We start from the raw sequence: 66,397 nt of genomic DNA on the forward strand, positions 1-66,397 counted from the left end.
GCGAATCAGAGTTGGGGATCTCGAGATATCGTCCGTTTAGTGGATGAACATCATGATGCTCTGTTTTAGATCCGTGGATGGAGGCACGAGATCCTAGGTAATGATGGTTGGTAGAGGACCGGCGTTAATGGGGTGGCACCGGTGGAAAAGTGGTGGTGGAAGGGTTATGGATGATGGAAAGGTTAAGGCAAGTGTTGGATAGATTGGAAGAAGGAGGAGGAGATGGCCACTCCTAAGGGACTAGGGTGATTGGCCGGTCGAGGAAGGTTAGAAGCGGCGTCGTCGGGGATTGAGAGAACGGGAGCGAAGAAGACGAAGGAGGCAAGGCAAAACTCAATCTCAATATTCAATCATCAATTTGGTTGCCCTACACATCCTTTTATAGGCTAACCAACAACTCAATTAACCCTAAAACATAATTTTCACCGACTGCGTTTGAACTCACCTGATCGAGTTCGAATGCACCACTCCACCCGCGTTCGAACTCGACTTACAGAAAACTTATTTTAATGGAAATTAAACACTAAAACATGAAAGAAAAACACTCCTAAAGTGAATCCATGCTCGAGACGACGTCGGTGAAGTCCGAATCGTATCAATTTGTCTCTCCATCTTGCTTATGGCGCCCCATTTCGCAAGGATGTTGCTCTTGTCGACCTGCTCTGATACCACTTGTCACAAACTAAGTCTTTGAGATGGACAAAGATTGCGCGGCACTCAACTTTCAAGTTGCAAAGTCAAGTCAGCCGTTCATTTCACAAGCGATACACCTATTTTGGATTGCGATAAAGCAAAGACAAGTAGAATATATAGTTTGGCATAAAGATTGCGATTCTCTATTGATTGAAAAAGAAGTTATAAGACATGCCAACAGTAAAAAATTTAAAGGGGCAAGATAGCTGTAATAACCCCAAAAAAAAAAAAAAAAAGAAAAGAATAATAATAATAATATATAAATTGAAAAAAATAATAATAATAAAAATAAATAAAAGAGACAAAAAGAAAGAAATAAACTAAAATAAAAAAATATTGGCGTTGCATGGCACAAGCTCGTGCCATGCAACGTGGGCGCGTGTTGGGGGCGCCACGTGCGCCCACAACCGCCGGCCCGGCCAACCGGGCTGGACCAGCTAGCTGCGGCGGGCCCTGCCGCCGTCGCAGCCGCCGCCTTTCCCCCTCCTCCACCGCCTTCCCTCTCTCTTTATATATCTCTCTCTCCCTTTCTCTCTCTCTCCCTCTCTCTCTCTCTCTCTCTTTTCTCACATATTTTCTTGCCGACGCCGGTCTACCACCACCGTCGCCGCCGTAGCACCACCCTCACCGCCTCTCTCTCTCTCTTTTGATCTCTCTCTCTCTCGAACCCTCTCTTTCTCTCCTTCCCTTGCCGACGCCAGCCTACCGCCGCCGTCACCGTCGTCGCTGCCGCACCACCTTCTCCCTCTCTAACTCTCTCGTTCTCTCTCTACCCTTCTCTCTTTCTCTCTCTCTAGCACCGCTCTCTTTCTCTCCTCGCCGACGGCTTCTCGTTGTCGCCGTCGTCGCCGCCGCACCACCTTCTCTCTCTCTTACCCCTCTCTCTCTCTCTCTCTCTCTCTCTCTTGAGCTCTCTCCCTTCTCTTATCAACGCCAGCCGCCGCTGTCGCTGTCGCCGTCGCTGTCGCCACCGCCGCAGCCTAGGTGAGCCTCCCTTCCTTCTCCTTCTCTTCTTCTTCTTCTTCTTCTTCTTCTTTCTTCTTTCTTCTTTCTTTCTTTCTCTTCTCCTTCCTCTCTTCTTCTTCTCCATTCTTGGCCTCCTCCTCCTCTTGTTGTGTAGCAGACAGTGTTGGAAGAGGACTATTATTATTATTTTTTTATATAATTACTTCCTAATGATAAGTAACATAGTCTATTTAGATAATTAATTATTTTGATAATTTATAACTAATATAATTTTACTAAGCATTTTAGTATAATAATTTATTAATTACAATTATAAATATTGCCTATAAATTTATTTAGAGTTTTAGTTATTATTTATTAGTGAATATATGTAGTCTTATATTTATATTTAACTTATATTATATATGTCTATTTTTAGTATATTAGTATTGTCTAATAGTTTGTATAAAATGGAATACTAGAATTGCAGATTATTTTTGTATAATAGGATAATGATTATTTTATGTATAATCTAGGATTAGTTAAATAAGAGTAAGTATTACAAAATAACTAGTAATAATATTATTCTATAATTATTTTTTTATTAAATCATATATATAGACGTCTTGGTTATTTATAAAAAGGAGATAAATTACTATATACTTATTTTCTATAATTACCAAATTAGGATTTTATTAAATAAATATAAATAGCATATTAATATTGCCATAATTAAATTTATCCTATAAATCTAATCAATATTAAACCTAATAAAATATCATATTTTACTCGAACGAATTATAATCAGATAAACAACTAACTTTATGTTACTTAAACATTTTCAGACTCTGAACCCCCGTTATTTGAGACCTTGAGGATCTCACCAGCGTCGAGTGGCAGTTGATTGATGGACCCGAGGGATACGTGTGTTGAGTCTTCTGATAATATGTGAGTAGTCTTATCCCCTAGATCCATTTATCAAATTAGGATATATTACATATTATGTACATGCATAATTTTGGCTTCCAGCATAATTATATGACTTTATATAGAGATAATTTCAGTCAAGCATATTTTATCATGCATTTGATTAGACTGATCTGTGATATGAGTACATTGGTGATATATAGAGATGATTGGAGATGATTATGCTATTATGGTTTTATGTCGGGATGATCTCTATCATGAGTATGCATGTGATAGATTAGCATGAGTATGCATGTGTTAGATACATGGTTGGAGTTTGCATTACATCATTTTTCTCTCGGCTTCTTTACCACCTAAATTCCTGAGTTGTATGATCTGTTGTCGTACTGGATATATGCATATGATTTATCATGTATAGGAAATCATAAAAGTACATGTGTATGTGATGTGATGTGATGTGATGTGATGGCTGGAACGGTATCTGGTCCGGACTGGTACTGGACATACTCTTAGCGTATGGCAAAGTATGGTGATGGTTGATAGTTGTACTCTTAGCGTATGACAGGGTACAACTATCATTGATATACCCTTAGCGTATGGCAGGGTATGATTACTTTCTTCAGAGATACCCTTAGCGTATGGCAGGGTATGATTTATCTACAGAGATACTCTTAGCGTATGACAGGGTATGCTCTGAGCTTGTGACATGATGTGTATCGAGTTTGGGGCCGGGTACCGTAGTCCAGCATGGTGGATGATATTCAGAGTTGAGACGGATGATTGTGATAGTGAGAGATATGTGAATTATATCTGGCTCTGACATATATGATTATCTAGTAGTTGGCATGCATCATGCATCATCATTGTTATGACTAGTATCATTGGATCATAATTGTTATACATGATATGGTGTTATAGTCGGTGATGTTATATGGTAATTTCATCATGTTATATAATTTCGGTTGAGGATATAATATGGTCATTCATGAGAACTGATTTTATTCATATATATGTCATTGGGGATACATATATATATATGTTCATACATGACATCATACTGCCTTCTGATTCATATTATCCAGTACATGATTTACTCTCTGTTTGGCATCACTGATTCGGGGTAAGGTCTATTCACTGAGCCTTTTGCTCATGACTCTCTTTATTTCTTTTCTAACCCCCTCAGATATGTGGTACGTGATAGCGACTTGAGAAGATATTTTAGAGCGATGATGAGGTGAGCTATAGATACGAGATGGTATAGATGATAGTTTATATAGAAATCGAGTTGTACCAATATTTGATATTTGTACTCTTTTGTATTAGACAATGATTTGTATAATACAGGTCGAATCATAGTGTACCCTTGTATTAGTTATTTTAGTTGTATCTTGATGGTTTGTTGTGGCCTGTGTGAGTCCTGCCAGATTATGTAGCGGTCTAGTGTATATTATTGTGGACTTTGATATTCATATGTTAACAGGTTTATTTGGTTAAGAGTATGATTTATTTGGTGATGGATTATGTGATCATGGATATGTTAGCAGGTGTTATTTGATGATGTCATGAACGTATGTGCACAGGAGTGTATCTGTGCGTGACGGGCCCCGCCCGACCTGTCGCGTGCGCCGCGCGTGCCGTGTGGGCGCGTGTGCGTGCACGTGCCCGTGCCGGGCGGGGGCGTTACAATAGCCATTGAGGGCAAAATGAACACCATTGAACTAGTGCCACTTCGGTTGCAAAGTTGGCTCACTTAATGCTTCTCGATAATTCTCCTATACTACTAAGTATGAGCATCTCCAATTCTACAACCCGGGGGGATCAAAGGTCTTGTGGGGCATTACGTTTTGAAAGTAAGTCCCATTTGAGTTTTGGCCCATGAGTTTTGTAGGCATGTGTGGGAAAAATCCCAAACTAGTGTTGCGACAACACTAATATTGTGATCCCAAGGTTGCTTCGCAAGGAGCTCTTAAAAAAAATCAAAAGACACTCAAAAACATGCAAAAGATATGGGGTTGGCATCCCATTTATAGACTCAAAAATAGTAAATACAATAGGACCGGCATTACGAACAAAACGGTCCTAATAAGCGGCCCTCTGCTCGAGGCCGCCCCTCTCCGTGCACGTTGATGGTGGCGTGTGCTTGGGGAAGGGCTATCCTGCCCTCCTCTCACCTTGGCGTGACAAAGCACCCCTTTGTCAGGCTAAGGCTTGACAAGGTGAGGAGGAGGAGGAGGGGGTAGTTGCGTCACATGTGCCCCACCTCTTTCTTTTCTCGGTGTTACACTACAACTTTGTTGTAAGGGTGCTGGCTACAAAGAAGAGTTAATTATATTTTGACCCCCTCAACTAGCACCCTATATCATAATGTGATTCAGACTCGATCGGATTACCTCGAAAGACATCGATATATCGAGTTTAGTTGTCTTATTCATTATGCTTATGTGGTTTAGTTAAAATCTTAGTAGGTTTGGATTTTATTTAATTAGCTAAATCCAACTCTATACAATTTTAGAAAAATATTTAGAAAATATTTATCCAGTATTAGAATATTATAAAACTATATTGATAAGATTGGCAACATCTTGATCTACAACTTTTATATTCAAGGTTTTCCTAGATTTAGACTCTATTTATAGAGAAATGAAGACCTAATCTGAGAAGGATATGGTTTAATTAAGTTTGTTCAAGCTCTTTTGATTTAATCTCTATAAATAAGGTCTTATGACTTATATCTTAAGCATGCTCGAAATGAAGAATTAATTAGCTTTTGCCCTTGCATCTCTCTCAACTTGGCCACCGACCTCATCATCTCCTTTCACCTACTTCACTAACCAATGCCACCTCTTTCGTTGCCAAGAATTCGTCTATCTTCTAATCTCTTTCTTCTGTCGATTCCCCTAGTCCCATAGGATAGGCTTATTTCTTATCCATTTTTTCTTTCTATCTTAATCGTCTCTATCTCTCGTATGATTTTATCTTTATCTGCTACCACAATTATAAACCAATCATAGTCTTCAACTATGTGTCGCATTTGTAAGCCATCACCACCAAATATTGCTAACGACTTCCATCAACTACTCTGCCTCTACTCCATCATCATTTCCATCCTATACCTAGGAATTTGTGCCACCACCCACAGAATCCCTACAACCAACTTAAGACCTATATCCCATAGATATGTCTTTCTTTGACCTTTTGTAACCATTTGGATGCTATACCTAGCCAAACTTTATGATCTTAGATTTGTTAAAAAGCTTTATTCTAGAACAATAACATATCAAAATTTTAAAAGAATCCAACAATTAGATCAGCGTTGTAATATCACACTCAAGTTACATCCTTAAATTTGTCCAAAACGGTTACAAATTCAATCAAGTTAGTATGTAACACATCACTTTTGCTCTCTCAAGGAAAAAAGTGGACACATACATACATCTCTTAAATTATCTAATTGTATCACTAAACTCCCTCTATCAATATTTTATTAGAAATTTTAATAGAAACAATCTTAAAAATTTAACTAACTCAATAAATGGACAAATATACCCTTATTTTCCTTTTATATCCTTCCATCTTCTCCTTTAATGGTCTCTTTAGCAACTTCCACAAATATTAAAAATACTCTTATTTTCCTTTTATATCCTTCCATCTTTTCTTTTAGTGGTCTCTATAGCAACTTCCACAAATATTAAACTCTAATATGATATTCTCTAATTACTTCAAAGTAAACTTATCACACGGGAGAAAAATAAAACTAGTTATAACAGGAGAACAAATATTACACTCTAAAAGTATATTTCCATCTAATTAGTTAGCTAATTTGTAAATATTTTTTTCTAACAAAATTTTGAAGAGAGGGGCTTAGTGATATAATTACGTAATTGAAGGAGTGTATGTGTCCATTAACTTTTTTGAGATTGTGAAAGACTGAAAGTGATAGTGATAGTTGAGAGGGTTTCAAAATATAATTAACCCAACAAAGAAACGCCCAACCCGCGGGCTAAAACCCTGTCTGTTCCATCCCTCGCCTAGCTCTCCTCCTCTTCTCTTTCTCATTCTGCTCGGCCTAGGCAAGCCAAAATCGGGTCCGGGTTTCCAATTACAAGGTCCAGGCCGAAGGGCCTTCAGACTCGGCGAGCAGCATCCCCTCGTTCACTTCTCCGGAACCGCAACATTTCTTCGCCGTCATGGCGTGGTGCGATGAGGTTAAAGAGCCCCGTCTATTAATCAGTCCTGGTGAGTTAAGAATAGCTCTTCATATTTCCGATTCACCTGAAGCATCATTGTAGCATCTCTGATACTATACTCTCCCTTCTGCTGCGTGGAAAACTTTTTTTTTTTCTTTTTGCCTCTTTAGTTCCATGGCTTTTCTCTGCTATATTCATGTGGGATCTGCTCTTCACTAATTCTGGTTACTTTTCTGGCTAGTGATTGGTTGATTGCGAGGACAGAAAAATCACTATTTGGATGAAATGTTTGTATGTGTATATTTTTGTTAAAGACCATGGATTCCAATGAAAATGGAAGATATACTTAGTAAAAAATTAATGTGGGCTGAAAATGAATGACGACGGAAGTTGGTCAAGATTGGGCTACCTAAAACAATTAACACACGGCCTTTGCGCTGAACCAGAATCCCTAGCCTATCATTACTTAATATAGTCTCAAGCTCAGAGAAAGTTTCACCTGGCTCAGACCACAAAAAATCGGACTGATTAGTCCGAGAGCAAGATTAGCCTACTGGCAGCTTGATTGGCTTCGTGCAAAATATGAAGAAAAGATGTATGTCAAAAGTTTTTAATCAGCTTTTTACGGTCTTCAATCAAGTTGGTCGTTTGCCATGGGGTAAGATCGATCATGTTTGCATAAGTAAACTAGCAGCTTCGAGTCCGTTTCAATTTCCAGGTGGGTGATTTCCAAATTCCGAGCAATCTTAAAAGTCTCTTTCAGTGCCATGGCTTCTGATAGGAAGGCATTCAGAACACTGGTTGGTTTGGCCCTTGCATGTAAATCCATTCCATTAGAATTACAAAATATTCAACCAATACCACTGCTTTGATGTCTCAAAGGAGCCATCAATATTCATGTGGATCCAGCCTTGGCTTGGCAGTCTCCAACATACTAAGTTGATGGCACCAAGGGCTGTATTTCAATCCTTTACGCCATAGTGCATGTATTCATAAATCATGAGAATAATGTTCCTCCATATGAGATAAGCTGGGGACCTCCTTGAGTTGAACATGGTATTATTTCTATTTCTTCCATATCTGCCAAAATGAATTAGCAATAATGGCTAGGAGGAATATCCTTTGGTCCTTGTCATACATGTCATCCTCATTCAGCCAGTCACCCCTAATCCAATTACTATTGAAATTAGAAGTGCTACCAAAAGTAGACACGATAGTCTCACTATCAGAATTGCAAATTATGCACATTGAATCCGTGGAATTATCAAATTTTCAAAATTTATCTTTCGTTGGCAGTCTCCCCCAAATCATCTTCCACAGAAAGGTGCGGATACGTGGAGCAATGGAAAGTTTCTAGAGGAATTTCTGTCGGGTTTGATCATCACCTTCATAAGACTTCTAATTTTGCAAGAAATGATAAGCAAACTTAGCGGAGATCAGACCTTTTGGATCCAAAGTCCAGACCCACTTATCCAGCTTTGGCTTGCTTGGGAGCGGTAAGGCAGCTATGCCATTAGCCAAGAAAGGCTCAAACTAGAGATTAAGTCTGCTAATATTCTGCATCCCTGTTAAATTAATCTAGCCACTTTCTTAGCATGAAATCTAATATCCATAGTTATGTAGATTCGTTTCCTAGAAAGTGACATTAAAAATCTAAGCATCACTAATAATCATGGTACTTTTACCATTCCCAATATTTTTAGAGAAACCTTCTTTAAAGTCAACACCCACCTTATTAATGAGGTTGAAAATGGCAGAACAGTTTTCTGTTCTCCTTTTCCTATCCCAAGGATCTAACTTATCATATCATCGGCATTCAAAATTTTGCAGATATTAGGGGCTACAAAGCCTTTTTAGGGATTTTCAAGTGTTTGATATTTAAACCTCCACAATTTCTTAGCAATTTAACAATATCCCAATTTATAAGATGACAACCTTTATCTTTGTTATGTTCCCATAGAAAATTTCTAGTGCACTTAGTTACAAAATCAATAACTAACAAAGGAATAATAGAATTACTTAACTTGTAAATAAGAATGACATTAAGAGTAGAATTAATAAGCATGATCCTACTAGCTTTAGATAATATATCTCTTCTTCACCCATTAAGATTAGGTTGGATACAATCAATGGTATCTTTGAAAGCATTAGCTCTCAAGTGCTTAGGAGAAATATCAATCCCCAAGTAATGAAAAAGGAAATGAGTCATGATTGATTTGCAAATCATTCTTAATGTCACGAATAACAAAAGGATTAGTCTAAGACAACAAATAGAAAGCATATATGCTTTTGTTAATTTTTTTGATAAGTTAATTTTCCATAATCATGAAAAACGTCTAGAATACTAGTGCAACTCTTACTGCCTTATTTATGATAATAGTGTCATCATCATACATCATATGGCATATTTTGCAATTTGCATCAACAAAGAAACCATCAATCTGACCCGCACTCATTTTAGCATTTAGCATGGTTGAAAGGATCTAAGCAGTAAGGACATTGGGTCTCCTTGCCTAATAACACATTTGCCTTTAACCTATCGAGAGGTGGATCCATTAATCAAAAAGGAGTAATATATAGAAGTAATGCAGGATTTTATCCATGAAATCCAAGTGTTCGGAAAACAGAAGTAAGGCTCTCTTATGTGTTTAAATTCAATGGAATGCATAATTTCATAAGCTAAAGCAATATTGTCCCTAATATACCTCCTAGCTATAAAAGCTATTATTCAAGACTAACTATTTTAGGCAGCAAAGGTTTCATTCTGTTCACCATGAGTTGGTTAACAGTCTATAAATGATTTTTCACAAGGATATTGGTCTAATATCAATAACTCTAGTAGGGTTCTCCTTATTGGGGATCAAAGCCACATAGGTTTGGTTCTATGAGGTCAGGATGCTTCCACGGTACTTGAATTGTCTTAGGGCATTGCACACATCCGACTCCATAGAATGCCAATAATTTTTGTAAAATTCCATATGGAGCCCGTCAGGCCTAGGGCCTTCCTCAAGGGTATACTCCACATAGTGCTATTGATTTCATCATTCGAGAAGGGTAGATTCAGTTCATCACAACACTTTTGAGGTATTCGGGGCAACATATTCCAATTCCAATCAAAAACATCAACATCATCATAATTGGCCCAAAGATTTTATAAAAGTCAATGAAAGCATTTTGTATATCATCAACAATATTTTGAAAGGCGGCCGCGGATGGCGGGCGATCACCCCATCGCCTAGCGTCTAGGTAGAAGACGGGCGACAAGGCGGGTGACAAGGCGGTCTAACATTTTTAATATAAAAAAATTATAAATAAATAAACATATATAATATACATATTATCAGATAATTACTAAATTAATTTCTGAATTAAGTAATTAACCATCATTAATGGATTAAGTGATTAACTAATTAACGAACATATTATCAGATAATCACTAAGTCACTAACAGATTAAGATTTAAGTACTTTAGACAGAATTGAAAATAAAAAAAAAATTTAACTATTTCGGTGTGAGACAGAGCGAAACTGTGAGAGAGAGAGAGAAGGAAAGAGTGAGAGAGAGTGAGATTGTGAGAGAGTGAGAGAGAGAGGCCCATACTTCTCCAGCGATTGCGAAAGAGAGAGGGTGCAACGAGAGAGAGAAAGGGCACACCGAGAAGAGGGCGTAGCGAGAGAGAGGGCGCAGCGAGAGAGAGGGGGCGCAGTGAGAGAGGGATTGGGGATTTAGGGATTTTAGCAAGAGAGAGAGGGCGCAGCGAGCAGTGAGAGAGAAGAACGATTTATATTAATGGTTAATGGTTAGTTTTTTTAGTGGATATTGGATAATTCAATCCGCTATAGAAAAACCAGATAAGGTGGGTTTGGCGGGCCGAACCACCAACCCGCCTTATCGGGCCGCGTAGCCCGCTAGCGCCTTTTGGTGCCCAGGTGGCCCGCCAATGCGGCAGATCACCTTCTACCAGCGCCCGGCGGAGTGGCGGGGCGGCCGGTGCGTCGTCCCACCATGGCGGCCGCCTTTTTCGCTTTTCAATACATTGATCATCAAATCTGAAACATGGAAACCAGAATCAAGTAGTAAAATATTGATTCTATTATGTCTATGTCGATTAATAACAGCAGTGTGAAAGTACTTGTAGTTCTTATTCCCAACCTTGACCCAATTATCCCAGCCTTAGCCATCCACTTAACTTCTAGTTGCCTCATCAACGCAGCATGCTGGTTGTAGAGGCTTTGGAGATAAGGATTACTAAGGGGAATCAAAGGCCCCAGGTGCTCCATCAATTCAAGATTTTTGATCTACTTGGCCACCTTGTCAATCCTATTTTCTATTTTCTCTAATTCACTACAGTTCTATTTACTTAACTCAAACAATTTATGATTTAAACCACTTGGTCTGTTAATACTATCAAATCGTAACAGAATACTCAAACCAAAAATGTTCAAATCTAAAAGGCTGTTTACGAAATTTATCCTTAGGAAAAATCTCATGGAAGAGAGGAGCATGATCGGAAGCCGAATGATGAAGATTAGCAACTTTAGCCATCGGGAATCTTTGAAGCCAACTGGTTTTAGCAAAAATTCTAGACATACGACACCAGACCTTGGCACCCTCATCCCTATTGTTAGACCAGGTGAAAGGCGGGCCACAAAAATCAAGGTCAACCAAATGAGAGCTAGCCAGATTATTAGAAAACTCCCTATCAGCCATATCTTTAACGAATCTTTCTTGTCTTCTGGGTTAAGCATAGTATTAAAATCACCCCCACATATCCAAGGTAAATCAGAATCTGCAATGTAAAAGTTAATCCACAGAGATTTTCTGACAAGATAAGATGTGCTAGCATAAATACGAGACAACACATGAAAAGTTGGAAATTTAGATGTCACCAGAGCATTAATGGCTTGGCATGAGCCCCTAAGAGCAATCGTTATTACCACGTCATTCTTCTAAAGCATGATTATGCCATCAGAGAGACTATAGCTAGATACCGCATACATATCCCAGCCTTTACTGAGTCTTTTGGTCACCTTCATTGCTTTATCTTCTTTAATTCTTGTCTCTAACGAAAACATGACAGAAACAGTGTGAGTTCTAATAAATTCCTTTCACCTATTCCAAGTCGTTCTTTTACTTGTCCCTTTACGGTTCCAGAAAACTAAATTCATGAAATAAGAGTTAAAGGATGCTTCCCTTCTACATTCTCATCTCAGTAGTCACCACCTTTTTAACTTTTCTTCTGGCCAGTTTGGCCTTGATACTAGCTCCTTTCCTAGCTTTGAAAGCCTCTTTAGATGCTTTCAATGCTTTCTAGAACTCTATTATGCTTGCGGTATTTCCAAGCTTCATCGGGAATCTTCGTAGCTTTTGCTTTGTCTCTCAAGCCCTTTGTTTCCTCAGGACTATGGGATAAGGATGGTATGGGTGCCAAAGCCTCAGTGGCTCTAGCAACCATGTTCTTGTAAATCTCTATCACTGAGGTGTGCTGCACCTCCTTATTGCTAATCTTCTCTTGGGTGATAGGGTCAAGGTCCATACATAATGTGTCAGGAGAGGAATTAGAAATACCATTATTTGGAGTGAAAACCATACCTGGCCTTTCCTCCGTTCCTAAAGCTTCAGTAAGTTCAAAGATAGCCAACTCATAACCTCCCATAGTAATGAAACTGATATTCCGTCTTTTTCGGTAGACAGCGCCTTGTGGCTCTAAGGGGTGCACTGAGCTCGACAATTAGGAGCCCATTGTACTTGAAATATGACCAGTTTTACTTGTTGCAGCCTTGGAATTGGTAGCATCATAATGGAGTGGTGTAGAGGACCTTGAGGAGAGACGTTTGGCATTAGTAGCATGCAAAAGTGGGCCAGTGCTTCAGCCCGCCGTTTCTTCATGAATTTCCAAGAATCATGCTCAACAAGTTTAACCTAATCTTTGATTTTTAAGTTTTATATTGTTAATTTTTATAGATCACTTTTGTGATATAAATACATAATATCATCTTTGTAGCTTATGATGTTCTTCAATGCCAGAAAATGAATGACAATTCTAGGGAGTCTGAATCATTATCTTCTCGTCACTAGTTATTTGCCTAAGTAAATTAAAAATCCAATCATGGTCATATATAAAGTTTGACGACTTCTGATCTTTATGTAAGACCATCTTAATTTTAGGATTTTCGATAATATCTTCAAACACGAGATTAATATAATATGTTACACATGACGTCCAATATGAATGTTATCGTTTCATTATAAGTAATTGTTTAGCAGGCTTATAATTTGCCACATTATTAGTAATTTCTTGGACTATTCTTTTTTCAATCGAAAAATAAAATTTGCACTTTTAAAATAAGCAATAACATTCACAAACTTCAAAAATATTATTTTCATGCGTAAGTACTCTAAGATATTAATTATATTTTTCTTATTAGTATAGTCCACCCATCACATATTAAGGTGAGGTGAGTTAAAATTAACCGAAAGTGTTAAATCAGTATTTTTTTTTAAAATGGTATGGGCTTTTTCTAGGAAAAGTTGTAAGGTACGGTTCCAACAGTTAATAACCCATAAGGTAGAGTTTTGTTTTTCTTGTGTGTATGTGTGTGTGTGTGTATGCAGGACAGGTTTCCCTTTTTTTATATAATATGCATTAAGGGTTGACTATTCAAAAGCGTTACTTGATTTTTGTGATTCTTTTGCAATATGTGCAATGTTTGCACTTGTTAGTTAAGCTAAATGTGAGAATCACATTTTCCATATGCTAGTGGTTTTTGTGTTTAGACTTGTTGACTGATGGTTCTTATATTATTTTTTAGTATCTATCTTCTTGACCGGTAATTTTGAACTGTAAATTACCTGTAACCATCAACTTATTATATCTCTAATGTCCTTTTTTAGTGCCTGTTGCTTCAAAGGAAGAAGGATGTATCGTATCTTTATGTCATCCAAAATCAGGTACATTGGACTTAACTAAGATTCTTGTGATATTTTGTGATTAAAGAACAATTCCAGTACTTTTTCTATACATATTAATTTCATGTGTAAACAAAGGCATGTTTAGATTTTATAATGTTATTGTTTAATATTTAACTGCAAAACTTTATAGTATCTTAGTCTTTTTTTTTCAATTTCTCTTTTTGCAATGTAACCTCTATGTCACTTATGAAACATAAAGGATTTTTGCAAGATAAATCCGTATAGTGCTTGCTTTACCAGTTAGGGCAGTATCTACCTTCATACTGTCAGTACCATCTCCATTATTACCCTACCTAGATCGAGCACCACCACTACCTTGTTGACCTTCATTCCACCATCTACTTTGGTACATTTGTTCCTCCATTCCGAATCTATCAAAACCCAAAGCTATACTTCCATCATACCGTTGGATCTCAAGAACATCTTAACCTTGACAATTTGCGATATTTATATAAGTTTTAATGAATGTATTCAATTATATTATGTGTTAAATAATATTTATATTTGACTATTGCTATACCTTTAATAAAATATGTCATTTACAAAAATAATCGAAAGGTAAAAGACTATAATGTAGTTTTTAATATTTTAATACATATATTCAAACCAAAATTTAAATATTGACATGTCGAAGACTCAGAAATATTTTAAATATTCTAATTTTTTTATAAAAAGATATGTTAAATGTGTGCCAGTGACATATAGGGTTGTGCCATTGGCACGCAGGGGCATGCCGTGCCGATGGTGGCACGGCACGACTATTGTTGGGTATGACTCCTCTTCTCAACATTCCAACCAATTGACAGCTTTTGCTGCAAGGACTATATGATTGCAAATGCTAATATTTAGCAAAGGCAATGGAAATCTTCTCGCTCAATACATAAGAAAATGGTAATGATGAAGAAGTCCCAGAAGAGACATTATCCATCATTGCGTCATTTTTTTTGCTCTTTTGACCACTCAACAGGCTCTTGAATCAGAATTTTGGAGGGAGCTAGTATATCCAAACCTGGGTGTGATATAATGGTCAAACTTTTATGAATATGGTTGTAGGAATGCAGTCAATAAACCCAATCTGAAGATAGAACCACATCCCAGATTCCGAGTCCATACAAATTTGCTTTGGATCAACAATACTAATTTGAAGGTTCAGAATCATTGCCTTGTTACATATTTTATTGGGGACCTAATTGCCACTGTTCAATGCAATGTATTCCCGGTCAAAGTATGTACATATTCTCTTTTTTTTGTGTGGCTATTTGACCGTATGGTGCAGCGTGATGGCTTTGACAATATATACTCTTTTCAACATGGTATTCCAAGTTTCCAACGATGTATCTACCAAGTAAAGAACCTTGATCAACCAAATTGAAGCAAGCTGCTGGAACCTATCTACTACAGCATGTTGAACTCAAAGGTGATGGCATTTTGGCCCTTTTCCAGTTTGACGGGGTTGCTTTTTTCTCAAATAGGGAGAATTGATGGCGCATCAATCAAAGATCGGCTTTTACATGGCAAAGGAAGTTGTAATGGGCATAAGAATGAAGCTAGAAAGCAAGTTCGTTGCTGCATATCACTATGACTAGCATCGATTTTACAATTGAATAATTGGAAAGGAATATTGGAGCCACATCTGACCATTTGGTCCATGTGTCTAGTTTTTGGAGCATCAATAAGATCCATGGTATTGTTGTGTCAACAGTAACTATGATTTTTCAATTATTATTTTAATTTTGTAGTCCTATTAGGGTTGTTTAGTTTAGGATTTCTGTTCTATATATAGAGGTCTTAATTAGGCCCTAGTTATGTGCCAATGTCTATTTGAGAAAAAGATAGTCTTGAAGCCAAGATTGCGTCGACCTCGTCTTTGCCTCTCTCTTTCTTTCTGTTCTATATCTTCTTATCCTGTATGTTCTATATTTTTTCTCTTCTCTAATTAGTGGGGACATCACTTTTCATCACGTTTATTCTTGTAAGCACAAAAGGGCTACATCTGTGGCCATTTGGCTTAACGAGGGTTGTGACTAGTCACCTTCTAGGGCTATATTCGTCTTTTGTCTTTTATTTTATTTTGCTTATATAAAGGTTTGTAATCATTTTTTATGGGTTAATGAATATTTTGAAAGCTTTTGTATATTGAGTGTTTGTTGGTAGATTCCAACGTCGATGGATTCCGACACTCCGATTGGTGGATTTCATGGGTTTGATTATTTTTTCCTACTACTTCTCAACTCTACAATCGAGACGTCCTGCATCACTAATTGCATAGAGATATTTTCCTCGTAGTTTACTTTCCTATTAATTATCACATATCTATTTTAGACACTAAGATCCCTTCCCAATTCCTAGGGTAAGACGACAAAGAATACTCTTGATCTAAACCCTAGATTTCTTTACTCTTAGTCCCATCACTGCATTGTAGGACACCCCTGCTTTGTCCTACATGAATACAAATGGAAAGTTCAGTGTCATATGACCAAGTTTGTTCGGCCTCTCGGAATAGGCCTTTGAATATCTAAATCATCGTGAACTTAGTTTGTATCAGCAAATTGTGCTCCACTTGATTATGTGCAATACATTGATGGTAACATCTCAAAAGCATTTCTCTATATGCATGGCAGAGGATAATGCTACTATGTTTGCCTTGCAAAAACTTTACTATGATGGTAAACTATGTGCAATAACTGGCTTAAATAAGGTCTTTAGTAAAACTGATTAGGGTTTTCATTTGCTGTTTCTCACATCTTCTGCTCTGAAATTTCTAGGTTCTCTCTCAACTTTGGAATGTTTTCCTACAGTCTCGCATTTAACAAGAATATATAATCAATAAGTTAAAGTATGACCATTTCATACTCATTGAATGACAATACACTGATTATCTTAACATCCTTCATATTAACAGGAGAAGCAACATCTTATGTGTTAACTGATGGTCAACTTCATGAACTTAATTGGTTCAAGCAGCCGTATGGCTCTTGGTTTTTAGGAGATTATGTCTGTGAAGGTATGGTTAAGCAACCTTCCTTTTTACTTTGGTACCCTGCATCAGATGATTGTTTTTCTATGTTACAGATGGAAGCTTGTATATTTGTACTCCTATTGACCCTATTTTCATTCTCCTACCGATTTTTGACGCTGCTCGTATGCAGGTATGTTCTTTTAAACCTTGATCTTTGAACAAGAAGTCATATGGTCATTTTGTGTGATTGCTTCTTTCTTCCATTTTCTTTATGTACTTGAAGCTGTCTGTAGGTTTCTATGTTCTTATGAAGTTGCCTTTGTGATACTAAATGTGTCTATTGTTATGCGTAAGGTGTTAAGTTACCTGCTTTATCCTAATTTTAAACACAATCGTCAAATATATTCCTTTTATTTTAATTGGGGCTGAGTTTGGTTGTGAATGTGGCAATGGGAGTGACAATTTTTTTTTCACCTTGTTGTTGGAAAATCAGAAGTGTGAATTTCTATTTGGTTACTACTTTCTTACTTTAGTGTAGCTATTGAAAGGACGAGGCAGCTTTTGATGTTTAAGATTTACCAATGAAAAAGTGGGTGGAGGTGATGGAGAATAGGAAGATCACTTTGGTGTACTTATACTACAATGTATGAGAAGTTCCCAACAACTATGGCCACGTTGTGCCAGTGGGGTGCCGGCACCACTCCCCTATGTCGAGGTGTGCTGCCCTGTGTTGATGTGTATTCTTGTCTGTATTGATTGTATTGCACATTATGGGTAAGGTATCGAGCGGCACGTTCTGCTGCCTCTTGATACCTATTTAGCTTACTCTTTTGAGATCTATTTGCTCGTAAGGTATCGAGTGGCACATTTCACTGCCTCCTGATAACCTATTTAGCTTACTCTTTTGAGATCTATTTGCTCATAGGCTTGTTTCCAAGCTAAGAAAAAGAAAAGGAAGATATATCTCTTGCTATTTTCTTGGTTTAAGAAACCAGATCCTGAATGAATTATCCTAGATTTAACAAATGAAGCTAGATCTATCCATTCTACCTAGATCTAGCACAAATTGCTAGATTTATGTAAAATACTCTCCAAAACATAGGAATCTTATGCAACCCAAAATTGTGAACAAGTGTTGGAGAATATATGATCAAATAAAGGCCAAAGGAATTCAGTAATACAAAGAATAGAAGCATCAAATGATCATAAAACCTTCCATTAAAATTCAGCAAGATCAAATCTAGTTCAGCTTAACTTAACAAACTGACAAAATGAATTTATAACTGAAAGATAAGGCCAAAGAGAACAATTGATCGACTATTAGACTTAGATCAGTCAAGAATGACTAAAGATAGGTCTAGGCTTCAAGAATTCATAGATGGCTGCATAATTTTTTGGTGGGACAACAAAAAATAAAAATCAGAATAAGGTATATAAACAGTAGCAGAGTACTGTTGGATGTCACCTGATATGAAGTACAATGTTTAGCCTTAAGACTTGCATTCATCTTTTACCCCACACACTAATAGTCCACAAAAATCCTTTATCTAGGGGCTGTATAGAGTTTATAAAGAGGAGGAGAAGACCAAAGGTAAAGGAGAGTTAAGGAGTTATGTTAGGAAGTCCATAGGTTCTTTGGGAAGTCCAAATTAAGAGTTTTGTTGAGAAGTTGAAAAGAATTATGCAACCCACGAACCTAACCTAGTCCAAATTGACTACCTAGACTAATAATCAATGACCAAGCAAAATGGCGCGAATTTCTCTGCGCATTAGGCTAATACAATGATTGTTCAAATAGAGCAAGTAAATAAAGTAATAATCTAATTGAAAATTGATGTCACATCAAGATGAAAGGAAAAACACAATTTTCCTCAAATTTTGCTCCAAATTTAAAAAATTATGAAATTAATATGTCAAAATTATTCAAATTGGTCAAATTTGGTGTGGGGCTCTATATGAGTTGATTTGGCCTAAATTTTACAATTTTCGGTTAGTATTTCTGCACAATTAGAAATTTTTTGATGACATTGTTTTCCCTCAAATTTCCCCCCTGAATTATGTAAATTCTAATCATTAAAAAGGGTAGATCATTAACTGGATTCAAATGATAGTGCTAATCTAGTAGATTTATCTTCTAGTTATTCTTAAACTGGATCATATTATGTGTTGAAACTTGAATCACATTTCTATTCAATTATTGCAATATCTTTAACAAAATAGATGTTTTACAACACTAATGTAGGCTTTAATAGTGATTTTAGAACTCCCCACCAACAAAACTTCTACTGCCAAAGTGCCCACCTCTCTCTGCAAAGTGCACACACTGTAGATTACTGATTAGTCAATAGTAATTACTAATTACTGTCGTTAATTATTGCACATCACTGTAGATTATTCCTATGCTAACTTGCTAATTAGTAATTACTGGTTAGTGTGAATTATCAATTATGTTACATTGACCAGCTCACCATAAATGTAATTGAATTGTGTAAATATGTAATTTACTGTGATTACTTGGATTAGTAGTAATAATCTTAACTTGATTATTCGAATTAGTCTGAAATGTAAATGCATAAAATTGTAAGTGTGAAATTTTTTTACTACATGTCTACATTATCTAGTTTATTACAAATAAATTAGTAATAAAATTTTATATACACTTTAATAGTATATATTATATATCTTATATATTATTTTATATATTAAAAGTGCTAGATCTAGTTGCATAGACGCATATGCATTGTTATACTATTGATGCATTTTGCCATGGGATGACTGCCCACATACCATCGGCACCTTTCAAAATATTAGTTTTTTTAGTTTATAAATTTAATATAACATGGAACTATACCATATGATATAACCAATTTTAATGTTCCGTAAAAAAATATAATTATATCAGTGAGTACTTGGACCCCCAAATCATGGGCAAAAAGTTTGCTTTCTTTTATTCTGTGTTCAAGTTTTAACTAAAATCATAATAAGACAATATGTTAAGTTTTAAACAGAGAATATGTGGTTGCATATTTTGGCTGATTTCATGTGTTCAATTATTTAATCTGGTCTAGAATTCCTTACTTGGAAGGAAGTTGATTCTTAACATGTTTGCTGGATTTGTGTTTAAAATATTTGAGAACAATTGAGTGATTTGTTGGTGAGTGAAAAGTGAAAACCATCAATAATTGATTAAATTGAGAATAAAATATTAACTATATAGAAGAGACATATTCTAGACATGCTATAATTGTCGACAACACAAGTAGGATGTGCAGATTTCATCTGTCAAAGCCCATTTTCTGCATCTTTTATATGTAATATTACATTTACCAATTATATAGCAGCTTGAACATGAACATATAGTTGTCCATCTTATGCAATACATGTGCATATAATGTCAGCATTAACTCAGGCATCAGTGATAGATCAGTATTAAAAGTTCCCATCTTTAAGTAACTTATTGTCCAATGAAAACAAATCAATATTGTAGGAAGTAGGAACTTGACAACTGCAGTTATATTGGTTTGTATTGGCTTGATCTTGATGACTGCTGAGTTAATCAAGTCAAATTATACAAGCAGCGAATCTGGTAAGGCTGTAACTTTTATTGATTTTGTTGGTTGTTTGCAATTTGAATTGGTATACTTATTTTTCGTCCTCCATTTTATGAGAACATATTATGGACAAGGTTATAGAGTTGCATGAACTGTATCTTGAATTTGGACATTTCCATTTATTGGCTAATTGTCATTTTATGGAGGTTTTCCACCGTTTTTGTACCATATTATACATTTCTTATGTTAAATGATTGATGTGCTATGCCGGACAGCAGGTTTATATGCTTAAAGCAAGTATTTTATTATAGGAGTTCTTCAGTAAGTACCAAGTAGTATGTCTTCATTAGTTACCTTTCTATTGTCTATGGCTCCCTTTTCTTTGTAAATGATGCAAATTTTTCCTCTTTTCTCTGTTGCAGAAGGATAATCATCAAGGTGTGTTTAGACAACTAGATGAAATTTTATTTGTTCATGGGTATCCAGGTTATCAACAGCTTATGTCAATAGCACAAGATCATATGCAAGTGGTTTGTGAAGTCAAAGGTAATTCTTCATATATAATTTTGCAATCAATATTTAGCAAACTTGGTTAGATTTGTATCTTATATTGTGAGGATAAACTTTCTAACAGTCTTATACTGTCTCATTGGATTATTATTAGTTAAATTCCTTTCCTTTTATCCTTACAAGGAGAGACCTTGTTAGGGTATGAACTTTTTATCTCAATGGTATAATTATCAATTTCAAGCATATATCAATTTATTTAAACATGGTGTGTGTGCCTATTGATAAGTTGTTTCATTTTAATTTTGAGATGTCAGATGATGTGAACTGACCACTAATAAAACGTGGCTAGAGCTGAGGATATGATACGACAAATGATAGGGTTGGCCGTAGGGTGGAAGTGATGATTGAGGTCAATAGTGTTGGTAATTTTATATATTTGACATAAATTTTTATTAACTTTGAGCTAAGTTTTAAGTGGGGACCACACATTATTAATAATAGTTTAATGGTGGAATTAATTTAGCTCAAAGAGTACTTTATTGTCATATATTCATTAGTCAAATTCATGAAAAGAAGTGATTGAAAATTGTCGCTAAAGTAAGTATCATGACAATTAAAAATAAAGAGAAGTGAGTTTAGTATCATATTGGATATTTGAGAAATGTTAGTATAGTATATAAGTGATACTTCTTATAGGCTTTAGGCTCCAAAAGGGGTACCTATTTTATGAGTAAATGTTATTATGCAACTTAACTCACACACGCGTGTGCCACCCGGCTTGGCTCAGCTCAGTTTGGTGCGCATGCGCGGGTTAAGTCCAATTTTAGTTTTTTGCTTGATATGGGTTCAAATCTGGTCTGGTTCTGGTTTGGGTTGGTTGGTTGGTTGAACCTGCTCGAAGTTGAAGTGGTGTGTCCCTTCGATTAGAATAGTTAATTAGTTGGTTGAATCCGAAATGGTGCATCTCTTCACAATATAGCTGTTAATTGGTTTTAGACCTAAAATGATGTATCCATTCGTGACCAGTCACATCCCTTCGTCAAGCCTATTTAATTCTATAAATAGGCTGTTAGTCTACATAATTTTACACAAATAAAATTTTTTTTGGATCATTCCTTCCAAGTCTAGTTCGAGTCTTAAAGTCTGCATTTGAGAGAGAGTACTGCACGGTTCAGGTTCGATAAGGCATTCAAATAGCTGCTTTTTTTCGAGTGCAAGGCAGTCGTAATCTGGGAGACCGATGTCCACTGTTTTAGAAGCAATCGGTGGAGGGAGAATTAGTCTTAAGAAGATAGAGTTCAACACTAGATTTGACTATACAGAATTTTTGACTATACAGAATTTTATATTCTGTAATCTATAAGTTTATTTAATTTATTTACATATTTTCGATTGGTTTTTTTTTTTGTAATTCTTTGGAATTAGATTATTACCGCCAACAATCTTAAGATCAATTCTGGTTGTAATCTGATTCCTGTCAGTGTTCTTTTCTTCTGATCGGATTTTTATTTTTCTTTCATTCCTTTAGATGGCTGAAATAGTAAAGATTACTATTATCCCTATCACTATGCCTCCAGTAACTACAGTTCATGGAGAAAAGTTAGAGAAGTTCTGTGGTGCAGAATTTAAGAGATGACAGTAGAAAATGTTCTTTTATCTGACCACCTTGAACTTGACTAAATTCTTACATGAAGATGTGCCTGAACTATAAAAGGAGGAAATTGATAGGCAAGTAGTTGCTGCAGTAGATGTATGGAAGCATGCCGACTTCTTTTGTCAAAACTATATTCTCAATGGACTGAACAACTCATTATATAACGTGTATAGTTCGGTAAAAATGTCTAAGGAATTATGAGAATCTTTAGACAAGAAGTACAAGACAGAAAATACCGGTTGATACATTTAGTTAGGATATTTTCTTATTGCATTAGTTATTTATTTTCATTAAAATAAAATTCTTATAGGTCGCGTTTGAACGTAGGAGGGGTCGCGTTCGAACGCCCTTGCGAACGCCTGCATCAGATTCACAAATACAGAGAACGCGAAAAGTGCATTCAAATACGGTCGGGTGAGTTTGAATGCCGTGTTCGAACGCCTGCATTGCGTTCGCACATACAGAGAACGTCTTTTGTGCATTTGAACGCGATCGGCAGGAATCCTCTAAATTAGGGTTACTTATTGTTATTAGGATTTGTTGGCTGGTATCTATAAGTATGTGGATGGCAGCCAAATTTATTATGCTATTAGATTATTGATTTCTTGCCTTCTATCTTCTCTCTATTCTCTCCCTCCTCCCTCTTCACCAACCTTCCACTTCTACCGTTGGCAATGTTTCTCCTAACTTCTAATCTCTTTCGTCTGTCGAGTCCTCCCTCTTCTTTGGAATCTCGATTACTTCTTTCCCTTCGTCTATATTCCTTAACCACATCACCCATCCACCTTTATCTCTATATCCATCCATAACCCTAACATTTACTCCACCTATCACCACCGCCATCACGCACGTTCTTTCGTGTTTTCGTCTCAGTTGCAGTTTGAATCTGCGAAGGGTGTAAATACAAAAATTGTAGATCAAGGAGTTATAGATCTAATCGACTTGGTTTCGTAATTTTCTGATTACAATAGAATATTTGACGAATATTTTTCCACAATTGCGCGGACTAATTCCTATAATAATCCCAGATCTTGAAGGAATCGTTCTGTAGCTTATCTTTTGGTACAAGAACCCATCAAATTGGTATCAGAGCTAGGCAAACATCAGACCTCCATTAATCGTTGAAACAAGGAAGATGACATCAACAAGGAGACCAATAGAGAGCACACTGACAAGGAAAGACTCAACCCACGATAACCCTAATTGTGAGGCCGATTTTTTTCGAACAACCACGGTAGGACCCAGTCAACCAACGTCCATGGGTGTGAATATGGGCTTGGCAGATGAACTTAGGGATATGTTCCAAATATTGCTGCATAGAATTGATGCAATGTAAAAGGATCACAATGATTTAAAGGAATATATCATGAATCGATCGGCTTCGTCATCGCCTCGACCACGATCAGTGCCTTAAGGACCAGCTGTGTTAATGTCAATGATCCTCTTTTACTTATGCCTTCATATCATCCCTCACCTCCGTTACAAAACCCAAGACTGGCGATAGTGGAACCCGAGAGGCGTGCGGCACCGGTGTGCTTCATCAATGAGGAGGATTGGCACTTTAAGGATGAGGTTGATCCCTTCGGAGATGGTGATAGTCTTGCTCGAGGATTTAGAGAAGGAGATCAACATATACAAAAATTCAAACCTGAACCAAGGATCTTTTACGAACCCGACAATGCTGTTCGGGGGAGAACCACACGCTTAGACTTTCTAAAATTCCAAGGCGGTGATCCAACGGATTGAGTGTTTCAAGTTGAACAATACTTTAATTGTCAAGGGATAGCAGAGAACGCAAAGGTTCAGATGGCAAGCTTTCACCTCCAAGAACGGCATTGCATTGATATAGATCGGTTATTCGTGGTGGAGGATTTACTGGTTGGGCTGACTTTCGTAGGAGGATTACACGCAGAATTGAGATAGCGGCATATGAAGATTTTGCTGCCACATTAAGCGAGATGGTTCAGAGGATGACCGTATTGGAGTACCAAGCTGAATTTAAAAGAGTTAGTAGTCGTTGTGAGCCATCTTGGCCCGAATCAACATTGATAAGCATATTCATTTCAGGGCTACAGAATGAGATACAGGCGGATATTCGTGCTCTTTGTCCTAACATTCTTGAGGAGTCCTTTGAGAAGGCCATGAGGATGGAGCAGAAACATAAAGCTTTTAAGATGGTAGCAAAAACAAGTTAGGGTAACCAAGATGGGCGGTTTGCGCTTAGAACACTGGCTGAAAATTCTGCGGGTTCGAAGACAGCGGCTGTTTATACTAGACCACGACTACCTTTTTCGATGTTAGAGGAGACACAAGACCTCCCGTTCGAACTCTCACGCCTGCCCAAGTAGAGGAATGAAGAGCGAAGGGCCTTTGCTTTCGATATGATGAATATTTTATCCCCGGTCATCGATGTTCCAAATCGATCGGGAGTGTGATGCTCATTGACGGTCTTGCGGAGGATGGTAAGGTTGTTGATGATGGAGAGTGTTCAGAGGAGGTCCATAAGGAGGCCGTTGAGAAAGGGTGCGGAGGAAAATATCTAAGCTCAAATATCGATGCATGCATATTCGGATACTTCCGCGTCGATGACGTTATAGGTAGACAGACTTGTTAGAAAGCATTGTGTGCATATCCTCATCGATTCGGGGAGTACACATAACTTTCTAAATGAGAGATTAGTGAGGAGATTGGGCTTGGATGCTGAACCGACCATGAGGTTTGACATTGCTATTGGAGACGACACGAAGTTTAAGACGGAGAGCTTGTGTCGCCGGGTCGGTATACAGGTGCAAGGATACGACATCATCGTGGACTTATATTCATTGGCATTGCGAGGAGCGGATATTGTCCTTGGCACTCAGTGGTTACAGAGTTTGGGACCCATCACATTTGATTTTCGGAACATGTGGATGAAATTTAAACAAACAAAGATGTGCGGCTTGATGGCGTTTGTTCTCTACCGATTCCTGCGATGCAGCCGATGGTGGGGCTATCTTATGCGTATGATTTGGCCTATCTTCTTTAGTTAGGACCAGCAAGAGATGAGCCTCAAATGAGTTCAGTTACTACAATTGAATTGTCTAATTTATTAGATAAATTTTCTGGACTGTTTGAGGAGTCATAGGAGTTGCCACCGAGGCGAACGGCGGACCAACGCATAGAGATTGTGCCCGAGACTGCACCAACGAACGTGAGGCCATATCGGTATCCACATGTGCAAAAGGAAGTTATCTCAAAAATGGTAGTCGAGATGTTGAAGCAAGGCCTCATTCAGCCAAGTCATAGCTCATACTCATTCCTCGTATTATTGATGCGAAAAAAGGACGGGACATGGCGTTTTTGTGTCGATTATCAAGCACTAAACTCTATAATCGTCAAGGATCGGTATCACATTCCGGTTATAGAGGAGCTGCTGAACGAGCTTGCAGGGGAGATTATATTTAGCAAATTTGACTTGAGGGTCGGGTATCATCAAATTAGAGTTTACCCGACGGATGTGCACAAAACTGTATTTCGGACTCCGGACAGGCATTACGAGTTCCGGGTGCCTTTTGGTCTCACCAATGCTCTAGCTACCTTTCAAGACCTCATGAATGATATATTTCGGCTTTTATTGCGAAGGTATGTCTTAGTATTTTTTGACGACATTTTGGTATATAGCATGACTGAATTGGAGCATTAGCGGCATTTGGAGGATGTGTTGAATTTGTTGAAGTAAAACTAATTGAAGATCAAGAAGTCCAGGTGCCTATGGGAGGTACCACAAATGGAGTATTTAGGCCACATTATCTCAGCGGAAGGTGTAGCGGTAGATCCTCAAAAGATAGCATGCATGATCGCTTGGCCTATTTCTATTACTTCCACCGGATTGAGAGGATTGTTGGGGCTGACCGGATATTATTGCCATTTCATCATTGGATATGGCAAGATTGCTGCTCCTCTCATTTCTTTGTTGAAGGATTCTTTTAGATGGACAGATAAAGCTACTACAGCGTTTGAAAAACTCAAAACAGTAATGACGATGGCACCCGTTCTAGCGCTACTGGACTTCACCAAAGAGTTCATTGTGGAATATGATGCATCGGGAGTTGGTATATGAATTGTACTAATGAAAGGAGGACGTCCCATAGCCTTTCTTAGTAAGGCTTTGTCACAAAAATCTCAGCAATTATCGACTTATGAGAGGGAGAAGTTGGCAATTTTGCATGCGGTGACAAAGTGGAGGCTTTATTTGATCGGTAGGCAATTCATTATCCGAGCCGATCAAAGGAGCCTTCCATACTTTATGGGACAACGTATACACACTCCGGCACAACAGAGATGGGTCACAAAATTGCTGGGGTATGCTTATAAAATCCAATACAATAAGGGAATGGATAATAGAGCGACGGATGCACTATCACGCCAACCCAATACCGCCGAGTTTGCAGCCTATTCTTCTCCTATCTTTTCCTTGATGAGGTGAGGTATGCATGTACATCTAACCCAGATGTTTTGAGATTGTTGCAGGAGGTGTTAGATGATTCGGAGCGCCATCTAGAATTGGAGAATCGAGGCGGTTTGCTGCTGGACCACGGATGCATTTGGGTGCCCGCAAATGATAGATTGCGGTAGAAATTGTTTGAGCACTTCCACTAAACTCTAGAGGCTGGTTATGAGGGTGCTTTGAGAACTTATAGAAGGATATCTTAGAGTTTCACGTGGCCAGGATTGAGGCAAGATGTGAGGAGTTTTATCCGTGCTTGCGGAGTCTGTCAAAGGGTTAAGGCAACCATGTTGATACCGTTCGAATTAATACAGTTTTTACCTATACCGGACCGTGTTTGGGAAGACTTTTCTATGGATTTTATGGACGGTCTTTTGTTGGTACGTGGTTATTTTGTTATATTTGTGGTGGTTAATAGATTGAGCAAGTATGTGCACTTTTCGGCATTGTCACATCTGTTTTCAGTCAAGTCAGTGGCTGAAATTTTTGTTAAAGATGTTGCTCGGTTACAGACATGCCACGCACGATTGTCTCGGATTGTGATCGTGTATTTATAAGCGACTTTTGGACTGAGTTTTTCAGATTGCTGGGTACTTGATTGAACTTCAGTTTGGCTTATCATCCACAGACGGACGATCAAACCGAGATGGTTAATCGAGGTATTGAGCAGTACTTGAGGTACTTTGTTGGAGAGAAGTTGAGACGATGTTTGAAGTTCTTACCGTGGGCGGAATGGTCTTACAACATCGCCTACCACAGTAGAATTGACATGACTCCATTTGAGACGGTGTATGGATGCACGGCTCCGACATTACGCGCTTATGACCTAGTGGCATCTGTAGATCGGACGGAGGTGGACTTAGCTTTGATGGATAGAGACGCCACATTGAGAAGGTTGTGTGCCCACCTTAAAATTGCTCAAAACCACATGAAACAAGTTTATGATCACAGTCATAGGGAGCAGGAGTTCGACATAGGCAGTTGGGTGTTTGTGAGGGTGCAACCGTATCGACAGGTGATCTTGCGTCCGATGCGAAATTAGAAGTTAGCATATCTCTACTTCGGTCTGTTTCAGGTGTTGGAGCATATTGGTCCGGTTGCATATCGTTTGGAGCTGTCGGAGGGGTCGAGAGTATATCCTGTCTTCCATGTTTCATTGTTGAGGGAGCGAATTAGAGATCATGAGGTCGTTAGATCAGTTCTACCGGAGCCATTAAAGGAGACAGAGATCGTAGAGCCAGTTCGTGTACTTGCTAGGCGCCGACAACGACATGGTACCAGATTAAAGATAGAGATTCTAGTTGAGTGGCTTGGCAAGCCATCCGATGAGGCGACGTGGGAGTTGGAGACTGATATTTTGGAGCGTTTTCCTGACTTTTCACCTTGAGGGCAAGGTAGGGGAAGTGTGGTGAGCTGATACATTTAGTTAGGATCTTTAATTATTGCATTAGTTGTTTATTTTCATTAAAATAAAATTTCTGTAGGTTACATTCGAACGTAGGAGGGGTTGCGTTTGAATGCACTTGCGAACGTCTGCATCAAGTTCGTAAATACAAAGGACGCGAAAAGTGCATTCAAACGCAGTCGGGCGAGTTCGAATGCCTGCATCGCGTTCGCACATATAGAGAACGGCTTTTGTGCGTTCGAACACGATTAGCAGGCATCCTCGAGAATTAGAGTTACTTATTGTTATTAGGACTTGTTGGCTAGCATCTATAAGTATGTGTGGATGGCAGTCAAATTCATTATACTATTGGATTATTGATTTTTTGCCTACTATCTTCTCTCTATTCTCTCTCCCTCCTCCCTCTTCACCATCCTTCCACTTCTACCATTGGCAAGGTCTCTCCTAATTTCTAATCTCCTTCGTCTATCGAGTCCTCCCTCTTCTTCGGGATCTCAATCACTTCTTTCCCTTCGTCTATATTCCTTAACTACATCACCCATCCACCTTTATTTCCATATCCATCCATAATCCTAACTTCCACTCCACCTGTCATCAGCACCATCATGTGCGTTCTTTCGTGTTTTCGTCTCAGTTGTAGTTTGAATCTGCGAAGGGCGTAAATATAAAAATTGTAGATCAGGGAGTTACGGATCTAGTCCACTTGGTTTCGTAATTTTCTGACTACAAGAGAATATTTGATGAATATTTTTCCACGGTTGCGCGGACTAATTCATATAATAAATTCAGATCTTAAAGGAATCGTTCTATAGCTTATCTTTTGGTATAAGAATCCATTACCGGTGCAAAGAAATTTGTAGTCAGTAAATTTCTTGAGTACAAGATGGTTGACACTAAACCAGTAATTAACCAGGTACAAGATATTCAAGTGATAATTTATGAGATCCATGCTGAAGGAATGGTGATTAATGAATCATTCCAAGTGCCGGCTATTATTGAAAAATTGCCACCATCTTGGAGGGATTTCAAAAATTACCTAAAACAGAAGCGCAAGGAAATGACACTTGAGAAACTTATTGTCAGATTGGGGATAGAAGAAGACAATCATACTGTTGAAAAGAAAATTGGAAGCCATTACGTGTCAAAGGTAAATATTGTGGAGTCCACAAAGGACAAGAAAAGGAAGAATACTAGCAAAGGCTCTAAAAGTGGCGACGCAAAGAAGTTCAAGGACAAATGCAACGTTTATAACAAGCAAGGACATCGTGCTCAAGACTATCATTTGCGCAAAAGGAGACCTCAAAAAAAGAGAACTCTGAAAAGAAAAAGCCACAAGCCAATGTAACTGAAGTGAAAAACCTTCATTCTGATGTCGATGATATGCACCTCTACGTTGTTGCCTCCAAAGTAAACTTGATTGGTGGCAATTCTAAAAAATGGTGAGTAGACACTAGAGCTACTTGACACATTTGTGCCAACAGGTGGATGTTTTCATCTTATCAAACTACGACAGATGAAAAACTTTACATGGACAATTTAGCGACTTCCAAGGTGGAAGGAATAGGGAAGGTCATGTTAAAGTTGACTTTAGGAAAAGAACTTATTTTTAATGATGTGATGTATGTGCCCGACATGAAAAAGAATCTGGTTTCAGGATCATTATTGAGTAAGAAAGGTTTTAAGCTGATGAGTTTGTACTTATCAAAAATGGTATGTATATTGGAAGGGGCTATTTGTCAAATGGCATCTTTAAGATGAATGTAATGACTGTGACTTCAAGAATAAATAAAGATGAATCTTCTTCTTACTTGCTTGAGTTTTGTGAAATTTGGCATGGTAGATTAGGACATATTAATTATGGTATATTGCGTAGATTAATCTTAAAATGTTTCATAATTTTCAAATTGATTTGAATAATAAATGTGAAATATGGTGGAAGTCAAATTGGCTAAAGCTTCGTTTCATTCCATTGAACGAAGTACAGAACCTCTAAAATTTATACATACCGATGTATATGATTTAAAATTTGTTTAAACTAGAGGTGGAAAAAAGTATTTTATTATTTTTATTAACGATTGCACAAGATACTATTATATGTATTTGCTAAGAAGCAAAGATGAGGTATTAGAAATGTTTATACATTTCAAAACTGAGGTTAAAAACCAACTTAGCAAAAAAATTAAAATGCTAAGAAGTGATAGAGGTGGTGAATATGAGCCACCATTTGCATAAATATATGTAGAAAATGGAATTATTCATCAAACAACGACTCCTTACGCTCCACAACAAAATGGTATTGCTGAACGTAAGAATAGAACTCTGAAAGAAATGATGAATGTCATGTTACTAAGTTCTGGATTAACCCAGAATTTGTGGGGGGGAGCTTTCCTTTTTGTAAATCACATTCTCAACAGATTACCCCATAAGAAAATGGATAAAACACCTTATGAATTATGGAAAGGTTGAGAACCTAGTTATAAATTCTTAAGAGTATGGGTGTGGGTGCCTAGCAAAGGTTGCAATTCCAGTTTCTAAAAGAATAAAAATTGGACCTAAAACTATTGATTGAATATTCATTGGTTATGCTTATAGCAGTAGTGCACATCGATTCCTAGTTCACAAATCAGATAATTCTAAGGTACATGAGAATACAATTACTGAGTCTAGAAATGCATCATTCTTTGAGAATGTATTTTCATATAAGTCTACACTAGAAGAAAGTTCTCTCAAAAGAACTTATGAAAATATAGAAAGAGATGAGCAGGATCAAGAGTCCATGCAAGAAGAAAATGATAATGAATCTAGATGAATAAGAGAGCATGACTTGTACGTCTTTTGGTCCTGATTTTCTGACATATTTGTTAGAATAAGAACCTCTGAGTTATAAGGAAGCAATGCCTACTCTTGAAGCTCTTTTATGGAAAGAAGCTATTGGCAGTGAAGTTGAATCCATTTTGCAAAATCATACTTGGGAATCAGTGGATCTTCCACCAAGATGTAAACCTTTGGGTTACAAATGGATCTTCAAAAGGAAGATGAAAGCAGATAGTTTAATTGACAAATATAAGGCGAGACTTATAGTAAAAGGATATAGACAAATAGAAGGAATAGATTACTTTGATACATACTTACCTGTAATAAGAATAACGTCTATCCGATTGATAATTGCTCTTGCAGCATTATATAATTTGAAAATACATCAAATGGATGTGAAAATTGCATTCTTGAATGGTGAATTAAATGAAGAAATCTATATTTGTGGCTCCAGGACAAGAGAAAAAGGTATGCAAATTAGTTAAGTCTCTTTATGGGCTTAAACAAGCACCTAAACAATGGCATGAAAAATATATAGGTTGTCAAAGTAACCCTTTGATCCTCTGAACAGTCCAATACTTGCAATATCTTCTCGATCTGAAGCAGCCATGCCTCTGCTTCGAACCCAGGAATAGCAGTTGGTGCAAGAGCTGGCGCTTAAGCAGGAGCTAACTCTTGCTCTATATTTCTATCAAGAGATAAACTCTGGGCCGCAGCTCCTCGTTGATGACGACGCGTATACATATTGCCCCTTCAAGATTTATAAACGAGATAAGAATAATTTCATTGAATATAACAAATAATTTCGTAACGAACCTGAGCTAATGCAACCGGACCTCCACATAACTCTAAAAGTGACTTAGGATGACTAAAGTTTAGGCTCTGATACCAACATTGTCATGACTCGAAATCGGAATCATGACCGACCATGCACCTCAATACGCTTGAAATACATGAAGTCTTACTAATACTTCCTAAGTGTACAATGGCAAAAGTAAATTAAGAAGATCTATTTTATTAAATTTAAACCAATTGTAATGAACATAAAACAATGTCATTGTTTGTCTCTAAACGAAATAAAATTAATAATTAATCTAAAACATAAGACCAAAAGAGCAGAAAGGTAAATAGGTAGATCCTAAGTGGAGGTAGTTCCGGTGCATCTCGCTTAGTCGCCACGTTGACCATTACCTGAGATAATAAAAGAAAGAGAAAAAGAAATCCATGAACCAACAACTATAGCTCAGTAAGTGGAATCTACTCAAAAACCAAATAAAATTTAAAATTTTATAGTGTTAAATAAAGTTTAACAATATAAATAACAATTTTCTAACAGGCATGCTCTTAAAATAATAGCAATGATAACAATAGAGAGTCATAACTTGTAGTCTTGCTCAGTTTCAACGTGTTAACATTTTTCTAATGTTTATAATGTCATTTGTCTCAATAGGTTTATACCCTGTAAATTTACATCAACTAATAGTCATCTCGAGATGACGCTCAAGACTTTTCTTTATAGTTGATCGGGTTGGGTCATCATATGGTGTTACTATATAATTAACATATCTTGTCTTTTTCACTAACTGTTGAGAGAGGTTAGTCACTTTAGGATATTTCTCATTTATTCTGGGACTGTTCGCAAATCCTACCAGAGTCATCTAAGAAAGTCACCGTAGTGATTTGATATAGAACTTTCCTTTGAACTTTCAGATAGACTAGAGTCACCATAGAAAGTCGCAAGCGATCTATACCCGGACTATTCTCTAAGTCATATCAATACTAGTTTTATTTTTCTTTTCACTAAAATTTATAATTTGCACAAGGTATGGCGATACACTGAGTATAATGATTAAATACACACAGAATGTAACAATTAAATTTGCACGTAAGAATGAAATAAATAAATTTGTACACAGCAATTTACATAGTCTGACAAAGGTATGAAGTATAATAAAAATAAATATGTGAATGAAGCCACTCACCTGAGTCTAGGTAAGACAACTGAAATCTCTAATTTCTAGCTCACATGCTAAAAATCACTACTTTTAACAATAAATAACAATAAAAATTTTAAAGTAAATAATATTAAGATTTTATACGATTTAACTCAAAAAATTCAATTTGGGCCAAAACAGTTGGCCCATAGCCCACCCAACCATTAACTTAATTGGATTGGGCCTGGGTTGCAGTAGGCCCATAGCTCACCCAAATGGATTGGGTCCAATTAAGTTAATGGAACCAAGTCGAGTTCCTTGGATTTGGATCAAACCTGACCCGAATCCACACTTAAAGGAAGAAGGCCAGACTCAAGTTGCCCGAGTCTACCTTCTTCAACCCGAAGGGGGATCGACGAAGGCGAGAGAGAAAAAGAGGAGAGAAAGAGACGTCGGCGGCCACTGTCGGCGACGGTCTGTCGGCCATGCTCTAAGCTCCTCGACACCTTCGCAACGCCGCCGTCCTCACGAAGTGGAGAAACCATAGAAGACGATCGACTCAATGGACGACGGCGACCGAAGTCACGAGGGCTCCAAAAGCGAACGTCCATGGCACGAGGCCAACGATAAAAGGCTTCCAGTGGTGGAGCGGCAACGACCAAAGCCGCCGGCAAGCGTGATTCGCTGACGAAGCCAAAATCTCCCAATTTAGGTATTTCTATTTTAACATATTAAACTGAAATTAAACTTGAGAAATGGGAGAGGGCTTACTGAGGAGGAGCGTGACAGTCTCTTATTACTCCGGCGATGCTCTGGCGGTCCGAACCCACGTTGTGACTCCAATGGCAAGAAAGAAGAAAACGAAGGAGAAGAAGATGAAGAGGGAAAGGAGGCTGGGTAAAGAACGGAGAGAGAGAGTTAGGGTTTAATTTATAGGGTAAAAATCCAAATCTAAATTAGATTTGAATTCGGCAAGATCTCTGTTGTCGCCTCGTCAAGTGCCAAAGAGGGAGAAGGGAGGGGTTGCAGGTTGCACGTGCAGCGCATCTGCACCCTCTTCTCTTAATTTTTCTTTTCTCAGTTCTTACAGTTTCGATGAAGGATGATCACATGTGTTTGCTTCAAGAAGGTGGAGCGACTCCCACTTGAGGTTCAGACAAAGATATGTCAAAGTACTTGAGTGCGGTGGTACCTTGAATCAGAGGATCAAGATGAGATTTGGTTTTGGCATTTGTGCATCAGGTGGGCACTTGCCGGCAGGGGGTTGGATCTTCTATCCAAGCGTTAGAGACGAGTTTGATACTAAAGAGACGGCCGGTGGACTCATTCGCTTGGCCTTTTGCCTTGCCATTTGACCTTTCTTCCCGTGTGAGACGAAATGCTTAGTGACAACCTCTCAATTCTAAGGAGACTGATACCAAATCCTCTCTGGTCTTTGCCAGGGTCTGTATTGAAGTTAATAAAGCAAAGAAGCTCCCTGAGAAGGTTTGGATCAACGTAAGAAATGGAAGATAAGAGGAAGAATTGTCACTACCTTACTCTCTTTTCAATATAGTCAGGCTAAAACTCAAGCGGACTCCCCCTCCCTTTTACTTTTTCTGCTTTGCTAATTTTCCCCTCAGGTGGACAGATCCTATTGCCAAACGAGCAACTGTTGCCTCCACCGGTTTCCTTTGTTTGTTACCCCTACTGGGGGAAAATGGCTCCAAAGTGCTCGAAGGCGGACCTTGGCTTATTGGTGGTTGGGTTCTCATCCTGATAAAATGGGAACCTCGTTGGGGCTCCACTCACTAGGAAAAGGCTTCCGCAATGGGAAAGCGGCTACTAGTTAGATAGTGAACATAAGGTATCGAGAGGTCCCTCACAGTCAGGTGCGATGCAATTGCCTCTATTGCCTTTGTTATGCAAGATGCCAACAAAGAATCTTGGTTCCGTTGCGCCCTGTTTCTGAGGCGACCATTTTGCGCGATTTGATCCATTTCCCGATCCGCAAAATCCGATAGATTGATGAATGAGGTGGTTAAGAAAAAAAAGGTTAGCCGGGGTTGGGATTGGTAACGGACTCATGCAGAATGCAAATGAGCTAAGAAAATGTAAAAAAAGGCATATACATAGATGAATCGAAAGACAGATAGATATCGAAGTGCGACAACGAGATCCCCTGGCCCCATATCTTTTCGCTATTATTATGGAGGCCTTTACTCTTCTTCTTTCTTGAGGGAAGTTTGATTTTTCTCATTAAGTCCATTTTAAGTCCCGAGTAAGGAGAAGTGGAGTGACAAGAGATGGCCCATATGATGTTTCCAAACACATGCACTTAAGTCCTTGGCTTCCATTCCATTAGTCGATAAAGCTGTTTCGAGGGTTTTCCGATAGAAAGATTTGAAAAATAAGGATTTTGAGGAGCTACTATTAAAGTATACATTTTCTCAAATGATGACAAGAGAGAGTCACAAATAGTTGAAAGCTAACGGAATGCTTACCCAGTGTTCTTAGAATATCCGTTGTTTGCCTTTTTGCTCTTCAATCAGACGCTCTTGCCATATCAGCTCTTGCTTTTTTGGGAGCACTGGATATAGAACCCTTGCTGGTGGAACCGGAACAGCCCGATGAACTGCTGCAAGGTGAACTGACCGGGGGGCAGCCATGAAAGGCTGACTTGCTTAGGAATAGCCATCTGGGCGAGAGATCGTCAGATAAACCCAACAGCCAACCAACTGTCTGTACTGCGTTGAACTACTCAATTCCTTTGGACAGACTACTGATTGAGCAAGGATGAGATCATTCGATACTCACTTTCTTTGGTTTGATAGTCACTACTAGTCGTAGTTGGGGGGCATGGGATTGACCCACTAATGGGAACAAGGGAGGAAGGAGAGGGTTCACTTGCAAAAATTGAGACGCCAGGATCAGACGAGAGAGATAGATATGAGTTTTCGTCAGCTAATTAGCTCCCACTGGGAACAGGACCGAAAGGGGTTTGGTTTGATCGAGGAGTCCTAAAAAGTGTTCAGTGCAGTGACTCGAAGGAAACCCAAGATGATGGTTTGACACAATAAGCGCAGCACCTTAATGAGAAGAAGGATGTAACTAATGGACACATCCTCTACCTGTGCTTGCAACAGCTGCTTCAACTTGTGCTTCCCTTGGGAGATCCTTCAGGCACTCGGAAAATGCAGAAACAAAAGACCCGGAATTCTTGACTCACACCCTTTCCTGCTTTACAGCTCCCACTTGCTGGTCAATCCAAAGACGGACTCTTCTAAGACTGGCCTAATTGGACCATTCTGCCTACTGGGCTTGGCTACCCCACATCTTCCACATATCTTGCTCATCCGACATGGCATGAATCACCGAACCCGCACTCAGGAACCCGCACTCAGCAGCAATGAGCTCACTAAGGGTTCTTGCTTTCACAGTCTTGTTCCCTAGTCTCTCTAAGTGACTGGTGTAGCGCACAGTTGAGGCTTGTTCATGTGGACAGCTAGTAGCGTGATCGAAGCCCAGATTGCGTGATTGCTCAAACGGGGTACTGTGACGTGGATAGGTCCGTTCAACCTTGCTTGATCCTTTCGTTCCCATAATTTAGTCGCCACTTGTTCAACCATCTCCTACTCCTTGCTCAACCGATCTTATCCATATGGTTTCATATTATTTGGACATCTTATGGATATCTAATGAATATTTTCTCAAAATTAGGTAGAACTTAATGAACTTAACTATTTAAACAAGTTCTAGAGGTTTCTTACTCAAACAATTAAGGATATTACCACATACAAATAAGTAATGAACAACTAGGACTTTGAGTAAATCTCATAAGCTAATAAAATAAAGGGATAATTTCCTTTTCACCCCTTGAACTATCACTCATTTCTATACTGACCCCCTGAATATTTTTTTGATACACATTGACCTCCTAAACTATCAGAAATACACCACCCCCCTGATGCCGTTGACAGAATTGATGAATTGACCAAATTACCCCTCCACTTGTAATAACGAGATAATTAAGTAGCTTAACTAACATTAAATATTTAATTTTTTTTAAATTTCTTTATTGCCCTCTGCACTAATCCTCTTTCTAAACACAATCTCTAATCCTCTTTCTAAACAAAATCCCTAATATTCTTTCTAAATAAAATCCCTAATCCTCTTTCTAAACAAAATCAGACCACATCCTCCTTCAATCCCTAATCTCTAATCCTCTTTCTAATATTCTTTCTAAATAAATTCATTCAATTCTAAAATATATCTAAGATACAATAAGGCCCTATTTATAGAGAATAAAGCAAAATAGTCCTAAAATAAACCAAAATCGAATAAGAAATAAACTAATTAACTTAGCTAAACCAGTCTCCATATATCCATCAAATTGTTTCTTCGTTTCATTGTAGATAGATTCCAAATTTGAATTAACTCTAAATGCGAAATTTGTAAATCATGATGTCAACGATCTTATCCATTTGAAACTTAACTTAAGTGGACTTAAAAATTAAATAAGTTCTAGCCTATTTAGACTCTTAATCAAGCAATTAAGGAAATTAGTACATACCAATAAGTAATGATTTAAACAACTAAAACTCTGACTAAATCAAATAAACTAATAAAATAAATAAGGTAAATAGATTCAATCTATCCCAATGTCCTCCAAGGTGCTCCGATACTACGATTAGATTCGAATCTCATCACTAGAGTATTAGTTTATTTGCTCTATTGATAAAGCTTGCCCCTAGTAACCCCTAGGGTGCCAAGGGCTAACCCATTTAGTTCTTTCCAATGAAGTTTTGGATTTTAATTCATATGACCATTTGTTTGTTCTTGATTACTATGTAGGCCCATATAATGGCATTGTTGTTATCAAATAACCTCAAAAAAATGGTTCCAAGCCTATCCAACAGATAACTCTTGCACAAGCTTTTAAATGATTAAACTCATAAAATCAGCCTACGTAGCCTTAATAACCCAAATTCCACCCAATCCGAATTAGAGAATAATAGCAAACACTTCTAATTCATACAAAGAGTATAACTTAGGATCATGTTTAACCACAACACCAAGCTCTAACAGAAATTTAGATTTGAAAACCATATTTAGCTAACAAGAATGTATAGTAGTAATACATATATCAATCTATGAAGAGTTCAAATTTCCACGACAAGTTCAAATCTAATAGCTGGAAAACATGCTTCACAAAACATTGCATAGAGGAGTAACTCAATTCTACTCATTGAATTTGCACAATTTGTACCAAAAATCTTTTATTTCGGTATTAGGAAAACTTACTCTTATTAAGCATATTACATAGATAAGAACTAGCCCTATTCACCTTAATAAAAAATTTAGATAGTCAGATCTTGCCCCAAAACTTGACTTAGGACATCCTTTGAATCCTCATTTGAAAAGTTCAAAAAACACTTAAGGTACTATCTACATTTCAGCATTCTCAAATTTAACCAATTCACTATAATATTACTAATGTCTTTCCAACTCTAACTTTCCATAAATATGATGTATTCAGCTAGTTCTAGCTGAAATATAATTAAGTTACTACTCAATTATGTAATCTACTAATCTAATAACGCACTTCAAAATTTAGACTCACAATAATGAAGGTCAACTCATTTAGACAACACTATATGCAAAATACTTCTTGTAGACAGGATAAGAAACCTAAAAATCTGAATAGAGAATTTTAACCTAACAATACATAATTCTAGTTGAGCTGCACTCTTGATATCTAATCATTAGAAATAGCACATAGGGATCAAAAGATTGTCAGAATCCAAAATTTAGCCACCAAATTCCCACAAAAGGCCTCATTTGGGTAGTCTTTCTTATTTCTCCTTGCTCTTCTAGTCTTCTCTCTCTTTTCTTCTCTCCACTCTATTGAGAAAATAGACTATAGATGACCATTGTAAGTGTTCTTATCCTTCCCTAGCATAATGGAATGAGGTGTCATGTTGTTTTCAACATACCCACATGGACTTATACAATTAAGTATCTTAGTTTGTTGAACTACACTAAAACCCAATAAAGTAGAGTTCTAACTTAATGAATACACACTTAGATAATTATTCTTAAGCATGGAGCATCAAGTCAATTAGCTCACTAATTGGATCATTAGCACTAATCTAGTCATTAATTCAAGAAATCTATAGCACAACATGATCTCCTTGAAGAAATATTACCATTTCTTTGATTCTTGTCATGCTTAAGTAGCTTCTTTAGGATCTACAGAGTAAGATTACTACTTGGAAGATGACATTTTCTTCTTCAAAGTCTAAGTAATATCAACTATACGTAGCTAACTCATAAATTCCACTGGAGATCAAATAACAATTTATTTAATGTTACCATCAGTGGAAGACGTTTCATCCTCGAAACTAAGCAAATGCCATTAAAGCCAGTATAGATTTATTCAAGCTAAGAGTCAGATAATGGAACCTGAAATAAGTAGCTAACAAATACAAGGAAGAAATGTTTACCTTCTAATACAAGACAAAGGACAAGCTTGATCAGTTCTCTTCTTATCTACCTTTTGATGGATATTTGTTGCTGTTGTACTGTAACGACCCAAAATAGGAATCATGACCGGTCATGCATCTCAATATGCTTGAGATGCACGAAGCCTTAATAATACTCTCTACGTATACGATGACAAGATAAATAAATAAAATGAGAATGTGCTTTATTAAAATTTTATTACTAAATGCAATTGAAATAAAATAAACAATGTTAATGTTTTTGAGTCTCTAAACTAAAATAAAATAAAATAAAATCTTCTAATCTAAAGCACAAAATCTAAAAGAGCGGAAAGGTAAATAAGTGAATCCTAAGTGGAGGTGGAATCCGGGTACATCACGCTCAGTCGCCCCGCTGACTATTACCTGAAATAAATAAACAAATACAAAAAAACAATAGAACTCGTGAGCCAACAACTATAGCTCAGTGAGTGGAATCCACTCGAACCAAATAAATTTTTAAAACATATTAATGCTGAATAAATTAACTAAAAGCAACAATATCCATCATAGTATGCAATAGGCATGCTCTCTACATAATAACAATGGTAACAATAGAGAAATGTCACAACTTGTAACCTTGCACGTTTTCCAACATATTACATCTTTTTGATATTTATACTGTCATATGTCTCAATGGGTCTAAACCCTGTGGATCCACATCAACTAGAAGTCACCTCGAGATGACGCTCGGGACTTTTCTTCATAGCTGATCCGGTTAGGGTCATCAGAGGGTATCACCCTGTGATCAACACACTCTGTCTTTTCCTCTAACCGTTGAGAGAAGTTAGAGTCACCTAGGAATTTTTCCTAGGACTGTTCCCTAACCCTGCCAGAGTCACCTAAGGAAGTCACCGCAGTGATCTAATTTAGGACTTTCCCCTGGACTTCCAGATAGACTTGAGTCACCACGGAAAATCGCAAACGATTTATACCGAGACTGTTCTCTAAGTCATATCAATATTAGTCTCATTTTTCTTTTCACAAATTTCAATATTAGCACGAAGTATGGTGATGCACTGAATATAATAATTAAATACACACAGAAAATAAAACAATTAAATTTTCGCATGTACGGATGAAATAAATAGACTTGCACACAGAAATTGCAACAATTTAATTTTTATACATGGGGGTGAAATAAATAATTTGCACACAGAAAATTTACATGGTCTGACAAAAATACGAAATACAATAAAATAAATACGTGAGTGAACCCACTCACCTGAGTCTAGGCAAGACAACCAAAATCTCAAATCTCTAACCCACGTACTAAAAATCACCACGGGGGAGTCGTGTGGTGGTCTCTGCTGGCTCCGGCGACGCTCCGGCTGGCCGATTCCACGGCGACAACTCCGACGGTGAGGAAGAAGCGAAAGAAGGGAGAAAGAGAGAGAGAGAGAGAGAGAGAGAGAGAAAAAAAAAAAAAGGGCTAAGATGGTTAAACAGAGATTAGGGTTTTTAATTTATAGATTAGAAAAGGATTAAATCTAATCTGATTCGGATTAGGTGAAATCCCTTCTCTCCCGCTACGTACCGGAGAGGGAGAGGGGAGGGGCTGCACGTGCAGCCTTCCTCTCTCAACCCAAATATTTTATTTTATTTTATTTTATTTTATTTTTATTTTATTTTATTTTTTTTTCTGGTCCTAACATGTACGTTACTCGAAACTTTAGTTATGTCACAAGACAGATTATCATCCCTTGCACATATCCTATGTGGCTTTCTTAGTTATAGTGGGGGCTTTCACTTTTGTTACAAATCCTATACTTTTGTCCTTCTGAGATTGGCTAGAGCACAACTCAATAGTTAGAAGGCTTGTAATGAATTGACATAACTTTTGCCACCAGCCATCAACCTGACATAAACCCTCTAAAAGTGGTGCTTACTTCCTAGACAAAGTAAAATTTAAATTATAGAGAGATTGGCAAGAGAGAGAAGCTACTAGGCCAATTAGTGGGTACATATATTTACCTTCTTTTTAGGTTCATCCGACATAGAATCAACCTCATGCATATGCTACGGTGCTCTCATGATGTAGGAGTTATACTATCTATGGCTACTTGAAATACTATAGTTATATAGTCACCCTTTATATTAACTTCTCTTGTTGCCTTCTACAATAAGCTTACTTCCTTATTGAATGGGAATGTAAAAGCATAAATAATTTAGAAAATTAGAATAGATTTCATTGATGTATTTCCTTTGTGTTCCCTTGTGAGCCTTCTTTGGCTCATATCGTCTCAGAGTGGCAATGCTCACTATTAAGCCAACTACTTTGGACAACTATCTCAAATTTTATGCATAGTGTATGACGACATATAATGGGATAAAAGTAGGCTTCCTTTTGCCTTTTTGAGTGAGATGCAAGTCGGATCTCATAATGCAATCTTTAGTTAGCGTAGAATGAAAATTTTAATATTGTTGTTTAGATTACAGAGGATTATTAATGTCATCTTGGTATTTATCTGCAGAAATTGGATCCACAAAGTTCTTTAGGCTTGATGATTCCAAGGTTTTAACTTGGTTATGCTGTAAGGTGTGCCTTTTAGTTATTCCTAATTTCCTATTTCCTATTTTAGCAATTTGGGATATTTTTCTTACCAATTGATTAAAGTCACTTAACTATAAACTGGCAATGCACATGAGTGTCAATTATTATTAACTTGTCATTATCTATGTTTACTCTTTCGTATATGTAACTTCTATAATGCTAGTCATTGCGGAGTATATTTATCTTGCAATACCTATAAAGCAAGTGCATTAGTGAAGAAGAAAGTTGGATTTAAGATGCTAGTATATCTTTTATTTTAAGATATTTGTTAGCAATATTTATGTGCACTAGAAGCTTGAAAGCCACTCGTTATTGATTGTATAACATTTACCATAATGTGATAATATGAGCTATCTGCCACATCTAAGGGAAAATGGTTATAAAAGAAAAGTTTAGAGATACCCTATATACTTCTTTGCAATTTTGGTTCTTTTGAGAGCTGTCTTTATAATGGTTTGTGTACAACCTCTTTTTCTTTAAAGATATGCATTCATTGGTCCCACAATTCTAGAGTCTCTTTTATTACCTGAAGTCCTCACACTACAAGACTCAATCCCTGCTAGGCTTGACATAAAATTACTGCACTAGATCTGTCGAAGCCACTAGTGCTTCTCAATTCTCATCTCCTCTTTATACATCTTTCTTCTCTTTCATTGTTTCCTCATCTTATCAACGATTTTTTCTAGTTTAAGATATGCATTAATTCTTCACAAATTACTGATTTTCTTTATTTTGCAAATTGTTTTTTTTTCTCTTTGTCTGTTAGATTAGGGAAATGATCAATTCTCAACTCATGCTTAATCGAGGTTGCACGCGATATTATATATTGGAGGCTAACAAGTTAACCGAAACCACTTAATTAAACTAAGTTCTTGACTAATCCAATAACCAATCAAATCGACTAACACAAGCTGAAATAAAACTAAACCAAAATGCTGAAATATATAACTAGCTAGCTAAATGACTCAAGCCATGAGTCTAATATCCATGAGGTGGTCCGATCTAACCCGAATCATATTATAATAATAACGACACAAGTAATAACAATGTAAGTTATATCTCATAACATGTTTAGTATCAATATACTGAATTTTCTCAATATTAATAATGTCCTATATCTAAATTGAGTTAATACTATATAGATTCATATCAACTAGAAGTCATCTTGAGATGGTATTCGAGTTTTTTTTTTTTAATAGTTGATCCAATTAGAGTCACCAGGGTGTATCACTTATCACACCTTGTCTTTTCCTTTAAAGGTCATTAGGAAGTGTCACTATGTGATAAACTCGCTCTATTTCTTCCATTAACTGTTGAGAGAGATTAGAGTCATAGTAAGAAGTTTTTCGATCTAACTTGAGATTGTTCCCTAACCTCATCAGAGTTACCTAAGAAACTCATTGTAGTGATCTAAAATAAGACATCTTGGATTTTTAGATAGACACAAAAAATTGCGAGTGATTTATATCGGAAATATTCTCTAAGTCGTACCAAATATTAATTATGTTTTTCCACTAATATTCATGGTCAATAAAATTGCTATTTCATGAAATATAACAATGTATTAAGTCATATTTTGTACATAGGAATATGATATTTAATTTGTAGAGAAAAAAAATGCATGATCATGTAAAAAACACAAAGTACAAGATGGATAAAAATATAGGTGAACCTACTCACTTGTGTCTATGTAAATCAACTGAAATCTCTAATCCATGTGCTAAGAAAAATCACCACCTTTTATAATAAATAAATAACATATTTTAATTTAACCAATATCATGATTTCTATAATAAAATCTAATTTAATTACAAAATGGGTCAAGTCTAATCCAAGGACTTGGGGCTGGGCTACGGCTAGCCCGCAGCTCACCAGTCCAACTAATGGGTTGGGCCCGAGGCCCAAACCCTCATCAGTTATTACATTTCTCTCTTAAAAGTTTTTCCTTATGGATCTACTCCATTCTCTACACCTATTTGATCATAGCCTTATGATCTTACATTTGTCTTTGTATCCAAGCTTCCAATTAGTCATCTTGTGCCGCCATGGCGGCACGACTTCAGTGAAGCAGTAAATCTGATAATCAAAATCTAGGTTTTGGTGGAATGTGGAAGTGCCAAGAATGAAGATGGTTTTTTTTTTTTTTCTTGAAGACTGGTTTGCTAATTTGGTCATATATGATGATGAGAGGCAGATTGGCTTGTTTGAAGAAGATATGCACATGAATGCCTATTGAATCATTGATGGTGGGTAAAAGTTTACCAACAAATTTTCCATTAGGAAGGCATGCGAGAGGCTCTCAAAGACTATATCTGTCAACTAAGAAAGCCATCATCTTCATTTAATCACTCCTATCAGATTTGTGAAACAACCCTTTTTAAGTTTTAAACTAATTCTAAGATCCTAAAATCTTTGTTTAGTTTATCTTTGGTCTCTATATGTTGTCTTAGATCTATTTTTAACTATGTGACCCCTTCCCTACACCTTTTCTAATCATAGCCATATGGTCCTTCATCAATGATTATTTATTAAATCATTTATGTTACTCCTCACTCAAGTTATGTTGTGGAGGTACATGCAATGCAAATTGTACAACTAACTCATTATATATGAGGCTACTAGAGTGGGGTATATGTTTATAGCACATATGGGCACTCTTTCATACAACCTTCAATAATGAATTGCATTTTATAGAAACAAAGCATTTACTTATGCTGTTTTTTATCGTATAATTTCTTTCTTTACAGGTACAACATTTAAAAGAGGCGTTTCCAAGGCTGGGTAAAAATTATGCTGCCCAAGAAGAAAGAGACATATGTATGTTGTTATAATTTTGCATCTGTATTGCAGATCTACTTTCACTAGATGACAGTGATTTAATTGCTAATTACAGTGGAAGATCTGTCAGTTTTAGGTCCTGTTTGGATACAATGTTCTTATGATCGGATATCTAGTCCAGTTAAGGCGTTTGGCCCAGATCGGCACATTTCGGTTGAACTGCATGCAATATGCAACAGTTTTGACTGGTCTGGCCAAAATGAGCTGAAAGGTGGAATTGGGATTGGCCAAAACTGCGTTCCATGATATATATAGATTTGGGAGTAAAAATAGCAAATAAGAAAACAAGACAGGATCATGAGAAAAAGTTTTCAGATTGGTTTGTACATAATGCTACTGTACCTGTCTTTTAAAAAAAAAAATTCTTTGCAGAAATTCCCCACTTTGTTTGAAGCATTGTTGATGCAAATCCCTCTAGTATGAATCTAAATGATTGTCTGCTTTGTTTTTCTTTTTCTCTTTCTTTCTTCCTTTCTTTCTTTCTTCTTTTTGTATCCTTTGATTCTTATTGTTGAAATCATAAGAATCTTTTTGGGTCTCAATACTATAGGAGTTCATACTATCAAGCATAGTTCCCAGTTTTGGCCAATCTCGAGTGGGATCGGCCAAAACGGAAGCCAATCCCGATCCAGACCGAAACCAGCCGGTTGGTTAGTTTTGGCCTTGCTGCTGCATATGCTGCTAGCTACAGCTGTCAGCAGCTACAGAGAGAGAGGGAAAGAGAGGGGAAAAGGAAGAGAGAGTGAGGGAGAGAGAGGGAAAGATAAAAAGAAAGAGAGAGAGGGAAAGATAAAAAGAAAGAGAGAGAGGGAAAGATAAAAAGAAAGAGAGAGAGGGAAAGTTAAAAAGAAAGAGAGTGAGGGAGAATGAATACCTTAGACTAACAGTTAAAGAAATAGAAAAGAAAAGAGGAAGGAAGAGAGATTTTTACCTTTTAGGCTTAATATGTGAGTAATTATTATTTTTTATTTTCTTGTAATTTTTTCTAAATTTTTAGAAATTTCTCAATATTTTTAAATAATATTTAGAATTTTATTTAATTAAAATAGTCTGATCCGATACAGGCGGTCGATACGGTCGATAAGTATCGTTTTTCTGGATGGCCTATTCCGATCCTGATACCAATTTTTAGAACCTTGCTATCAAGTACAATAGCAACATGTAACAAATGGATTTTCTATGTCTTTGAATCTGGAAAGTATTTTGTGTTCTTTTTTTCCCATGGATAGTTGTGCCAGTCGACACGCTCCGTGCAGCAAGTGGCAGACCCCTGTGCTGACCTATGTCGATCGGCACGTATGTTGTGCTGACCCATGCACGTTTGGCATGACTGTGTGTCGGTTATTGTCACGACCCGTAATAGGAATCATGACCGGCCATGCATCTCAATATATTTGAGATACACGAAGCCTTATCAATACTTTCTACATGTACGATGACAAAATAAATAAATAAAATGAAAATCTGCTTTATTAAATTTTATTACTAATTGCAATAACATAAAACAATGTTAATGCTTTTGAATCTCTAAACTAAATAAATAAAACTTATAATCTAAAGCATAAAATCTAAAAGAGCGGAAGAGTAAATAGGTGAATCCTAAGTGGAGGTGAAGTCCGGGTACATCTCGCTTAGTCGCCCCGTTGACTATTACCTGGAATAGATAAATAAATACAAAAAAAATAAAATCCATGAGCCATCAACTATAGCTCAGTGAGTGGAATCCACTCAAAAACCAATAAAATTCTACATTATATTAATGCTGAAAAAGATTAAACTAACAACAACAATATCTATAATAATTTGTAATAAGCATGCTCTTTAAATAATAACAATGATAACAATAGAGAGAGAGTCACAACTTGTAACCTTGCATGGTTCCAACATATTAATATATTTTCAATATTTATACTGTCATATGTCTCAATGGGTCTAAACCCTGTGGATCCACATCAACTAGAAGTCACCTCGAGATGACGTTCGAGACTTTTCTTCATAGCTGATCCGGTTAGGGTCATCAGAGGGTATCACCCTGTGATCAACACACTCTGTCTTTTCCTCTAACCGTTGAGAGAAGTTAGAGTCACCTAGAAATTTTTTCATTCATCCTAGAACTATTCCCTAACCCCGTTAGAGTCACCTAAGAAAGTCACCGTAATGATCTAATTTAGGACTTTCCCCTGGACTTTCAGATAGACTTGAGTCACCACGGAAAATTGCAAATGATTTATACCGGGACTGTTCTCCAAGTCGTACCAATACTAGTCTCATTTTTCTTTTCATAAATTTTAATATTTGCACGAAGTATGGTGATGCACTGAGTATAATGATTAAATGCATACAGAAAATATAACAATTAAATTTTTGCACGAACGGATAAAATAAATTGATTTGCATACGGAATTGTAACAATTAAATTTTTGCATGTAAGAGTGAAATAAATAATTTGCACACAGAAAATTTACATGGTCTGACAAAGGCATGAAATATAATAAAATAAATATGTGAGTGAACCCACTCACCTGAGTCTAGGCAAGACAACCGAAATCTCAAATCTCTAGCTCACGTACTAAAAATCACCACCTTAAATAATAAATAATAATAATAATTTTAATATCAATATTTTTAAAATTTAAAAACTAAAAAGAACTAAAATGGGTTTTATTTACCCATTGGATTGGGTTGGGCTACTACTGGCCCGGCCCATTCCAAAAAAAATGAAGCTAATCAGGCTAGGCCAAGGCCCAGCCGAGAAAATGGATTGGGCTACGGTTTAGCCCGCAGCCCATCCAATTTAATTGGTTCGGGTCGGGTCTGTGGATCCGAAATCCAAACCCGAACCCGAACCCAACCCGAATTTAAAAGAAAAGGGGGTTCATTAGAAGAGAGATTATTTTTACAAAGGACTTGAGTTTGTAGATAGTAAGACATTAGAAGAGGTACACTCACAGAATAATATGAGTTCATTATAATTACCATTATATTAATCACATTCACCATAGCCAAAACACCCTTATTATACTTTATATCTAGAGTCTACATATGCTTATTGTGTGTCTGTGTATATTTGATGCCGTTTATTTCCGTGCATGTTCAATATCCATATTATATCGTAGAATAATTATAAAAATTTTATTTGTATAAAGACTATGTGAGACGTTACAACGAGTAATATTATCAGTGAATGGATTTTGAAGAATATTGATAATATTTGATGTAATATTCTCGTGTTATTCTTGTACCGACAAATGAAGTCTTTGATTCTTCTCATCATTTCACATTCAAGTAGATATTAATTTTAATTATTAAACTATTATCAATTAATAGTATGTCTTCAATTATATTATGGAGTATACAATTATATTATAGAGTGTTCAATTATTAATATTAGTTTTAATGAATGTCTTCAATCATAGTATGTATTGAATAATATTTATATTTAACTGTTGCTTTATCTTTAAGGATAATGGTAACCCTACCATTAACTAGTTCATTTTCATTTATTAATTTATTTAATAATCTCATAGTAATAAAAATACATGTCATATCGAGATAAAATTTGTAACTTGCTATCCTCTTACCTAGCAAACAAAGATCTACCTCTGATCCTACTCACATTGGATTTAGTGCTCAGGTAGTTTGGCCAATAGTAGATCAAGAAATATTGAACGATGATGTGTGGGGGGTTTTCCAAGAAATACAAATAACCTCCGATTTTTTTTCTAAAATAGGTCATTTACAAAAATAATCTAAAGATAAAATATTATAATGTAGGTTTTAAACTTTTAATACATATATTTAAACTAAAAATTAAAGATTGACAATTGAAAACCCAAGAACATCTTTAAATATCCTAATAAGTTTATTAAAAGTATTATAAATGTATGCTAGTGGCACGTAGGGGCATGCTACTGGTACGCAAGGGTGTGCCATTAGCACAGTGGGGCATCCCGAGGCATGCTGATGGTAGCACGGCACAGCACGTGCGACTGGCACGGCTATTGTTGCTTTTCCATAATTCCAACTTACAAATTCTCCAAGATGACAAAGACATTGATCTGATGATACCTAGGATAAGCCTAGTATTTGAGACATGGACTTCGAACTGAATCTCAAAATTAATTGGATAAGTGTCCAATTCCTTATGTTGTTCTGCATCTGTTTTGGTTTCAGAGCTATATTGTCCTACATCACAAGAATTGCTTAAATTTGCTGGATGTACCAAGGCCTTGATTCTAGGAAGAAGACTAAAAACACATCATGTAACCATAAAATAGCTGTAATAGTTCTGGCTGTTGTCTTCATCTAGAATTTAGTAGACTGCTTATTGTCTTTATTGCAATTGTTATAGTAGACCCTGCAGTCAACCTGCTCAGTCTGTCCACTGTAATTTGCTTCAAGTGCCAGAAAACACCCTACCGCAACCTGACACATAGTATATAGGTACACATCTGTTAATCTAACATAGTAATAAAATGAACAAACTTCCCATTAATCAAATTTAACATCATAAATAATCTAATCACAAGAAAAAAGAAAGGGTTTTTGTGTTTTACCATTTTGTTTTCTTAAAAGAAATGGAATTTTATCTTTTCTACTGCTGGTATTAGAATAATTTAACTCAGAAGTGTTTATTGGCATTAACAAGTGGAAAGGTTAGAATGAGTAGGTCCAAAACACATGGTGTGAAACCATATTAAACACAAATCATCAGATGGTTCGATTTAGATTTTCCTTAGGTATAATACCATCAAGCTCAAATTTAGAACCTGTCCTACTCATCAAATTGGATCAATTAAAGACTTGAACTGGACCAATCAATAGATTAACTAAGTACAATGGATCTACACTGTTATAGGAGCATAAATAAATTGGCAGATCTGATTCACAGCATAGGTAATATCAGGGATATGAAGGTATGGAAGGAGATTAAAAAAAAGGGGGTATGTTAGTCAAATAGAGAGGCCTCTGGGCCATAGTCCATGGCTCTAGTAGTTCTTGCATTGGGCGAATGAAAGCCTCAAATAATGTTGTTTAGTGTAGTATTAACAAGAACCAAGGGAAAGAAATCCAGTCTTTTGGCTGTTGTAGTAACTGGTGTAGGAGCATACACAAAAAAAAGTCATTTCTGCAGTAGGGTAAACAAGTCAATTGAATCAAAGACATTTATGCTTTTATTTTTCAATCATTTATGCTTGACTTTATCTTGACTTTTTGATTTGATAAAGCAACAAACAGTTGGTTACTGCAGAACTCACCTGGGTGCAGTATCTTCTTAAAGATCTTGGTGTTTCTTTCTATGCCATCTATATTGTTTTGCAACAATGTTAGTGCTACTTATTCGGCTTTCTTCGATCCTTTATTTCATGCTTGAACCAAGCACATTAAAATAGACGAAGTACAATGGATCTACATCCTAAACTCAATTATATCTGAAATTGACTCAACTCAAATTTCTTATGCAAAATCAATCAATCAAATTCTCCTGCATGATCTTCTAGTTTCTATGACATGTCCTTTGATATTTCTGTCTAACCAAAGCATGTGTTTTATGGGGCTAACATATGTGTGAATGGCATAACTATAGTGACATTAGTCTGCTTCAAATTATAGTTGTGAAGCTTCATCTGTTCTTACACAAGGGACTAATACATCCTAACAACCTATTAATGAGTAAGGTTTTAACTCATTATGTTCTTCGTCGCAGTGAAGGGCACTGTTCTAATATTGGGTGAATATTTGAAGGATGACCGTTGGTTAATGCTCCTCTTCAGGCAATTGCAGTTACTTCTCTCACCATGGATACACCTACTGAAAATATCTTCATGTTATTTTCGTTAAATTTATTGTTACATTATTGAAGTTGACTAAGAAACTAGTTTGCAGGTTAGATGCACAAGAAGTATTTAACTCATCTGAAGTTGGAGCTGCTTCAGTATTTTTAGAGAATACTCCTGTATCTGTTAGTCCCTTGGAGGTACTCCTGAGACATTCTACAACTGCTCTTTTATTATGTAGAAGCTTACTACTGTTTTTCCTAAAAATCTGTTACTTTTGTTTAAAACAAATGTCTAGGGTAACATGGGAAATGAAAATATTTCATCAAGCAAAGGAAAGAAATCAAAAAAGTTGAAGACAAAAGTTGATTCACAAAACATAAAGGACATGTTCCGGAGGGCAACTAGAAGATGAATCTGAGGAAAGCTTGACAGAGAAAAGATAATGCAGCTTTTTCATCGTTTAAAGGATATGTTGAGCATCTTCAGTTTTCATAGCAAGAGTCCTTGATGTTGAATTGCTATGCCATATCTCCCCAAGTCATGTTGTGCCTTTTAGTTTGCGCTGGTGTTTTCCGAGAGCACTCTTCCTTGTAGAATTTATGTCTTATTTTACAAGCTAAACTTGTAATTTTTTTTTCGTTTCTTTTCTTTTCAGCGCCTGTTTCACTGAACCTTTAGAATAGATATAGCTGGTCAAAGACTTCGATCAATAGAAATATCAAGGCCTATTCCTGTTTTCATTTGAACTCATGTGAGATAATTTTGGTTACCAAAAGAATGGAACTGCTTACTCTTAGCAATATCCGTTTTGTTGTATACGAAGAAAATGTTGCATGGAACCACTACGGCAATTCGGGATGAGGATAGTACATGATTGCTGAAAGGAATCTAGTTCCTCCAAATTGGGAAGAAAAGAAGAAGAGGGAAAGAGAGAAGAAATGGATAAACTAAATATAATCTCCAACTCAACTTTTGATTAATTTTTAAAATTGCACTTTTTAATATGAAGGTTTCTTTTGCATCACTGTATAAGGCACATCAACACTAGATCCGACAGCCTGCACTATCAATGCATCTGGTGGTAGTTTATGTTAGTTGACAGGTGTGTTTATGCAAAGTTTGTTAGGCATGATATGCAAAGTTTAAGGCTAACAACATAATAATAATTGTCACAAAACCAGACATAACAGAAACACAGTAGGGTCCACTGTCTCACTAGATAGAACTAATACTGAGCGCTTCCTCTGGGGAATTGGACAATTTGTATATCATATATCAAATATTGGGTGAGCTCAATGCTTACGCCCAATAAGCGGTAATTATTTCGAGCATAGTGAAGTAATCAATAAAATGCATAAATATACCATATACGTATTCATTTGTACCATGGTGTCGTGCGTGGTGTATCAGGTCAACATGGAATAATACATGGGATATGTATATAAGGACTAGCACAATACAACTCTCGCGCAAATGCACAGTTCATCTCAATTCATCTTGTGCTCTTTTCACATGTCCATGTCCACCTCCCACATCTAATACTGGACCTACTGGACATACTTTCTTCCAAATTAAGCATACCATGAGAGAGAGAATAGAACCATGTGGCAAGTGGGAGTGCAGCCGCCTATGCCCAGTGAATGATTGATTGATTGTCTGCAGTAACAAACTAACCTGAGTCACCATAATAACCACCCAGAGAATGAGTCAACGCGACATTCCACAACGCTAAGCCACTAGGTTCTACAAAGGTGCTCTCACCTTATGCCAATTAGGTACAGCCAGGTCCACATCATTCTACACTCACATTTTCACACTTTATTACTACAATGATTATGAAATTAATCTGAATATTGCGCAGTTCTAGAAAAATAATTATAAAAAATTCATATAATGTTTGAATATGAATCCAAATGTATTTAGATTAGTGACACCATGATCTACATTTTTCATATTTAACGCTGGATCTATCTTCAAACATCTAAACCATAGCCACCATTAGCCATCCTACTATACGGTCGTCCATCATCACCCTTGGCTATCTGCCATTCTTCGACGACTGTTGTAACGTCGGATATTTTTAATTCTGCTCCGATCTTCTTCCACTATTTTATTTTTAACTTTTCATTTCGTCCTCTAATTCACATGAAATTAAAGTCATTAGAACCCTAAAACATGAGGCCACAACACATAAATTATCATAATTTTTTTACGTCCATATCAATCTAGATTTGATTCGTAAATTTGGTACTAGAGTTACCATCTCTTGGCCATTGGTGAACATACAATCCAAGACAAATCCGATGGAGATCACTGCCATGGAGAACCAAGAACTCATCTCCATATCGATTAGGTCTTCCTCGGTGCCACCACCACCACCAGAAACCGTTGACAACAACCCACCTATATGGCGACAATGATACATGAGTCCATAAAGGAGATATGCGAATATAGGAAGAGAGCCGCAGAGAGTGCTAACTTAGGATCGAAAAGTCTCTCCAAACTGTGATAGCAGCTATCCTGTCTACACAGCACCATCCCATGCTACTAGCATTGCTAGCCACGATGAAATTGGCCCTCCCATGGCCATTATCTTCAACTTACAAGGGAGGAGAAGAGCTTGCCCAAACCGCGGCCAAAGCACCACCTCCAACCATAAAGGAGTCCTTGTCGCCTCTATAAAGGCCCCAGCGCTGCCACCGCAAGACAATTGCCATCTCTACCTTCAAGCACTAACAATGGTGAAACCATGGAGACCATCCAAACTACAAAAACAACTCCTCCTTTGGCCACCGTAAAGCTTCCTCCACCCTTACACACCATCCTACCACAACTGCGACACTAATGGAGCCCCCATCAATGGCAATGATGTTGTCTTCCCTACTGATGGTGGAAGCTAGGGCCAAAAACCCTAGCTTTCCACCAGCGATGATCCAAGCACTTTTTGTCATGACCCGAAATAGGAATCATGACCGGCCATGCATCTCAATATGCTTGAGATACACGAAGCCTTATCAATACTTTCTACGTGTACGATGGCAAAATAAATAAATAAAATAAAAATCTGCTTTATTAAATTTAAACTAATTGCAATAAACATAAAACAAAGTTAATGTTTTATAGTCTCTAAACGAAATAAATAAAACTTCTAATCTATAGCATAAAATCCAAAAGAGCGGAAAAGTAAATAGATGAATCCTAAGTGGAGGTGGAGTTTGGGTACATCTCGCTCAATGACCCCGCTGACTATTACGTGAGATAGATAAATAAATACAAAAATAGAATCCATGAGCCAACAACTATAGCTCAGTGAGTGGAATCCACTAGAAAACCAAATAAATTCTACATTATTTTAATGCTAAAAAAGATTAAACTAGAAGCAACAATATCCATGATAATTTTGCAATAAGTATGCTCTTTAAATAATAACAATGATAACAATAGAAAGAGTCACAACTTGTAATCTTGCTCGGTTTCAATATATTAACATCTTTTCAATATTTATAATGTCATATGTCTTAATAGGTCTAAACCCTATGGATCCACATCAACTAGAAGTCACCTCGAGATGACGCTCGGGACTTTTCTTCATAACTGATTCGGTTAGAGTCATCAGATGGTATCACCCTATGATCAACACACTCTGTCTTTTCCTCTAACCGTTGAGAGAAGTTAGAGTCACCTAGGAAATTTTCTCATTCATTCTAAGCCTGTTTCCTAACCCTGCCAGAATCACCTGAGAAAGTCACCGTAGTGATTTGATTTAGGACTTTCCTCTGGACTTCCAGATAGACTTGAGTTACCACGGAAAATCGCAAGCGATTTATACCGGAACTGTTCTCTAAGTCGAACCAATACTAGTCTCGTTTCTTTTTCACTAATTTCAATATTTGCACAAATTATGGTGATTCACTGAGTATAATGATTAAATGCACATAGAAAATATAACAATTAAATTTTGCACGTATGAATAAAATAAATAAATTTGCATACAGAAAATGTAACATTTTTACACGTACGGGTGAAATAAATAATTTGCACATAGAAAATTTACATGGTCTGACGAAGGTTCGAAAGATAATAAAATAAATATGTGAGTGAACCCACTCACTTGAGTCTAGGCAAGACAACCGAAATCTCAAATCTCTAGCTCACGTACTATAAATCACCACCTTTAATAATAATAATAATTTTTATTTGAATAATATCAATATTTCTAAAATTTTAAAACTAAAATGGGTTTAATTTACCCATTGGATTAGGCTGGGCTACCTCTGGCCCGGCCCAATCCAAAAGAATAGACCAATCAGGCTGGGCCAAGGCCCAGCCAAGAAAATGGATTGGGCTACGGGCCAACCCGCAGCCCATCCAAAATCCAAACCCGAACTTAAACAAAAAAAAGGGTTGGCTCGGGTTAAACCCGAGCCCAACCAACCCTTCTCTCCTTTCTCGTGATCGACGCGAGAAGAGGAGAATCGAGGGAGAGGGTGACCGCCAGCGACAGTTCACGACCACCCTCAACCTCTCGGCTCTCTCTCTCTCTCTCTCTAAGTGGAAGAGAACCCACCACGGACGACCGACGCCGATTGGAGCCACGAGGGCTCCCTAGAAGACATCAGCGCCACCGGGCTTGGAGCACGAAGCTTCTGGTGACGATACGGTTGCGACTTGAAGCCGCTGACCGGCCTAATTTGCCGATGAATAAATAAAATGTAATAACATATTAACATGATAATTTTGCAATAAGCATGCTATTTAAATAATAACAATGATAATAATAGAAAGAGTCACAACTTGTAACCTTGCACGGTTTCAATATATTAACATCTTTTCAATATTTATAATGTCATATGTCTCAATAGATCTAAACCCTGTGGATCCACATCAACTAGAAGTCACCTCGAGATGACGCTCGGGTGTTTTCTTCATAACTGATTCGGTTAGAGTCATCAGATGGTATCACCCTATGATCAACACACTCTGTCTTTTCCTTTAACCGTTGAGAGAAGTTAGAGTCACTTTGGAAATTTTCTCATTCATCCTAGGACTATTTCCTAACCCCACCAGAGTCACCTAAGAAAGTCACCACAGTGATCTGATTTAGGACTTTTCTCTGGACTTCCAGATAGACTTGAGTCACCACAGAAAATCGTAAGCGATTTATATTGGGACTGTTCTCTAAGTCATACCAATACTAGTCTCATTTTTCTTTTCACTAATTTAAATATTTGCCCAAAGTATGGTGATGCACTGAGTATAATGATTAAATGCACATAGAAAATATAATAATTAAATTTTGCACGTATGAATAAAATAATTAAATTTGCACATAGAAAATATAATAATTAAATTTTTACACGTAATGGTGAAATAAATAATTTGCACATAGAAAATTTACATGGTCTGACGAAGGTATGAAATATAATAAAATAAATATGTGAGTAAACCCACTCACCTGAGTCTAGGTAAGACAACCAAAATCTCAAATCTCTAGCTCACATACTAAAAATCACCACCTTTAATAAGAAATAATAATAATAATAAATTTTATTTGAATAATATCAATATTTCTAAAATTTAAAAACTAAAAAAAACTAAAATGGGTTTAATTTACCCATTGGATTGGGTTGGGCTACTTCTAGCCCGGCCCAATCCAAAAGAATAGACCAATCAAGCTGGGCCAAGGCCCAGCCGAGAAAATGGATTGGGCTACGGGCCAACCTGTAGCCCATCCAAATTAACCGATTCGGGTCGGGTCTGTGGATCCGAAATCCAAACTCGACCCAAACCCGAACTTAAACAAAAAAAAGGGTTGGCTAGGGTTAAACCCGAGCCCAACCAACCCTTCTCTCCTTTCTCGCGACCGACGCGAGAAGAGGAGAATCGAGGGAGAGGGTGACCGCCGGCGACCCCCGCCGGCGACCCCCGCCGGCGACGGTTCACGACCACCCTCAACCTCTCGGCTCTCTTTCTCTCTCTCTCTCTCGAAGTGGAAGAGAACCCACCACGAACGGCCGACGTCGATTGGAGCCACGAGGGCTCCCTAGAACACATCACCGACACCGGGCTTAGAGCACGAAGCTTCCGGTGACGATGCGGTTGCCACCCGAAGCCGCCGACCAACCTGATTTGCCGATGAAGCCGAGAACCCCAATTTTAGGTATTTTTGTTTTACCTTATTAAACTGAAATTAATTTTGAGTGGTGGGAGAGGGCTTACCGACGAGTCGTATGGTGGTCTTTGATTGCTCCGGCGGCGCTCCAGTGATCCGATTCCACAGCGACGACTCTGATGGCAAAGAAAGAAGAAGAAGAAGAGAAGAAAGAAAAGGGTTGCGGTAAGTGGATAAGAGAGGATTTAAGTTTTTATAGGTTAGGTTTTAGATTCTAATCTGAATTTGATTCAGAGTGGCCGAAAATCTCGCAACCACCCTTCCCGTTGCGTGACAGAGAAGAAGAGAGGAGGGGCTGCACGTGCAAAGCACGTGCACCCTCCTCTCTCAAACCCCAATTCTTTTTTTTTCTTCTGGTGCTGACACTTTCAGCCCAAGCCATCACTACTAGCATCTTCCTTGGACCACCTACACCCTATCCATGGCCGTCGTTCATGACAATACCTATTGGGAGACCGCCATTGATAACCTCCTTGATTGTAGCAAAATCGCAGCTCATGGGCTTAGGTCTAGCATTCCAGCAACGACTAACAACCATGGTCAGCTTCCATGGGCGGACTACCATCCAGCAGTGGTCGACACAGACGACGAAGACTACCATGGCCGCCGCTGTAGCAACCCGAGCCCAAGCTTAGTTTTTAGCTTCCATCATCGCTCACCGTCGCTCACCGTCGCTTTACCATCACAAGGATCCACCGGACGCCGACTACCATAGGTTAGCAGCAACCTTGTCCAACCATCGTTGATGCCCATGTAACCCATAGCGGCGCCCCTAGTTCAAAATATTTTTAGCCTTACGATAAGGGTTTTAGCTATTGAGTGGAAAATATGAGGTGCATGTATCTCGAGGCAAGTTGAACTTTTGCAATCAGCTTGACCACCTCGTGTGAATTAGTTGGGAACCCATAACAGTTACATGGGGCCTGAGTACGAGCTCAAGGATGATCGGTGGAATAACATAGTGGATCTACATCAATTATGTAACGCCTCCTGCCCGGCACGGGCACGTGCACGCCCACGCACCCACATGGCACGCGCGGCGCACGCGACAGGTCGGGCAGGGCCCGTCATGCACAGATACTCTCCTGTGCACATATAATCATGACATCATCAAATAAAACCTGCTAACCTATCCATGAGCACATAATCCATCACCAAATACATCATACTATCAACCAAATAAACTTGTTAACATATGAATATCCAAGTCCATAATAATATACACTAGACCACTACATAATCTGGCAAGGCCCACACAGGCCACAACAAACCATCAAGATACAACTAAAATCACTAATACAAGAGTACGATATGATTCAACCTATATTGTACAAATCATCGTCTAATACAAAAGAGTACAAATCTCAAATACTGGTACAACTCAATATCTGGTTAAACTATCTTATATATCATCTCACGTCTATAGCTCACCTCATCCTCGCTCTATAATATCTCCTCAAGATATCTCATGTCGCTATCACGTACCACATATCTGAGGGGGTTAGAAAAGAAATAAAGAGAGTCATGAGCAAAAGGCTCAGTAAATAGATCTTACCCCGAATCAGTGATGCCAAACAAAGAGTAAATCATGTACTGGATAATATGAATCAGAAAGCAACATGATGACATGTATGAACATGTATATATGTATCATCAACGACTTATATATGAATGAAATCAATTCTCATGAATGACCATATCATATCCTCAACCGAAATTATATAACATGATGAAATTACCATATAACATCACCGAATATAACACCATATCATGTATAACAATTATGATCCAATGATACTAGTCACATCAATGATAATGCATGACGCATGCCAACCACTAGATAATCGTATATATCAAAAGCAGATATAATCTACATATCTCTCACTATCACAATCATCCGTCTCAACTCTGAATATCATCCACCATGCTGGACTACGGTACCCGGCCCCAAACTCGATACACATCATGCCACATGCTCAAAGCATACTCTGTCATACATTAAGAGTATCTCTGGAGATAAATCATACCCTGCCATACACTAAGAGTATCTCAGAAGAAAGTAATTATATCCTACCATACGCTAAGGGTATCTCAGAAGAAAGTAATCATACCCTGCCATACGCTAAGGGTATATCAATGATAGTTGTACCCTGTCATACGCTAAGAGTACAACTATCAGTCATCACCATACTCTATCATACGCTAAGAGTATGTCCAGTACTAATCCGGACCAGATACCGTTCCAGCCATCACATCACATCACATCACTTACACAACTATTATCATGATTTCCTATACATGATAGATCATATACATATATCCAGTACTATAACAGATCATGCAACTCAGAAATTTAGGTGGTAGAGAAGCCAAGAGAGAAATGATGTAATGCAGACTCCAACCATGTATCTAACACATGCATACTTCTGCTAGTCTATCACATGCACACTTAGGATAGAGATCATCCCGACATAAAACCATAACAGTATAATCATCTCCACTCATCTCTATATATCACCAATGTACTCATATCCCAGATCAGCCTAATCAAATGCATGATAAAATATGCTTGACTGAAATCATCTCTATATAAAGTCATATAGTTATGCTGGAGGCCAAAATATGCATGTACATAATATATAATATAACCTAATTTGAGAAAGGGATCTAGGGGATAAGACTACTCACCACCACTGTAAACACCAAACAACCACTCGTTCACGTTGCTACGACAATGATCAAGCCTCGATAGCTAAGTCCACAGGATCCAGAACAGGGGGGTCGGGATCTGAAATTATTTAAGTAGTATGATGTTAGCCGTTTATCTGATTAAAATCCGTTTATGTAATATATGATGATTTAGAAGGTTTTAGAATTTCTACTTATCTTTATTTCTAGCTAGATTTTTAATTACAGATATAAACAAAAATAAAAATATAGATGAAAGCCTACTATAATTATATCTTGATTAATTAAAGATTACTTTATAAAATAATAATAAATACATAAGCCTAGTATTTTATTTGTTACAAAATAACAATAAATAATAAATTAATAGAATTACTTAAAATGTATACCATAAGAATATTAGAATATAAATCTAATAATTATAATTTACAAATCTATCTATTAATCTAATATACATATAAGTAAATAAATAAATAAATAAATATAAGTATTATCTATATTTATGTGTAATAGTTTATAACCTAATTATTCATCAATAAACTTTAATTAACAATAATCATAATGATGAATATGTATTATTATTAAAATAAATAATGTCTAAATCTATTTGTATTAGTTAAGACAGAAATACCTAAATAAATAAATAATAATATTAAAAAAGATAATGGATCACTAGTACTAGTGCTGGACTTGGCCCAGCACTGGCCTGCTACAGTGTTAGCCGAGCCTAGCACTGTTGTAGAAAAATAGGAAGAGAAGAAGCAGCTGAGGAAGAAGAAGAAGAAAAGGAGGAGGAAGAAGAAGGAAGAAGAAGAAGAGAAGAGAAGAGAAGAGAAGAAGAGGAGAAAGAGAGGAGGGGAGGGAAGTGCGGACCCGGGCCAGCGGGGAGGGCACCGGTCGTTGCTAACCAGCCAGCGGTTGGCCTCTCACCGGCGGCTCGGCTCCGACGAGCTCGAGCTCGGGCAAGAGAGAGAGAGAGAGAGAGAGGAAGATCTTTTCACCGGCGGCGGCGGCTTCGGGAAGGTGGTGGCGGGCCGACGTCGGCAACGAGGAGAGGAAGGCAAGAGAGAGTAGAGAGAGAGAGTAGATGCGAGAGAGAGAGAGAGAGATTTAAAGAGAGAGAGGGAAGGCGGTGAGGGATCTTGGCGGTGGCTGCGGCGACGCGAAGGGGGCGTGGCACGCTCCATTCCTGCCACTGCATGGCATGAGGCCGGCTACACTGTGGCCGGCCACGTCGTGCCATGTCGTTTTTTTTTTTTTTTGGATTGGGTTGTTACAAATTAACTGAGCTAGACTTGCATGCAAACTCGTGAATCCATGAGCACAACGTGCTAGAAAATCTAGCTCGCATACTACTCACCTTTAGGACAATGTGTCGGAAGTGTGATGGATTATTACGATTTGACCATGTGGGTTAAGGTAGTCAAGTTAGTTTCTTAAATTTATTTATTATTTTAAATTCAAATAAAGAAGATAATTCGTATATGGATCTAATCTACTAGGACTTTGCTCCTATAAATAGGAGTGATCATGAGTTGATTATAATAGTTGATTGAATCTTGATTTTAGCCAATTTATTCTTATTGTATTTATCTTTTATTACAATTGTTAGATCGTCTTTATCTTTGTATAGATCATAATCCTAAATCTACCTTTCAAACACCCAAACCATAGCCTCCGTCCTCCACCATAAGCCACCCTACTATACGGCCGTCCACCACCACTCTTGATGCCCACACTCTCTAACGACTGCTACAATGTCGAATATTTTCACTTCCGTCCCGTTGTAACCTTTTTCCATTATTTTATTTTTGATTTCATCCTGACCTTTGATTCAAGAAAACTAAAGCCATTAAAACCTTAACTCATGAGGCTACAACCATAAAATTATTATAATTTTGTTACATCCATATCAGTTCAGATCTAGTTTGTAACAAATAAAAGTATGCTTAACCATATGAAAGGCAATGACAAATCTAAAATTACCCTCGGATTACTAGTGAGGGCTACGACAAACATGCCTATTCACAGCTCTATTCCGTCACATCCACGAATGTCCTAATGATGTCATGATCCTTCCATCTACAAGATAACCACTGTAGATTGAAGAGCAACCGACACACTCACGAGTAGATACCATGCACTCGCGACCATTACACAACTCTATGCATGATCAAAGGATGATCACACCAACCCATGACAGCCATACCAAAGGGTAGTGGAGGAGCCTTATCATGATCTAAGAGTATTAGAACATGGAGACAATCGTGAATGATCTAGTCACACATTGCGACCAATTATGGATCACTGATCAAGGCTGCTGCAGTCACACATGGGCAAAACCCTCCCTCCTCCATAGTCGTGCAAGCTTGACAAAGTGGTCATATCACTCATGGGAGAACCATCTTCACATGTGGATCTATTGTCTATTGTGAACCTCAACTCTCAATCGATGCATGCACCTAATAGCTATGAGGGTTTATCCCCTTGCATCCAAGCCCAAACCTCCCCATCTCACTTAAGCCATGTAATGGCCCAAACTAAATTAGGGTCTCTGACGTTCGGGTCAACCATATACCCATCTTGGACATGAACTCATAAGCAATGCTTAATCTTGTAGTCCATATGGCTCAGCTTAAGCCACACAAGCATGTGCCAACTAATCAAGCTCTCCTTTCACATCGGAGCCATGCTAAGCCTAAAGTAGAGCCAAGACTTGAATTGACCCTTCCCAAGGCCTTCCTTATCTCGGTCAGCCACTTCATCACTTCAAATGTGTTGCCCTAGGTCCATTCAGTCCAACTCAACATGCGAGTGTGTCCACTAGTCAATTAGATCATTCCTTGACTTTGGACCTTGCCCAATGCCTCACTTAGGCCAAGCCATGGCCCAGCCCTTCTCAAGGCCCTTTTCATCTTGGTTTGATCCATTCTGCACATGCAGCCCACAACCCTAAATATGCCAAACTCCTAATGCAGCGAGGTAGGAGGGGGAAACTTTAGAACAAAACCCAAATTACTGACACATTTTTAAATTACTTATCTAATGAGGGAGGGAGCTCCGGTGCTTCAATCCCTGGGGTCGGCGGTGCTTCAACACGACGTCATCCCAAAAGTGGCTAACGGCATCTATAGGCGGGGAGAAGGAAGAAAAGAAAATAAGGAAAGAAGGAGAAGAAGAAAAGGAGTGAAAAGGGAAGAGAGGAAAGGGGTGCGCACGTGCCCTACACATGCGTGCCCAATTTTTTTTTATCAATGTTACAAGTCATTACATGATACATATTATACATTTATATAGTATTAAAGATATATTTATATACTCATTTATTATATAATGCTTATTTCTTTTTTATATTATCCAGTACATAATTTATTTTTTGTTGGCATCACTAATTCGAGGTAAGGTTTATTAATTGAGCATTTAGCTCATAAATCTCTTTATTTATTTTCTAACACCTTAGATATATGGTACCTAATAATGACTTAAGATATCCTAAAGAGACATTTTAGACCAAAGATAAGGTGAGCTAGTCTGTCACATGCGCTGCATATACATGTCTATCTCTTCCTCCAACTCTTCACTAGCCTTTGATTTGTTCTTCTCCACTCTGTTATATTTCTCTTCTTATTCTCCTTCATCTTACCCCAATGCACTTGAACAATGGTGGATATGTTATGAAGCATATAAGGATTTTTTTTCAAAGTCTAAGCATCTTTTTAAGTTCACCACAATTGACTCAGTAGTCGAACTAGTCCACTAAACAACAAAAGGCAGATTCTTTGTAGACTAAGTACTACCTAACCAAAAGAAGACTTGTAACTTTTTGCTTACTAAAAATGTCTCCTAAATTTTGAAGATTTCAGCCTTCAATTCTCAAATTTCTTGTTCTATTTTACTCTTTCATCTCCATTTCACTCATCCTTCTATTCAAATCATCCACCTCCTATAGTCTACTCTTCAAATCATTCACAACTTCAAATAATATTCAGACGGATGATTCTTATTTATTAGAGACTTCTAAGTTGGATCCTTAAAAAATTAAAATTATACATACATATATTTTTTTAATGAAACTCTAATATAAACAATTTTATCTATAACTCAATCTATACGTAAATCATTCTTTTTCTTTCCTCAACACACAAATTGTACTTTCTCTATAATTTCACATAAACCAAGATCCAATCCTTTAACCATTTATTTTTCCTTTTAGTAAGCTCAATAACAGGATGGATTTATAAAAGATAAAATTTATATAACCATGCTCTACAGAAAATTAAATAACTCTGTAATAAATAACTTAATATTGACATATCGTCTTAGCTCTCAAATGATGTATAATAGTTGTGGAAATGCCTTTTCGGTGCTTAGGAACATTAACCCATCAAAAATTTCAAAGAGCATGTCTAGAACTTTGATCACACAATTTTGCAACACTCTAAGTATCAAACTTGTGATGCGGAAGTAAAGATAGTTAGAAAAATAAAAAGTCAAAAATATAATCATCAACAAACTTTGTGAATGTTTATTATCAATATAACAGTACATTCACTAATGTAAACTTCATTTTTTTTCAGTCCCCACCACTTTCATAGGTTTTACGTTCTCAACTGTCAACTGAATAATATGAATCACATAGGAGCATTATGTCATGAATTAGTATATGAATATATCCTCAATACTATATAAATAAAATATAGATATCATGTCATAATTAATCTAAATATATAATTCTCGACAATGTATAAACAATCTCCATTTCATACTATTATCATAACTCTCTCTCAAATATAATACATATGATACATATTGACCATGATCATGCTATGATATCAAATGCAATTATATATGGTGCATATTGACCACTCGATAATCAAATATATCAAACGATAATAAAATCATATGTATTTCTCAATATTCTCAATCATCAATGTCATCTTTGAATATCATCATCATACTAGACCACTGTGCATAGTCAATATCCGGTACCCGGTCTCAAATCCAGCCCGAAGGCTCAAAACATACCTTTCCAACCGTTAAGGGTATCTCAATCAAATAATCATACCTTGCCAACCGTTAAGGGTATCATCATCATCCAGACCCGAGTACCTAACTAGCTGATAGAAACTACATGAGGATGACTCACCACATACGGCATATATCCGAATGTCTGCTACGCGCACAGACTATTGGCCTCGGACGTAAGGCTATAAGATCGCGACTATATTGAGCGATCAATCAACTCCAAGCATGCCCTAACCATACTTTCTACCAACTATCCTATTAATGATATTTCATATTTTTCTTCTAAATGACAGATCATATACATATATCTAGTACGATAACAAGTCAATGCATAATACAAATTTAGGTGGAACAGAAGTCAAGAGAAAAATGATGCAATATTGTCTCTAACCATGTAATCAACACATACATACTCATATTAGTTTATCATATGCATACTCATGCTATAAATCAACTCGACATAAAGTATAGATTGTCTATTCATCTCCAATCATCTTTATATATTATTAGTATATTCATATCATAGACCAGTCTAATCAAATAAATGATAAAATATGCTGAATTGTAATCATCTTTATGTCGAATCATATAATCATACTAGAGGCTAAAACATGCATATACATAATAATATAATATAATTTGAGAAAGACGTTTAAAGGAGAAGACTACCTACCCTCTAATAAGAAGACCATATACATATCCTTCACATCCATCAATCAACTGCCTATTATCGTTAGTAAGATCCTCAGGATCTCAAATAAGGGGTTCGGGATCTAAAAATGTTTAAGTAACATGAAGCTAGTTATTTATCCACTTAGAATTCATTCATGTAAAATATAATGATTTATTAGTCTTTATTAATTAATTGAGTTTATATTATTAATATATAGTTATGATAACTTTAACATATTTTCAATATAGACTCTACTTTCTAATTATATATTAGGCATATAATGATTATTCTCTTTTGATATGAAAGATAAAAGGATCAAATAAAAATAAAATAAAATTATCTACTATATCTAATTACAATTTAATTAGTTTACAATTACTACCTTTATTTAACTAATAATTGATTATACATATAATAATCATTATCCATTAATATAAAAATAATTATCCAAGCTTAGCAGTTTATTGTATAGAAATTAATATATAATAATAAGGTGCTAGAATATATTATATATTTATATATATTAAATATATGCATGATAAGTATACATAAACATTAATAGAACTTATATAATTTAATTATTTTAATAAAACTAAATATATAAAATATAAGATTATTATCGATAGGATTACATGTATTAATCTAATAACAATGGCTAAACTATAAATAAATTTATATGCAAGTATTTATGATTATAATTAGTAAATTATTATACTAAAAATAATTAGCTAATACTTATACTAGTGAGTGTAAATTATCAAAATAAACTACCATCTAAATAAACTAATTTACCTAAATTTTCGAAAATAAATCATATAATTAATGTAAAAAAAATTAAAAAGGAGCAACCCCTTGCTACAGTGTTGGGCTCGGCCTAGCAATGTCTGCTATAGTGCTAGAAGAAAGAGGAAGAAGAAAAAAGAAGAGAAGAAGGAGAAGGGACGGGAGTGTAGACCCAGGCCGGTAGGGAGGGTATCGACTGCTCAGCTGGCCAGCCAGCAGCCAGCCTCTTGCCGACAGCTTGGCTACGGTGAGCCCGAGCCCAAGGGCAAGAAAGAGAAAGGGAGAGAGAGAGAAAGAGAGAGGGAGAGAGAGAGAGAAAGAGAGGA

At 37.0% G+C, this 66,397-nt stretch overlaps 1 protein-coding gene across 2 annotated transcripts; it reads left to right on the top strand.

The window, feature by feature from the left end:
* The first annotated feature begins 6,545 nt into the window (after positions 1-6,545).
* On the top strand, positions 6,546-51,470 carry LOC140762149 (uncharacterized). Of its 2 annotated transcripts, none has more exons than XM_073099806.1 (10): positions 6,546-6,801; positions 13,647-13,703; positions 16,627-16,728; positions 16,797-16,873; positions 20,657-20,780; positions 42,033-42,097; positions 44,860-44,929; positions 50,658-50,733; positions 50,837-50,927; positions 51,026-51,470. In XM_073099806.1, exons 1-10 carry the CDS (start codon positions 6,753-6,755, stop codon positions 51,140-51,142), a joined length of 828 nt encoding a protein of 275 aa, XP_072955907.1. In that variant the 5' UTR covers positions 6,546-6,752; the 3' UTR covers positions 51,143-51,470. The 2 variants fall into 2 exon arrangements, with proteins under 2 accessions (XP_072955907.1, XP_072955976.1); XM_073099875.1 differs by having other exon boundaries at positions 50,658-50,724.
* Positions 51,471-66,397: the final 14,927 nt, after the last annotated feature.

This window comes from Typha angustifolia, chromosome 1 (assembly GCF_048772165.1).
Source record: "Typha angustifolia cultivar Huaian chromosome 1, ASM4877216v1, whole genome shotgun sequence".
Classification (NCBI taxonomy): domain Eukaryota; kingdom Viridiplantae; phylum Streptophyta; class Magnoliopsida; order Poales; family Typhaceae; genus Typha; species Typha angustifolia.

Coding starts and splice junctions, on each gene's coding strand:
- LOC140762149 (XM_073099806.1), top strand. CDS start 6,753: ATGGCGTGGTGCGATGAGGTTAAAGAGCCCCGTCTATTAATCAGTCCT. Junction 6,802..13,646: donor CCGTCTATTAATCAGTCCTG/GTGAGTTAAGAA, acceptor GTCCTTTTTTAG/TGCCTGTTGCTTCAAAGGAA. Junction 50,734..50,836: donor CTCCTCTTCAGGCAATTGCA/GTTACTTCTCTC, acceptor ACTAGTTTGCAG/GTTAGATGCACAAGAAGTAT.